At 41.8% G+C, this 72,089-nt stretch overlaps 1 protein-coding gene across 1 annotated transcript; it reads right to left on the bottom strand.

The window, feature by feature from the left end:
* Window positions 1-12,228: 12,228 nt before the first annotated feature.
* Window positions 12,229-50,404, bottom strand: FAM167A (family with sequence similarity 167 member A). The gene is made up of 2 exons (XM_064272618.1): window positions 48,936-50,404; window positions 12,229-15,508 (listed from the first exon to the last, which is right to left on the bottom strand). Exons 1-2 carry the CDS (start codon window positions 49,314-49,316, stop codon window positions 15,245-15,247), a joined length of 645 nt encoding a protein of 214 aa, XP_064128688.1. The 5' UTR covers window positions 49,317-50,404; the 3' UTR covers window positions 12,229-15,244.
* Window positions 50,405-72,089: the final 21,685 nt, after the last annotated feature.

The raw sequence follows: 72,089 nt of genomic DNA, 5'->3' as shown, positions 1-72,089 counted from the left end.
ATTAATTAATTATTTTTAAACTGTACTTTAGATGAAGGTTTACTGAACAAACTAATTTCTCATTAAACAGTTAGTACACATATTGCTTTGTGACATTGGTTAGAAACCCCACGACATGTCAACATTCTCCCTTCTCCACCTTGGGTTCCCTATGACCAACTTTCCTGTCTTCTTCTGCCTTCTAGTCCTTGCCCCTGGGCTGGTATGCTCCTTTAGTCTCATTTTGTTTTATGGGCTTGTCTAATCTTTGGCTGAAGGGTGAACCTTGGGAGTGACTTCATTAGTGAGCTAAAAGGGTGTCTGAGGAGTCTTGTTTTCTTTGTAAGCTAGAATTTTGTTCCACATTTTTTCCAGCTCTGTCCAGGACCTTCTGTTGTGATCCCTGTCAGAGCAGTTGGTGGTGGTAGCTGGGCACCATCTAGTTCTTCTGGGTTCAGGCTGATGGAGGCATGGTTCATGTGGCCCATTAGTCCTTTGGACTAATATTTTCCTTGTGTCTTTGGTTTTCTTCACTCTCCTTTGCTCCAAACATGATGTGACAAATAGATGTATCTTAGATGGCTGCTCAAAAGCTTTTAAGACCCCAGATGCTACTCACCAAAGTTTGATGTAGAACATTTTCTTTATGAACTACATTATGCCAATTGAGCTAGATGTTCTCCAAGACCATAGTCCCCAGCCCTCAGCCCCAACAATTCAGTTCCTCAAGGAGTTTGGATGTGTCTAGGAAGCTTCTATGACTTTGCCTTGGTCAAGTTGCACAGTCTTCCCTTATATTGTGTGTTGTCTTTCCCTTCACGAAAATTAACTTGTCTTTTTTACTATCTAGTTGGAGCCCTGGTGGCTCCAACCAAAAGGTCAACAATATGAATCCACCAGCTGCTCCTTGAAACCCTATGGGGAGGTTCTACTCTGTCCTGTAGGGTCACTATGAGTCAGAATGGACTCGATGGCAAAGAGTTTTTTTTTTTAACTGTCCAGCTAGTGATTTCCCCTCCCCAACCCTCCCCTCCTTCGTTGCCATCAAAGATTGTTTTTTTATTTCTGCATGTAAACTTTTCTTGGTCTCATATAGTGTTTGTCCTTTTGTGATTGATTTATTTCTCTTAGCATAATCTCCTCCAGACTCATCCATGTTGTGAATGTTCTGTGGATTCATCATTGTTCTTTACCATTGCATAATTTTCCATTGTGTGTATGTACCATAATTTGTTTATTCAGTCATCTGTTGGTGGGCACTTAGGTTGTTTCCATCTTTTTGCTATTAAATATAATGTGTGCATGTGTCTATTTGTGTGACCCAAAACGCAGTGCTGTTGAGTCAATTCTGACTCATAGCGACCCTATAGGACAGAGTTGAACTGCCCCATAGAGTTTCCAAGGAGCTCCTGGCGGATTTGAACTGCAGACCCTTTGGTTAGCAGCCATAGCACTTAACCACTACACCACCAGGGTTCCCATTTGTATGACAGCTCTTATTTTTCTAGGATACGTTCCTAGGAGTGGGAATTACAGGATTGTATGGTATTTCTATTTCTAGCTTTTTAAGGAGGTACCATATCATTTCCATAATGGTTGTACCATTTTACATTCCCACCAGCAGTGCATAAGAGTTCTGATGTCCCCACAACCTCTCCAACATTTGCTATTTTCTGTTTTTTTGATTCATGCCAGTAATGTTGGGGTGAGATGGTATCTCATTATAGTTTTTTTTTTTTATTGTGCTTTAAGTGAAAGTTTACAAATCAAGTCAGTCTGTCACATAAAAACTTATATATACCTCGCTACATATTCCCAATTTCTCTCCCCCAATGAGACAAATCGCTCCCTCCCTCCACTCTCTTTTCGTGTCCATTTCGCCAGCTTCTAACCCCCTCTACCTTCTCATCTCCCCTCCAGGCAGGAGATGCCAACATAGTCTCAAGTGTCCACCTGATCCAAGAAGCTCACTCCTCACCAGCAACCCTCTCCAACCCATTGTCCAGTCTAATCCCTGTCTGAAGAGTTGGCTTTTGGAATGGTTCCTGTCCTGGGCCAACAGAAGGTCTGGGGACCTAGTCTCAGTCAGACCATTAAGTCTGGTCTTTTTATGAAAATTTGGGGTCTGCATCCCACTGCTCTCCTGCTCCCTCAGGGGTTCTCTGTTGTGTTCCCTGTCAGGGCAGTCATTGATTGTAACCAGGCACCATCTAGTTCTTCTGGTCTCAGAATGATGTAGTCTCTGGTTCATGTGGCCCTTTCTGTCTCTTGGGCTCGTAATTACCTCGTGTCCTTGGTGTTCTTCATTCTCCTTTGATCTAGGTGGGCTGAGACCAATTGATGCATGTTAAAAGGCTGCTTGCTAGCGCTTAAGACCCCAGATACCACTCTTCAAAGTGGGATGCAGAATGTTTTCTTAATAGATTTTATTATGCCAATTGACTTAGATGTCCCCTGAACTCATGGTCCCCAAACCCCTGCCCCTGCTACACTGGCCTTCGAAGCATTCAGCATATTCAGGAAACTTCTTTGCTTTTGGTTTAGTCCAGTTGTGCTGACCTCCCCTGTACTGCGTGTTGTCTTTCATTCACCTAAAGTAATTCTTATCTACTGTCTAATTAGTGAATACCCCTTTCTGACCCTCCCTTCTGCCCTCCTCCTATGTTTTCTTCTCAGTTTAAACCATTTCTCAAGTTCTTATAATAGTGGTCTTATACAGTATTGGTCCTTTTGCTATGAATTTCATTCCGCATAATGCCTTCCAGGTTCCTCCATGTTATGAAATGTTCCACAGATTCCTCACTATTTTTTATCGATTGAATACTATTCCATTCTGTGAATATACCATAATTTATTTATCCATTCATCCATTGATGGGCACCTTGGTTGCTTCCATCTTTTTGTATTGTAAACAGTGCTGCAATAAACATGGGTGTGCATATCTCTGTTAATGTAAAGGCTCTTATTTCTCCAGGATATATTCTGAGGAGTGGGATTGCTGGATTGTATGGTAGTTCTATTTCTAGCTTTTTAAAGCTTTTTAAGGAGGCACCAAATCGATTTCCAATGTGGTTGTACCATTTGACATTCCCACCAGCAGTGTAGAAGTGTTCCAATCTCTCCACAGCCTCTCCAACATTTATTATTTTGTGTCTTTTGGATTAATGCCAGCCTTGTTGGAGTGAGATGAAATCTCTTTGTAGTTCTGATCTGCATTTCTCTAATGGCTAACGATGGTGGACATTTCCTCATGTATCTGTTAGCTACCTGAATGTCTTCCTTAATCAAATGTCTATTCATACTCTTTGCCCATTTTTTAATCGGGTTATTTGTCTTTTTGTAGTTGAGTTTTTGCAGTATCATGTAGATTTTAGAGATCAGATGCTGATCGGAAATGTCATAGCTAAAAACTTTTTCCCAGTCTGTAGGTAATCTTTTTACTCTTTTGGTGAAGTCTTTGGATGGGCATAGGTGTTTGATTTTTAGGAGCTCCCAGTTATTGAGTTTTTCTTCTGCATTATTAATAATGTTTTGTATACTGTTTATGCCATGTATTAGGGCTCCTAATGTTGTCCCTGTTTTTTCTTTCATGATCTTTACAATTTAAAATTTTATATTTAGTTCTTTGATCCATTTTGAGCTCATTTTTGTGCATGGAGTGAGGTATGGGTCTTGTTTCATTTTTTTGCAGATGGATATCCAGTTATGCCAGCACCATTTATTAAAAAGACTGTCTTTTCCCCATTTAACTGTTTTGGGGCCTTTGTCTAATATCAGCTGCTCATATGTGGATGGATTTATGTCTGGATTCTCAATTCTGTTCCACTGGTCTATGTATCTGTTGTTGTAAAAGTACCAGGCTGTTTTGACTACTGTGGCGGTATGATACGTCCTAAAATCAGGTAAAGTAAGGCCTCCCGCTTTGTTCTTCTTTTTCAGTAATGCCATATTTATCCAGGGACTCTTTCCTTTCCATATGAAGTTGGTGATTTGTTTCTCCATCTCATTAAAGAATGTCGTTGGGATTTAGATTGGAATTGCATTAAATGTATAGATTGCTTTTGGTAGAATAGACATTTTTATAATGTTAAGTCTCCCTATCCATGAGCAAGGTATGTTTTTCCACTTATGTAAGTCTCTTTTGGTTTCTTGCAGAAGTGGACTGTAGTTTTCTTTGTATAAGTCTTTTACACCTCTGGTAAGATTTATTCCTAAGTATTTTATCTTCTTCGGGGCTAATGTAAATGGCATTGATTTGGCGATTTCCTCTTGGATGTTCTTTTTGTTGGTGTAGAGGAATCCAACTGATTTTTGTATGTTTATCTTGTATCCTGAGACTCTGCTGAACTCTTCAATTAGTTTCAGTAGTTTTCTTGAGGATTCCTTACGGTTTTCTGTGTATAAGATCATGTCATCTGCAAATAGAGATATTTTTACTTCTTCCTTGCCAATCTAAACCCAAAAAACCAAACCCACTGCTGTCAAGTTGATTCTGACTCATAACGACCCTATAGGACAGAGTAGAACTGCCTCATAGAGTTTCCAAGGAGCGCCTGGCAGATTTGAACTGCTGTCCTCTCGGTTAGCAGCTGTAGCACTTAACCACTACGCCACCAGGGTTTCCTTGCCAATCTGGATACCCTTTATTTCTTTATCTAGCCTAATTGCTCTGGCTAGGACCTCCAACACAATGTTGAATAAGAGCAGTGATAAAGGGCATCCTTTTCTGGTTCCCGATCTCAGTGGGAATGCTTTCAGGCTCTCTCCATTTAGGGTGATGTTGGCTGTTGGCTTTGAGAATTTTTATCATGAATGGGTGTTGAACTTTGTCAAATGCCTTTTCTGCCTCAATTGAAAAAATCATCTGATTCTTGTCTTTTGTTTTATTTATGTGGTGGATTACATGAATAGTTTTTCTAATGTTGAACCAACCCTGCATACCTGGTATGAATCCCACTTGGTCATGGTGAATTATTTTTTTGATATGTTGTTGAATTCTATTGGCTAGAATTTTGTTGAGGATTTTTGCATCTACCTTCATGAGGGATATAGGTCTATATTTTTCTTTTCTTGTGGTATCTTTACCTAGTTTTGGTATCAGGGATATGGTGGCTTCATAGAATGAGTTTGAGAGTATTCCGTCCTTTTCTATGCTCTGAAATACCTTTAGTAGTAGTGGTGTTAACTCTTCTCTGAAACTTTGGTAGAACTCTGCAGTGAAGCCATCTGGACCAGGGCTTTTTTTTGTTGGGAGTTTTTAATTACCTTTTCAATCTCTTCTTTTTTATGGGTCTGTTTAGTTGTTCTACCTCTGTTTGTGTTAGCTTAGGTAGGTAGTGTGTTTCTAGGAATTCATCCATTTCTTCTAGGCTTTCAAAGTTGTTTGAGTACAGTTTTTCATAGTCATCTGTTATGATTCGTTTAATTTCAGTTGGGTCTGTTGTAATACCACCCATCTCGTTTCTTATTTAGGTTATTTGCTTCCTCCCCTGGTTTCCTTTTGTCAGTTTGGCCAGTGGTTTATCAATTTTGTTGATTTTTTTAAAAAATCAGCTTTTGGTCTTGTTAATTCTTTCAATTGTTTTTCTGTTCTCTAATTCATTTAGTTCAGCTCTAATTTTTATTATTTGTTTTCTTCTGGTGCCTGTGGGTTTCTTTTGTTGCTCTCTTTCTATTTGTTCAAGTTGTAGGGATAATTCGTTGATTTTGGCCCTTTCTTCTTTATGGATGCGTGCATTTATTGATACAAATTGGCCTCTGAGCACCGCTTTTGCTGTGTCCCAAAGGTTCTGATACGAAGTGTTTTCATTCTCACTGGATTCTATGAATTTTATTCCATCCTGAATGTCTTCTATAATCCAGTCTTTTTTGAGCAGGGTATTGTTCAGTTTCCAAGTGTTTGATTTCTTTTCCCTGGTTTTCCTGTTGTTGATTTCCACTTTTATGGCCTTATGATCAGAGAAGATGCTTGGTAATATTTCAATGTCTTGGATTCTGCTAAGGCTTGCTTTATGACCTAATATGTGGCCTATTCTAGAGAATGTTCCATGTTCACTAGAAAAGAAAGTATACTTGGTTGCTGTTGGGTGGAGTGTCCTGTATATGTCTATGAGGTCAAGTTGGTTGATTGTGGCTTTTAGATCTTCCGTATCCTTATTGAGCTTCTTTCTGGATGTCCTGTCCTTCACCAAAAGTGGTGTGTTGAAGTCTCCCACTATTATTGTGGAGCTGTCTATCTCACTTTTCAATGCTGATAGAGTTTGTTTTATGTATCTTGCAGCCCTTTCATGGTGCATATTTAATATGGTTATATTTTCTTGGTGTATTGTCCCTTTAATCATTATATAGTGTCCTTCCTTATCCTTTCTGATGGATTTAACGTTAAAGTCTATTTTGTCAGAACTCAATATTGCCACTCCTGCTCTTTTTTGATTGTTGTTTGCTTGATATGCTTTTTTCTGCCCTTTGAGTTTTAGTTTGTTTGTGTCTCTAAGTTGTGTCTCTTGCAGGCAGCATATAGATAGATCTTGTTTTTTAATCCATTCTACTATTCCCTGTCTCTTTATTGGTGCATTTAGTCCACTTACATTCAGGATAATTATGGATAGGTATGAATTTAGTGCTATCATTTTGATGTCTTTTTTTGTGTGTTGTTGACAGTTTCTTTTTCCCACTTAATTTTATGTGCTGAGTAGATTTTCTTTATGTATTGTCCTTTCCTCCTATTTATTGTTGTTGATTTTGTTTCTGCTGAGTCTGTATTTTTCCCCTGTATTTTATTTTGATGAGTAGAATAGTTTGTGTCCTTTGTGGTTACCTTATTATTTACCCCTATTTTTCTAAATTTAAAACTAACTTTTATTTTTTTGTATCGCCGTATCTTCCTCTCCATATGGAAAGTGTATGATTACATTCCTTAGTCCCTCTTTATTATTTTAATGTTGTCTTCTTTTATATAATAACACTGCTGTTACCGTGTTTGGGGCTTTTATTTATTTTATTTTTTTGTATAATCTTGCTTTGTTTTTTTTGGATTTCTTTGTATGGGTTGACTTTTTGTTTCTCTGCCCAGTGTTCTAGTCTTGGGTTGATACCTGATATTATTGATTTTCTAACCAAAGAACACCCTTTAGTATTTCTTGTAGTTTTGGTTTGGTTTTTACGAATTCCCTAAACTTGTTTTTATCTGGAAATGTCTTAATTTCACCTTCATATTTAAGAAACAGTTTCGCTGGGTATATGATTCTTGACAGGCAATTTTTTTCCTTCAATTTTTTAAAAATATGTCATCCCATTGCCTTTTGCCTGCATGGTTTCTGCCAAGTAGTCTGAACTTATTCATCTTGACTCTCCTTTGTAGGTGACTTTTTGTTTATCCCTCACTGCTCTTATAATTCTCTCTTTATCTTTGGTTTTGGCAAGTTTGATTATAACATGTCTTGGTGACTTTCTTTTAAGATCTACCTTATGTGGCATTTGATGAGCATCTTGGATAGATATCTACTCATCTTTCATGATATCAGGGAAGTTTTCTGCCAACCAATCTTTAACAATTCTCTCTGTAGTTTCTGTTACCCCACCCTGTTCTAGTACTCCAATCACTCGTAGGTTATTTCACTTGATAGAGTCTCACATGATTCTTAAGTTTTCTTCATTTTTTAAAATTCTTTTATCTGATTTTTCTTCAAATACATTAGTGCCAAGTGATGTATCTTCAAGTTCAGAAATTCTAGCTTCTACTTGCTCAATTCTGCTCCTCTGACTTCCTATTGAGTTGTCTACTTCTGTAATTTTAGTGTTAATCTCCTGAATTTCTGATTGCTGCCTGTCTATGGATTTTTCCAGCTTATTCAACTTTTCATTATGTTCCTGAATAATCTTTCTAATTTCTTTAATTGCTTTATCTGTGTGTTCCTTGGCTTGTTCTGCGTATTGTCTCATTTCCTTCCTGATGTCTTGAAAGGTTCTATGTATTAAACTTTCATATTCTGCATCTGGTAATTCCAGGAATACACTTTGATCTAGAAGATCCCTGGATTCTTTTTTTGAGAGCCTGTTGAGGTGATCATGGTCTGTTTCTTTATGTGACTTGATATTGACTGCTGTCTCCAAGCCATCAATAAGTTATTGTATTAGTTTATGCTTGCTTACTATGTCGTAACTGCTTGCTTTGTTTTGTTTTGGTATACCGCTATGGGTTGCTTGAGTGAGCTAGCTTGAAATTATTTTCGCCTTTGGAGCTCTGATGTCCTGTCCCCAGCTGGCTAGAGCTGTTATCAGGTATATCAGTCTAGGAGTCCATTCAGTTTTCTTGTATGAATTCAGCTCAGGTTTCCAGGTAGCTGATCACCAAGTGTGTGGTACAGGCTCTGTCCTACAGTCTTAGAGGGGCAGGGATGATTGGCATATATACCGGTATCTGATTGCAGCAGGGGGTCACGCTCTGAACAAGGCAGGGGACTGAGAACCAACCCCAGAGTGTCTCTGAGGAAACAGCATCCCTGTTTCCTAGAGTGTGCAGGTGGGTGGGTTCTGCAGATGGACCATGGGCACCCAATGTTTTTGGTTGTAAGGACTGGAAGGTACCAGTTATCTTTGGACCCCTGTTACAGGTGGCTAGGTGACCTGAGTGGAGCTACCAGTTCTTAGGTCCCTGATGTGGGTAGGTGAGGACTTTGTTTAATAGGCAAAGCAATGACAAACATCAACCCTCTACCTCTCCACTGCACAGCTGAAATGGTTGGAGTTTGCCAACGAAGGCCTATTCTCCTGAAATAGGCCCACATAGGTCCATTTAGAAGGGAAAGGTGCTCAAAGTCCATGGACGGTTTATGCCTGCGTAGGAGCCAGTTCTTTCCTGAGCTCCCCCGGTTAGTGGAGCTAGCAGATTATCTTTTTCCCCAAATGCATTTTTTTTCCTTCCCCAAGGCTGGGAGGATGGTTCTAGGTGCTCAACAGGGCCTATCTCAGGCCCAGGGAGTTCAGCCTCTGAAGCCGGTTTGCGGAGGAGCGGGGGTGCATGTTAAAATATACACAAGTACTTAGCTTTTGCCTAGCGTGCCATTCTCCTCAGGTTCCAGAGGTGTGAGTAGGCTGTGTGGCTGGCTGTTTCTCCCTGAGGATACTGTGGCCAAACGGTAGTAGCAGCCCACCCGCTGCTGCCGCCACTCTGGAAATGGTGCCTAAGGGTTCCCCGCGATTCAGGTCCAGTAACTCCTCTCTGCTTCTGAATGGTCTTTTCCTCCCTCTGCCCCCCAGTTCATTTCCTAAGCTTGCCTTTGAAGCTCAGGGCTCCCAGCTTGTCACAAATATACTCGTTTCACTTGTTTTGGGGGGTCTTTGTTGTAAAGAGGGCTCACTGGAAGCGTCTGTTCTGCCATTTTGGCTCCGCCTCTCATTGTAATTTTGGTTTGTATTCCTCTAATGATGATGATAGGGAATATTTCCTCACTTGTCTGTTAGTCTCCTGAATTTCTTCTTTGGTGAGGTGTCTGCTCATATCCTTTGCGTAATTTTTAATTGGATTATTTGTCTTGTTGTTATTGAGGTGATTATTTTTTCCATCTTCTTAAAGAATGCTGTTAATATTTAGATTGGGATTGCATTATATCATCATATCTGTAGATTGCTTTGATTACAATTGACATTTTCACAAGTTGGGTCTTCATATCCATGAGCATGTAGTGTTTTTCCATTTATGTAGGTCTCTTTTGGTTTTTTGCAATAATGTTTTGTAGTTCTCTTTGTATAGGTCTTTTATATCCCTGGTTAGATTTATTGCTAAATAGTTTATCTTTTTATGTGCTATTATAAATGGTGTTGTTTTCCTGATTTCCTTTTCGAAGTTCTCTTTTTTGGCATATAGGAGTCCCACTGGTTTTTGTATGTTGATCTTGTAATCTTGTATCCTGCTACTCTGCTGAATCTTTCCATTAGTTCTAATAGTTCATTCTTTCTTGAAACATTTTTTTTTTTAATGCCCCATTTTCCTGGTCTTCCTTCTACTTTACTAGCCCTTCCTCTTCTCTCTTCTCTGACAGTTCCCCTTTCTCTATCAGACCTCTGAATATTGGAGTCACTGGGATGCTGTACTTACCCTTCTCCTCTGCTATATCTACACTACCTTCCTAGATGGTTTTATTCAGGTATAATATTTTATTTTCCAAACAGTGATGATTTCCAAACTTACATCTTCAACTTTGGCCTTTCTCCTGAATGCCAGGCCTTTTTATGAAACTGCCTACTCTACACTAGTTGCCTATTTAAATATAACACGGCTGAAAGAGACCTATCGATGCTGCCTTTCCACTCCCAACAATGCTCCCTTTAAACTTTCTCAATCTCAGAAAATGGCACCACTCTCCTGCTAGTTGCTAGCCAAGAAGGCCACCCTCAATTTCTCTATTTGCTTCAGTTTCTACATCTAAGTTATCAGTAAGTCCTATTGGCTTTACCTTCCAAGTATATGTCAAAGTATGCCCTAAAGTATATCCCAAATCAGACCATTTCTCCTCTCCTCCATAGCTACTACCCCAGTCCAAAATACCGCCATGTGTACTACAATCACCTCCTAACTGGTTTTCCTGCTTCCATTTGTGCCCCACCCCCCTTAATTTCTACACAGCAGTAAGAAGATCTTGCTAAAGGTTAAATCAGATCATGTATCACTCCCCAGCTCAAAAACCTCAAATAATTCCCTGCACTACCCAAATAAAATCAAAACTCCTTACTCTGACCTACCAGACTGGGATGTTCTAGCCCTGGCAATCTCTCTGGCTTCACCTCCCACTACCTCTCCATTCCAGCCACAATGGTCTCCTTGCTGTCCCCTTTAGAGGCCAAACTCCACTCTGTCTCAGAATCTTGGTACTTGTTTTTCTGTCTAGAACACTCTTTTTCCTCATCTTTGCATTGCTGCAGATTCAGCTGAAATATCACCTTCTTTGAGAAGGTTTTTCTGAGAAGCAGCACCTTCTTACACAATTATGCTGTAGTCACTTTTCATCTTTTCTATGGAACTTAAAATTATTTGTTTGGAAGCCAAATTAGGGTAGTTTCCCTTTGGGGCTGAAAAAGTGTATATGTAGTCTTACCTGCATGAGTGCAAGGGCCAAATGGCTTCTTGTGTGCCCTTTGAAACAGATGGTCAATGGTGGATGGTGGAGACCACTGCTGGAGTGCCTGCTCTGCCCATGACTTCATAGCCCACGTTCTAAATGGCCAATTTATATTGTGTGCTCTTTGCGGGGAGTAGATCATAGTCACTGTCTCTTGGTTTGTTGTTGTTAGTTGCCACCAAGTTGGTTCCAACTCATGGTGACTTTATGTATAACAGAACAAAATATTGCCTGGCCCTGTGCCATCTTCATGATAGTTGGTATGTTTGGGCCCACTGTTGGGGCTATTGTGTTAATCCATCTCATTCAAGGTTTCCCTCATTTTTGCTGACCCTCTACTTTACCAAATATGATGTCCTTTTCTCTTGGTTTAGGCAGGTGATATAATCCCCAAGGGACTGCTAGAAAGCTTCCCTTCACTTACTTCTTCTGTAAAATGGGAATATTAACACCTGCTTTGATCTTTTCCTCTTTTGAAAACACTGAGATAGGATCAACTAAAAACAATGCTTCTCCTTGCCTACTTTGTTGTTTTTAGGTGTTTCTTAAATTATCTGACCATATTTTTTTTTTTATAGCAGAGTCACCTGGGGTGTTTTTTAAAAGCAGATTCCCAGGCCCCACTCAGACCAATAGAACTAGAATCCCTAGGGGTGAGGCCTAGTGATTTTCCCGGGAATATGCATTTGCAGCAAGCACCATAGATGAGTCTCATGCACTCTTCATTTGGAGGACCACTGCTTTAAAAGGATAAAACACTTTAAGGCACAAATTGTCTTCAGAGTATAGAAATATTATCTATTACCTTCGAAAGGACTACTGGAAGAGGAAATGGATTTAGTTTGGCTCTGATCAAGGCCAAAATCAGGAACAATAATTTAGTTTCTCACCACCACCTATTGAGCTCACTTAGCTCACAGTGTGAAGCGGCTAAATGGCAACAATCACCAAGCAGGCCTCCTTAGAGGAAGGCACAAAAAAAAAAGAATGATTTTGGTGAATACTTTCCTCTGTCCATGCCTCCATTCAGCTGTTGATTGATCAAATAATTTATTCTCCTTCCCTTCCTTCCTTATCTCCTTCCTTCCTCCCTCTCCCCTCCTCTCTTTTTATTAAATGCTTATGCCTGCTCTGTGTGCTAAGGCAGAGACAAATTAAAATAATGCAGATTTTTCCTCTTTATATGAATATCTCCTTTTGAAATTTTTTATTTCACTTTTTCTAACAGCAACATAGAAAAAAAGATCATAAAAATAAAATTTTAAATTGTCCATCAAGTATGTAATAGCACTTGGTATTGCTAATGATATTAGGGAGCAGGCCTTAGGCTAGGTAATACCACTGTCAAGCCTGCCCAGGCTCCAGGACTTTGTGGTTGCTACTGAACTCATGAAGGCATTAGACATCACCACACACAAAAATGCCAATAGAGACTTCATGGTGTACACCCAGGGGATACTTGGGAATGGCAGAAAGATGAATAATGAGTACAACTACAAACAATATAGTATACACATAGTAAGCCAGAAAATTGACTTGGGAATTTGGCAAAGAAGGTTAAGCCAACATTGCTGAGACCCATAGACATCTATCTGCCCACACAAAACAGTGACTTCCCAAAGTTGAATTAACTTGGTTAGTTGTTTGTATTCCATGTGGAAAGTAAGGGCACTAACAGGCACTGGACTGTGAGTAAGAAAACTTAGCTGTCTTTCCCCCTCCTTTTCTCTTCTGACCAACTTATCTTTCCCTCCTTATCCCAAATAAAATTCACTTGGGTGGTACTAAACAAAAGAGCTGAGGTAGCTAACCTATCCAAATAATTGTGTCTTGATGTTAATTTCCTCTCTAAAAACAAAGAAAGGAAGAAAACATTAGGCTAACTGAGCAAGTGAATTACTCATCTTTAGTTGAATCCTTTTTTTTTTTTTCCAGTTACTATAATAACTAATTTCTAAAATTAAAAGATTGGTTCAATTTTAGAATATGCAACGGGCTTTACTGTATGAGTTGAAGTATATTGATGTGTGTGTTCTTTTCGATGACAGTGGGTAAGAGTATGCAGGCTAGGGTGGATACCCCACTACCTCAAAGGCACATTCTTAAATTCTGGCAAGAGTACTTCTTTCAGACTTGGCAGTGCTTGTACCTAATCCCTAAGGAAAGACTTCACTTAGTGCAAATAACTCTCCCTCCCTTTCTGCATGAGGGAGAACAGGCCTGGAGGAGGCCTGGCTCTCCACTGAGATCCTCTTTACTGAATCCTCTGGGCCTCTGACTTTCCTCATTGCTCAGATTAGGGCTGGGAAACAAATGGCTATGTTGTTTGACCTTTTTTGAAGGGAGCATAAACACTCTTAGAAATCACAAGGAAGTGACCACCGTTCCCTTCTGTCTAACTAGGGACTGTCGATTTGCATCCTCCCACTCCCAGCCCACAAAAGAAAACCAATTTTTCCCCTCTGTGTGTTTCTTTGTGTGTGTGTACACATGAATGAGATCATACAGGAAGGCTAAATATGAAGGTAGAGCTGCAGGACCCTGTACTTGAACTATGGGATAGTGATGCACGTCCTGTAGGTCCACTACATGTCCTGTTGGTCCACTGTCTAGGCATTGCTCTCAGCTTGACCTCAATACTCTGAATTCCAGTGTGGGGGAGTGGGGGAGGGGGATAGCTGAGTGAGGTGGAGAGTTAGAAGGTTTGGCAGTTTGAGGGTTTGGCAAAGCATTCGGGTCATCTTCGGAGTTCAAGCTCAGGCATTATTGTTAATGATTAAATACTTCAATGTTCTATAGCTGCTAAATAGCTGTGTAGCCTAATGGAAGTCATTTTCTCTCTCTGGGTTTCAGTTTAGTCCTTTATGATGAGAGGGCAAGACTAGATGACATCAAAGGTCAAAACTCCATGGATTTTATGATCATACTAGGTTGGAAGAGGAACATCCTGCCATATGGTGTTATATCAGCTTAATTTTCCTAATCTGTTGAGGTTTCAGTTTTCAATTTGTTGTTAGGGAGACTCTCTTAAAATCAAATCCTAAACCTCATATTTGACCTACCCAATTGGTTTCCTCATTTGGGGAAAAAAAGCAGTTATTTACAAGTTAGCAGCAGATTAGTAACAGTCTGGTTCAATTAAAGTCAATTGTTAGGTCAGACACAGAATCTCAGAGGAGACTCAAGACAAGCTGTGGCCTCCCTTGATTGTCTTTCTGGGGAGGGAAAAAGGTCATGTAGGTGACACCATCTCCCAACAGGAGAATTATGGGAAATCCTTTTACAGTTCTGCCTGGTTCAGTCACCAAGGGTCTCCTAGGCAGTCCGTGAGGTTATGGAGTGGAAGCAAAGGGGCTCTTTGGAGATTCTGATTGGTATATGTGCTCACAGCAAAACAGGGGTCTATGCTTGTTTTTCCCAAACTACACTTGTGTGTGCCTGTCACACATACTGGCATACTTCAAAACAATGTGCATGGCCTCGTAGAGCCAAGGTCAAAGGCCGACAGCTGCCTGGACCATGTGCTCTCCTGGGGCACTGGTTGCTGGGCCATGAAGTCTGCATTCCCAAGCTTCACGATGCTATTCCTTTTGGTTTTCCTTCCCTAGTGGGTCCCTGTCAAAGTTGTTGAGTCATCTATTTAGGGTGAATTTGAGCCAGTACTTAGAGGACAGCAACATGATGATGGGCACATTTAACATATCTAATCACCTTCCCTCCTGGGGGCTCAGTGTCATTGGGGGAGCCTTCTTCAAGTATAACATCCTGTGGGGGACCCTCCCTGTGGGATCCCGGTTCATAGCACCAGTGATTCTGAGAACAGGACCGTGGCGCACTGAGGGGAGGACTGTGATAGATCATGTTGGGAACCTAGTTCTCATTTCCCATTTGGTTGGAATGGCCCTTCTGCAGCATCTTTGGATATTAAATGAAGAGTCAGTCGTGAGGATGCTGAGATTCCCCAGCTGGGCCCCTGAGAGAGCCCCTTCGATGATTCACCAGCTGCAGGGAAATGCTGCAGGTTTGTTCTGTGGGTGCCCTGCCTCTGGGGAGACCTACTCAGGGTAACTCTGCCTCAACTTCCTTACCAAGTAATCCCCCCATCTCTAAACCCCTGCTCTGGCTCCTTTGCCTCCTTCTAGAGCTTCTCAGCAGAGAGAGAATCTTCGGGAGTTGATGTTCATCTTGGTGACGCCAATGAGCTTGAGTGGAGTGGAGAGACTGAAGGGGGAGGCAAGAGGGGAGTCACAGGAGAGATCGGACAGCTCATCCCGTTCCTCCAGTTCATAGGTGGCATCATTCAGCATTCTCCTGTGAAGGTGGCAGGTCTGTTCAATCTTCAGTTTATTGATGTCACTGCGCAGGCGCATGAGCTGTCTCGCCAATTGCTGGTCCTGCAGCTGCATCTCTGTCTAGAAAGAAGGAGGAGGTATCAGCAAATAGTGGGGTAAGGGGCCTGACAAGTACAGACCCATTAATAGGAGATCTAGTTTATGTCTTAGATTATTAAACAGTCCACCCTGGAAATATAAGCACTTTCCTAGCATACCAAAAACAAACAAACAAAAACAAATCCATTCCCATCAAGTCATTTTCTACTCATAGAGACCCTATAGGACAGAGTAGAACTGCTCCACAGGGTTTCCAAGGAGCAGCTGGTGGATTCCAACTGCTGACCTTTTTGTTGGCAGCCGTGCTCTTAACCACTGCGCCACCAGGGTGCCAATATTCCTAGTACAGGGAGGTGAAAAGACACAGAAAGCAACACGACAAATGAGAGTATGCTTGTAAAACAATAGTTTGTGCTAAAAGAGATACTATGCCTAACCAGTTGCCATGGAGTTGATTCAGACTCATGGCGACCCCACGTATGTCAGAATAGAACTATGTTCCATAGGATTTTCAGTGGCTGATTTTTAAGAAGTAGATCGCCAATCCTTTCTTCTTAGGCACTTCTGGATGGACTTGAATCTCCAACCTTTCGGATAGCAGTTAGCAGCCTACTGTGTTAACTGCACCACCCACCGACTTCATACTACGCCATACTATGCTTCATACAACAGAGGAGTCTATCAGTCCTGACTTAGAGATAGTTTCAATTCAGTCTCATTGTTAGAGATATATACAGATGGAGTAAAAGTCCAAAGAAATGCATGGGAATGAAAAATACCAAATTCAGGAGCACAGTTACCTCTAGGTGGACAGGAGGGAATGTTATTGGGGAAGGTATACAGTGGCTTCATCAGTATTGGTAATGTTTTATATCTTATGCTTGGTTGTGGGTGTGCTGTTATTATTCTTTAAAGATGTTAGAATTTTTAAATATTTGTGAAATATTTCTTAATAGTCAAACATAGAAATATGTTAATATTTATTGCATGTTTTTCTACAAACCAGGCACTGCTCTAAATCCTTCATTGTATATTAACATATAACAGTTCATCTTTATTACAACTCTGTGAGGTAATATTGCCATCATCATCTACATTTTATAGATGAAGATGCTGAAGCACAGCAAAGTAAGCAATTTGTGCCAAGTCAGAGCTGGGATTATGAACCCAGACAGTCAGTCTCCAGAACCCAAACCACTGGCAACTACATTCTTCTGCCTCTTAAGGTATCATTAGATTGTGGTTTTTGGAGTCAGTTGTCTTCTCAATGATCTATCAGAAGGTTCATGATATTTTTAGTGCTTTCATGTTTCCTAACTGAGGAAGGGATATGAGAATAACTCCTTACCTGGCCTATTAGTCACAGTTCCCAGAATTCATTTACTTATTTAACCTTGTTGGAACTTCACAACAACCCCAGAGGTACCAGCAGGGCAGTTTGGTTGAGTATTTTACAAGACAGGAAACTGGAACTCAGAGAGCTTCAATGAGTTGCTCAGTTGCACAGTTGTGATGTGGCAGGGATGGGATTAGAGCTCATGGGAACTCTTTGGCCTCCTAGTGCCTTCATCACTACCTACTTGACACAGGATCCTATTCTTTCTCACTCTTTACTCTGCCACACTTGCAAGTGGTTATTGTTGAAGTATTTTTATGTACTCATGCTCAGCTATGTCCTTCAACTTGTACTTGAAGCAAAACAGATTTGGAAAAATCAACCATGAGATTCCAGAGAAACCCTCCTTGTGGTTAGGAAAATGAATGCAAATGTTCTCACTTTTCCCCTTTTCAGGTTTGGAACAGAGTGCATCTCTGTTAAGTGATCCATTATTCTTCTCTTTCATTTTTTATGCACTTCTACAGATTTGCAGATCTTTTTTCTCTCAACTTCATAGATGAGAAATATCAAGATATAAAGCTTTGCTCGGAAGTCAGCAAAGTATTTAATGGCAAAATTGAGATTAAAGTTCATAGACCCCAATTCATTAGTTTACTTCTCAATCAAAATTTCTTGCCAATCAGGAATTCTGTTGACCTAGGATAGTACCAAATTAATGAGTACAGGCTCACCATAGGATGGTTAGTCATGCATACATTCTTTATGGAACACCTAGCCATGCCTGGAACTGGGCTAGATGCTGCCTAAACCCTTCTGAAGGAGATGGATGTCAAATCTGTCTGAAAGATGGCACTAGCTCACACTCATTGTCTTGTGTAAGGTGGTCCTCCAGAGAGTTTTGTTTGTACCACTTCTCTTTCGGATATTCTATAATTGGAAGGTAGATTTTTTTTTTTTTTTTTTTGAAGCTAGCAGCCCTATGGTTTAGATTTGAACTTTGGCTTCAGGAATTTAATCTTTGTTCTAAAAAGATAGTTTAAAGTTAGAGAGCTTCAGACTTGAGTAGATGTCTGGGACTATCTGTGAGATGGTGCCTGCCAGTGGGTACATGGAGATTGGTGGTGGTGGCTATTTTCTATGGCTGATAAGCCTGTTGCTGTCAAGCCAATTCCGACTCATAGTGATCCTATAGGACAGAGTAGAACTGCCCCATAGGGTTTCCAAGGCTGTAATCTTTATGGAAGTACACTGCCACATCTTTCTTCTGTTGGTGGAGTCACTGATGGGTTCGAGATGCTGACCTTTTGATTAACAGCTGAGCACTTAACCACAGTCAGAAAACAATTTAGAATTTAAAGCCTATCACAGTCAGTCGAAAAGAGAGATGATAGGTACATGTCCAGTTTCTTTGACTGGACAAAGGCAACCTCAGTGGATGACCTCACACTTCTGTTTAGCTTATATGCATTCAACTCTACAAAAGAGAAAGGTGAGAAATGAAATCACAATTTGAATAGTGATTCTGGCCATCCCACTAGTTTATGCCCTGAGTGAATATAAGAGGGAGTGGTACATCTGCTGTTTCATCAGCAGACCTTGGTTCTGAGGGTGTCTCAGCATATTTCATCCTAGGATTTGCTGAGGACTCTAATATTTAAAACTTCAGGATACATATTTTTTGTTATGACTCCCTGAATATAAATCAACTGCTTCATCAGATGCATGATCAAAGGAACATTGTTCTTTTCAGGAAAGAACCAGGGAAAACTGGCTGTGTTGGACCTATTATCATCTATTCTGTGGTCCACATAAAGGATTTTCCAAGGGTGACTTTATGTCTTGAATACTAACTTGAGCCCCATAGCTTTTCCAAGTCTCTTGAGAAAAATGTGCAGGGTTAAGAGGCTTAATTTTCTTTTTAATAAAAAAAAAAACTTAAAAAAATTAACTTAAGTCAGAAGCATGGTAGTTACTTAGGAAGGAGCAGAAGGCTGTGATGCAGTTAGAGAGAGCAGAGGGAGGCATAACAAGACGGCAAAGTAAATGAACACTCCCATATACTCCCCCAGCAACCAACTCACTGAACAACAAATAAAAACAAGCACAGACTGAGATCTTGGAATTCCAGGCAGCAGTTGAGGAATTGAAGAATCTGGGTGAGTCCAGAAGCATGGGAGAGAAGGAACAGGGTCAGCACAGAAACTGAGAGATCCTACCTGCTAACATCAGAAGCATGTGCTCATCCCAGCCATTTTGGGATAGGACTGGATTAACACCTCAAGCAAGGAACACAGAAAGGGAGTATGTCTGAGGAAGCTCTAGTCAAAATTTTTTAAGGTAGCACAAATTAGCCGTGGGAGTTTGCAGGCTGAGCAAGTGGGTGGGGGTGAAGGAAGATCTTGACACTGCATGAGAGTACTGTTAAACCTCCCTGAGGCCAGAAACTAATACGAGCTCTAGGACCAGAAAGAGCTGCAAGGGCAACAGGGTGAGGGGAATGGTCTAGACTGACAGGCAAGCAGGAGGCAGCCCCTGGCAGGACACTGTGGGTAGTGGGTGTGCCAGTGCAAGGGCACCGGTGAGGGAAAGACTAAAAAAAACCTCACTGTCACCACAGTAAAGTCCATCCCCACCATGCACACCAGCTGAGGCATCCGGCAAACTCCACTCCTCCCGCACATGCATATTGAATCTCAGAGACCAAGCATACAGGTCTCTGGAATCAACTGGGGAGGAGGGGGAAGAAAAGATCTAAGTATAAGAGTACCATTTAGTGGTTCACAAGAGAAGATACAATCCTGCTGCCACTGAGTAATTCTAACAGGGAACCTGAAGTGGCTGCAGCGTATTGCCTCCTGGGATTTCTGAGCCTGTGAATCTTGGACAGAGCGGTCTGCTGTGTCTTTCTCCCATGTGAATGGCTGGGTGCAAGCCCAGCCTTTCAGTTGGCAACTGGACAATTGGACGCTCTCCCACAAGGACACCCAATCAGAAAATTTTCCTGCAATAAACAGAAAAAAAATTCAAAGATAACAAAATGGCTCAAGTTCAACACAAACTAGTAAAATACACAAAAACACAAGAGAAGAAGGAACACTCAAAAGCAAAACATGAAAAAGAGGAAATCTCTCCTGTGGAGGCAAGAATAATGCAAAGAATTGATAATTTTCAGACTATGGTGCTAAATATGTTTTAAAAAGCAAAACAAAACAAAACAAAACACACACACAGTAAACAAACTAGCAAAGTTCAGGAAACAAATGGAGGAACAAAACGAGTGATTCAACAAGGAATTTGAAAACATAAAAAAATCCAAAGAGAACTACTGGAACTGAAGAATAGAACATCTGATTTAGAAAAAGCAAGAGATACACTCAACAATACAGTCAACAAGCAGAAGATAGAATTCCTGAATTAGAAGACAAAATAACTGAACTCATCAAACCTCAAGAGAAACAAGAGAAAAGAACAGAGAAAAGTGAACAAACCCAGAAAGAAATCTGGGATTCAATTAAGAAACCTAACATCAGAATGATTGGAATCCCAGAGCACCACAACAACAATAAAGACATAGAAACAATTTTCCAAGAGATAGAGAGAATTTCCCAGACCTGAGCAGAGACCAAGCTTGCAAATACAGGAAGTTACGTGAAACCTAATCAGGAGAGAAAAAAAAAAATCAACTCTGTGACATATACTAATAAAATTCTTGAAAACCAAAGACAAGGAGAGAATTTTGAAAGCAACAAAAGACAAACAAAATTTAACATACCAAGTGTCTTTCATAAGCATCAGTGTGGACTTCTCCACCAAAACTCTAGAGGCCAGAAGACAATGGTGTGACATATATAAAATACTGAACCAAAATAATTGTCAACCAAGAATGCTTTACCTAGTAAAGCTGTCATTAAAAAATGAAGGGGTGATCAAGACATTCCCAAAGAAACAGAAGCTCTGGGAATTTACCACTACCAGACCAATTTTGCAAGTATTACTCAAGGGAGTACTCTAAATGGAAAGGCAAGAACAGTTAGACGTAAGTACAAACTAAACTTATCAAATATAGGTTGTACATTGATGGTAATGGAGACATGCCAACAGAAATGGGGGAAGGAAGAGCATATCAGGAATAGAGTTATTATGTTAAGGTTGTATGTTAACAATTATTCATATGCTAGATGCTGTAGTAATTATAAGTCATGTAAGGTGACATATGTGGTAACCACTAAGAAACCACCAAGAAGAAACACTCAGGAGAAAAGAAGCAAATTAACAAAAAGGCTCATCACAAGAAAGCACCCAAATACAAAGAAAAACAGAAAAATCAGTATGTTAAACAAACAACATATAAAATACTCAAAAAACAAAATGAGTAAGGAAGGCAATTTGTTTTCAGTAATAACCTTAAATGTTCTAAACACCCCATGCAAAAGGCAGAGAGTGGCAGAATGAATAATAATAATAACAAAAACAAACCATGATCTATCCCTTTTCTCTCTACCAAAAACCCACCTTAGACACAAGGACACATACTGAAAATGCAAGATGGAGAAAAATATTCCATGCAACCAGTAAAACAAAAAAGAGCAGGCGTAGTCATACTAATATCAGATAAAATAGACTTAAAATCAAAATCTGTTACAAGAGATAAAGGAGGACATCACATAACAATCAAAGAACCAATTACATAACAATTATAAATATATATGCACCTAACAGCAATGTACTAAGATACATGAAATAGATTCTGACTAATATGAAAGGAGAAATAGACAATTTCACAATAATAATAGAGGACTTCAACACATCATTTTCAATTACAGACAGAACATCTAAAAAGAAAATCATTAAAGATATTGAGAACTTAAATAAAACCATAAGCCAATTGAACCTAATGGACATATGTAGAACACTCCACTCAACAACAGAACGATACACATTCTTCTCCAGAGCACATGGATCATTTTGCAGAATAGAACATATGCTAGACAACAAAACAAGCCTCAAAAAATTTAGAAAGATCAAAAAATTATACAAGGCATCTTCCTGGAACATAGTGGCATGAAACTAGAAATCAACAACAGGTTAAATAAGGAAAAAAAATAATTACATGGAAATGAAATAATACACAACTTAAAAATTATTCTGTCATATGAGAAATCAAAAATGAAACTAAAAATTCCTAGAACCAAACAAAAATGAAAACACAACATATCAAAACCTTTGAGACACAGCAAAAGCAGTACTCAGAGGGAAATTTATAGCAATAAATGCCTACATTTAAAAAGAAGAAAGATCCATAATCACTACCTTAAACCAACAACTTTAACAAATAAAAAAGAAGAGCAAAAGAAGCCAAAACTAACTAGAAAAAAAGCAATAATAAAAATCAGGGCAGAATTAAATGAATGAGAAAATAGAAAAACAATTGAAAGAATTAACAAAATCAGAAGTTGGCTCTTTGAAAGGATCGACAAAATAGACAAACCACTGGCCAGATTGACAAAAGAAAAAAATCCAGAAGAGGCAAATAACCAAATTAAGAAAAGAAACTGGAGACATTACAACTGATCCATCAGAGATAAAGAAGATTTTAACTGATCAGTATGAAAAATTATACTCCGAAAAATTATACTCCAAAAAATTGAAGGCCTAGAGGAAATGGACAAATTCCTAGAAACACACCACCTACCCAAATTAAACACAGAGGTAGAAAATTTAAACAGACCCATTACAAAACAAATTGAGGATGTCATCAAAAACTACCAAAAAATAAAATAAAATAAAACCCAGGACTAGATAGCTACTTTGGAGATTCTACCAAACATTCAGAGACAAGTTGACATCAATCCTACTCAGCCTCTTCAAAAACACGCTCTATGAACACGCTCTATGAAGCCAGCATACCCCTGGTATGGAAACCAGGCAAGAGACATCACAAAGAAAGAAAACTACAGACCAATATCCCTTATGAACATATATGCAAAAATTTTCAACAAAACGCTAGCAAATATCAATTGGCATAACATAGTTTATAAAGAATATGTTCGAGGTTCTATTTTGGTGAATAGCATCTGTGGTCTTAAAACCCTGTGAGCGGCCATCTAGGATACTTCACTGGTCTCACCCCTTTGGGAGTAAGGAAGAATGAGGAAAACTAAAGATACAAGGGAAAGATTAGTCCAAAGGACTAATGGACCACATCTACCTCAGCCTCCCATCTACCACAGCCTCCACTAGACTGAGTCCTGTACATCGAGATGGTGCCTGGCTACCACCACTGACTGCTCTGACAGGGATCACAATAGAGGGTCCCAGACAGAGCTGGAGAAAAATGTAGAACAAAATTCTAACTCAAAAAGAAAGACCAGACTTGCTGGCCTGACAGAGACTGGAGAAAACCTGAGAGTATGGCCCCCGACACCCTTTCAGCTCAGTAATAAGGTCATTCTTGAGGTTCATCCTTCAGCCAAAGATTGAACAGGCCCGTGGAACAAAACAAAACTAAAAGGGTGCACCAGCCCTGGGGCAGGAACTGGAAGGCAGGAGGGAACAGGAAAGCTGGTAAAAGGGAACCCAGGGTTGAGAAGGGAGAGTGTTGACATGTTGTGGGGTTGTTAACCAGTGTCATGGAACAATGTGTGTACTGTTTGATGAGAAACTAGTTAGTTCTGTAACACTTAATCTAAAGTACAATTAAAAAAAAAAAAAAAGAAATTTGGCCCCCAGACCCTCTGTTAACCCAGAACTAAAATCATTCCCGAAGCCAACTCTTCAGACAAAGATTAGACTGGACTGTTGTTGTTGTTGTTGTTAGGTGCCATCGAGTTGGTTCCAACCCATAACGACCCTATGCACAACAGAACGAAACACTGCCCTGTCCTGCACCATCCTTACAATCATTGTTATGCTTGAGCTTATTGTTGCAGCCACTGTGTCAATCCACCTCATTGAGGGTCTTCCACTTTTCCGCTGACCCTGTACTCTGCCAAGTGTGATGGCCTTCTCCAGGGACCAATTCCTCCTAACAACATGTCCAAAGTATGTAAGATACAGTCGGAGCATTCTGGCTGCACTTCTTCCAAGACAGATTTGTTCGTTCTTCGTCAACACCACAATTCAAAGGCGTCAACTCTTCTTCGTTCTTCCTTATCCATTGTTCAGCTTTCACATGCATATAATGCGATTGAAAACACCATGGCTTGGGTCAGGCGCACCTTAGTCTTCAGGGTGATATCCTTGCTCTTCAACACTTTGAAGAGGTCCTTTGCAGCAGATTTACCCAATGCAATGCATCTTTTGATTTCTTGACTGCTGCTTCCATGGGTGTTGATTGTGGATCCAAGTAAAATGAAATCCTTGACAACTTCAATCTTTTCTCCATTTATCAGGATGTTGCTCACTGGTCCAGTTGTGAGGATTTTTGTTTTCTTTATGTTGAGGTGCAGTCCATACTGAAGGCTGTGGTCTTTGATCTTCATTAGTAAGTGCTTCAATTCCTCTTGACTTTCAACAAGCATGGTTGTGTCATCTGCATAATGCAGGTTGTTAATGTGTCTTCCTCCAATCCTGATGCCCTGTTCTTCTTCATATAGTCCAGCTTCTTGTATTATCTGTTCAGCATACAGATTAAATAGGTATGGTGAAAGAATACAGCCCTGGCGCACACCTTTCCTGACTTTAAACCAATCAGTATCCCCTTGTTCTTCCAAACAACTGCCTCTTGATCTATATACAGGTTCCTCATGAGCAAAATTAAGTGTTCAGGAATTCCCATTCTTTGCAATGTTATCCATAGTTTGTTATGATCCATGCAGTCAAATGCCTTTGCATAGCCAATAAAACACAGGTAAACATCCTTCTGGTATTCTCTGCTTTCAGCCAGGGTCCATCTGACATCAGCAATGATATCCCTGGTTCCATGTCCTCTTCTGAAACCAGCCTGAATTTCTGGCAGTTCCCTGTTGATATACTGCTGCAGCCATTTTTGAATGATCTTCAGCAAAATTTTGCTTGCGTGTGATATTAATGATATTGTTCTATAATTTCCACATTCTGTTGGATCACCTTTCTTGGGAATAGGCATAAATATGGATCTCTTCCAGTCAGCTGGCCAGGAAGCTGTCTTCCATATTTCTTGGCATAGACGAGTGAGCACCTCCAGCGCTGCATCTGTTTGTTGAAACATCTCAATTGATATTCCATCAATTCCTGGAGCGTTGTTTTTTGCCAATGTCTTCAGAGCAGCTTGGACTTCTTCCTTCAGTACCATCGGTTCCTGATCATATGCCACCTCTTGAAATGGTTGAACATTGACATTCTTTTTGGTATAATGACTCTGTGTATTCCTTCCATCTTCTGATGTTTCCTGTGTCATTTAATATTTTCCCCATGGAATCCTTCACTATTGCAGCTTGAGGCTTGAATTTTTTCTTCAGTTCTTTCAGCTTGAGAAATGCCGAGCGTGTTCTTCCCTTTTGGTTTTCCATCTCCAGCTCTTTGCACATAATTATAATACTTTGTCTTCTCGAGAGGCCCTTCGAAATCTTCAGTTCTTTTGCTTCATCAATTCTTCCTTTTGCTTTAGCTGCTCGACGCTCAAGAGCAAGTTTCAGAGTCTCCTCTGACATCCATCTTGGTCTTTTCTTTCTTTCCTGTCTTTTCAGTGACTTCTTGCTTTCTTCATGGATGATGTCCTTGATGTCATTCCACAGCTCATCTGGTCTTTGGTCACTAGTGTTCAATGCGTCAAATCTGTTCTTCAGATGGTCTCTAAATTCAGGTGGAATATACTCAAGGTCATATTTTGGCTCTTGTGGACTTGCTCTGATTTTCTTCAGTTTCAGCTTGAACTTGCATATGAGCAATTGATGGTCTGTTCCACAGTTGGCCCCTGGCCCTGTTCTGACTGATGATATTGAGCTTTTCCATCATCTATAAAACACAAAATACTCATGAAGAGTGTGTTTCTTAGTTCAAGTAGATACAAGAGGGTTAATGGGCAGCTCCTGTCGAGAGGTGAGATAAGAAGGCAGGAAGAGACAGGAGCCGGTTGAGTGAACACAGAAAACCTGGAGTGGAAAGGGGGAGTGTGCTGTCACATTACAGGGATTGCAACTACTGTCACATAACAAAAAGTGTGTAAATTTTTGTATGAGAAATTCACTTGAGCTGTAAACTTTCACCTAAACAAAATTAAAAAAAAAAAATCTAGCCAATGGACTATCAAAGTATATTTTAAAAAATCATACATAATGACACTGGTGAGGAGTGAACTTCTTGGCACAAGTAGACACACGAGACTATGTGGGCAACTCCTGTCTGAAGGCAAGGTGAGAAGGAAGAGGGGGACAGGAGCTGGCTGAATGGACACAGGAAATATAGGGTAGAGAGGAGGAATGTGCTGTCTCGTTAGGAGGAGAGCAGCTAGGAGTACTTAGCAAGATGTGTATAACTTTTTGTATGAGAAACTGACTTGATTTGTAAACTTTCACTTAAAGCACAGTAAATAAATCAATTAATTAAAAAAAACTTAGAAAACCCTGTTTGCATAGTGGTTAAGAGCTATAGCTGCTAACCAAAAGGTCAGCAGTTTCAATCCACCTGGTGCTCCTTGGAAACCCTATGAGGCAGTTCTACTCTGTCCTATAGGGTCCTTATGAGTTGGAATCAACTCAATGGAAACGATTTTTTTTTTTAAATACTTAAAAAAAAAAACAAACACCATGATCAAGTGGGATTCATGACAAGGGTGGCTCAGCATCAGAAAATCAAGGTAATCCACCACTTAAATAAAACAAAGGACCACATCATTATAGCAATTTATGCATTCAATAAAATTTGACACTCTTTTCTGCTAAAAACTCTTAGCAAAATAGGAATAGAAGGGAAATTCCTCAACATAATTAACGGCATATGTGAAAAACCAACAGTCAGTGTTATACTCAATGCAGAAAGGCTGAGAACTTTCCTCTGAGAATGGAAACAAGAAAAGGATGCCCATTATCACCATTCTTATTCAACATTGTACTGGAAGTCCTAGCCAGAGCAATAAGACAAGAAAGAGAAATAAAAGGTATCCACCCAAAATATGACTGGGGAAGAGCTGCCTCCTCAAAGTAGAGGCAACAATAACAAATTGGAAAAGAAGTAAAATTATCACTATTTGCAGATGGCATGAAAACTCTAAAGATTCCACAAGAAAACTGCTGGAACTAATAAAAGAATTTAGCAACATTGCAGGATACAAGATCAACACACAAAAATCAGTTGGGTTCTTCTACACGACAAAGACTACTTTGAAAGAGAAATCAAGAAAACAATACCATTTACAATAGCCCCCAAATCAACAAAATACCTAGGGATTAACCTAATCAGGGACATAAAAGATTTTACAGTTGTTGTTGTTAGGTGCCATCAAGTTGATTCCAACTCATAGCACTGCCCAATCCTGTGCCATCCTCACAATGGTTGCTATGCTTGAGCGCATTGTTGCAGCCACTGTCTCAATCCATCCTGAGAAGGTCTTCCTCTTCTTTGCTGACCCTCTACTTTACCAAGCATGATGTCCTTTTTCAGGGACTGCTCCCCCTGATAACATGTCCAAAGTATGTGAGATGAAGTCTTGCCATCCTTGCTTCCAATGAGCATTCTGCCTGTTCCTTCCAAGACAGATTTGTTCATTCTTCTGGCAGTCCATGGTATATTCAATATTCTTCTCCAACACCATAATTCAAAGGCATCAATTCTTCAGTCTTATTCATTGGTCAACTTTCCCAAGCATATGAGGTGATTGAAAACACCACGGCTTGGGTCAGGCACACCTTAGCCCTTAAAGTGACATCTTTGCTTTTTAACACTTTAAAGAGATCTTTTGCAGCAGATTTGCCCAGCGTAATGTGTCTTTTGATTTCTTGACTGCTGCTTCCAGGAACGTTGATTGTGGATCCAAGTAAAATGAAATCCTTTACAACTTCAATATTTCCTCCATTTATCTTGATGTTGCTTATTGGTCCAGTTCTAAGGGTTTTTGTTTTCTTTACATTGAGGTGTAACCCATACTGAAGGCTGTGGTCTTTGATTTTCATCAATAAGTGCTTCAAGTCCTCTTCACTTTCCGCAAGCAAGGTTGTGTCATCTACATTTCACAGATTGTTAATGAATCCTCCTCCAATCCTGATGCTGCATTCTTCTTCATATATAGAAGACTTATACAGTGAGAATTATAAAATGCTATTACCCAGAACCAGTGCCGTCGATAGACTAAAACAGACTAAAAAAATGGAAAGACATTCCATGCTTAGGAAGCCTTAATATAGCGACAATGTCAATACTACCTAAAGCAATCTACAGATTCAATGCAATCCTGATACAAATCCCAGTAACATTCTTGACTGAAACGGAAAAACTAATGACCAATTTCATGTGGAAAGGAAAGAAACCCAGAATAGCCAAAGCAATATTGAAGAAAAAGAACAAAGCAGGAGGCCTCACCCTCCCTGATATCAAAACATACTATACAGTCACTGTAATCAAAACAGCCTGGTACTGCTTCAACAATAGAAACACAGACCAGTAGAACAGATTTGAAAACTCAGAACTAAACCCAAACTTCTATGGACAACTGATTTTCGACAAGGGGTCAAAGTCTATCCAATTTGGCAGATACAGTCTCTTTAATAAATGGTGCTAGCAAAACTGGATACCCAACTGCAAAAATTGGAACAGGACCCATACCTCACACCAAACACAAAAACTAACTCAAAATGGACTGAAGAACTAAAAGTCAAACCTAAATCCACAAAATTCCTAGAAAGAAACATAGTGAGAAAACTATGGAATGTAATCTGTAAAAATAGGATAATAAGCATTACAATAAATGCACAAATAGAAGACAAAATAGATAAATGGGATCTCATAAAAATTATAAACTTCTGCTCATCAGAAAAAAAATTTTTTTTTTGACATTAGTAAAAAGGGAATCTATAGACTGGAAAAAAATCTTCAGAAAAGACATAACAGATAAGGGTCTAATCTCCAAAATGTATAGAAAACTTCAACAACAAAAAGACAAACAACCCAATTATAAAGTGGGCAAAGACACGGACAGAACCTTCACTAAATAAGAAATCCAAGCAGCCAACAAACACATGAAAAGATGCTCACAATCATTAGCCATAATAAAAAAAAGAGAGAGGTGCAAATCAAAACAACAATGAGATACAATCTCACTCCTACTAAAGTGGCACTGATTGAAAAAAACAGAAAATGTCAAAAGGTTGGTGAGGATGTGGGGAGATTAGAACCCTTATTTATTGCTGATGGGACTGTAAAATTGTACAACCACTATGAAAAATGGTTTGGTGCTTCCTCAAAATACTAGAAATAGAGCTACCTTATGACCCAGCAATCCCACTCTTAGGAATATACCCTAGAGACATAAAACTATTAACAGGACTAGGTATATGCACTCCTATGTTCATTGCAGCTTTATTCACAATAGCAAAACAATGGAAACAACCAAAGTGCCCATCAACAGATGAGTGGATAAGCAAATTGTGGCACATACACAAAACGGAATACTATGCAACCATAAAGAACAATGATGAGTCCGTGAAACATATTATAACATAAATGTACCTGCAGAGCATAATGATAAGTGAAATAAGTCAAACATATAAGGACAAATATTGCATGATCCCTCTTTTATAAAAAGACAAGAACAGATAAACAGAGACAAATATTCATTGGTGATTATCAAGGAGAAGGGGGGAGAGGGGTAAGTATGCTTTAGAACTTAGAGATTTGTTACTTTTCGTGATGGAAAACGTGGCTCTGAGTGTGGAAGTAGAGAACACAGCACAACCATAGTAAAAATGAGTGTTTGAACACAAATAGAAGGGTACAGACACAATTAAAGAGAATGCTGAAAAATTGTGATAACTGTAACTAATGTCAATGAACAATTTATGTGGACGTTTGTAAAAAAAAAATTAAATGGGGGATATACAATTTTGCAACAACAGTAATACAACCAGAAATACGTGTTTGATTGCATGGATATATAAGCATGCGTAAATATGTACAGGAAGGCATATATGAATAACTGTAGGCATATGTTTAAACATGTTTATGTGTGCTGTATATATTTTCAAGTATAAAATAAAGCACATAGACAACATGGATATTGCCAAGATACAACCAAACACCTCATGGGATTGATCTACTGAGTTTGAGGGCTTAGGACCATGGGGCAACTCAGTCAATTGATACAATATAGTGCATAAAGACAATGTCCTACATCCTAGTTTGGTTAGTAGCATCTGGGGTCTTAAAAGCTTGTAAGGAGCCATCTAAGATACAACTATTGGTCTCTACTCATTCGGAGCTAAAGAGAAAGAAGGAAACCAAAGACTCAAAATATAAACTAGTCTACAAAAACCAATAGTCTACACGAACAACAACTTCACCTACCTTGAGACCAGAAGAACTAGATGGTATCTGGCTACCACTACCAACCATTCAGACCAGAGACTCAATAGATGATCCTCGATAGAACAGGAGAAAAATGTAGAACAAAACTCAAATTCCTAAAAAAAAGGCCAGATTGGTAGAGACTAGATGAACGCCTGAGACAATCATCCTGAGATATTCTTTAAACTTGGAACTCACACTACTCCCAGAGGTCACCTTTCAGCCAAATGACAGATTGGTCCTTAAAATAAATAATATCACCTATGAGTAATGTGCTTCTCGAAATAATCGTCTAGATAAAACCAGTTGGTAAACATTTACCCCAGACCAAAGATGAGAAGGCAAAGGGGGGACAAGGAAACTAGATTAATGGAAACAGAACCACCAAAATGGAAATAATGAGAATGCTGATATATTGTGAAGAATGTGACCAGTGTCACTGAACCATATATATAAAAAAATAATAGGAATTGTTAAATGAAAACCTAATTTCCTATGTAAACTTTCACCAAAAACATAATAAAATGTTCAAAAAAAAAAAAAAAAAAGAGAAGGAGAGAGAGCAGAGCCTGGACCGGCACAGGAGCCCCTCCTTTCTTTTTCTGTTCTCTTCAAGCTCTACAAAAGGGGCACTCAGACAGCGCTAACGACACACCCCATCCTCTGCTGTTAAATGCATTTTATATATAGTGTTTCATTGCATCATCCCAACAACTCTAGATGACAGGCAATGTGTTTGTTTTACAGATGAGGACACTGACTCTGAGAAGTTAGGGGACTGTTCAGGCTTATGAATGGTGACACTCAGACCTAACCTGGGCTGGTGCAGCCCAGAGCTGCAAGCCTCTCTATAGCTCCTGTCCACCCAGAAGTGGGCTTCATTGAAGAGGATGGTGTTGCAGGAAGAGGTCTCAGAGGCAGCAGGAGTAGGAAACTCATAGCTCCAAGGTTAGAACCTGAGTTCAAGCTAAACCTCACTCCTTACTACCTGAGGGGTTTTAGGCAAGTCATTAATGCTCCTTGAGCTTCTGACTTTATCTACTGAAAAAAGATAACATCTATTCCAAGGACTGTGAGAATTAGATAATAAATAGCCTGCCGTGGAAGGGGACAGGAAAGGTGGCAATAGAGAACCTAACGTTGAGAAGGGAGAATGTTGACATGTCATGGGGTTGTTAGCTAATGTCAAAAATAATATGTGTACTGTTTAATGAGAGGCTAGTTTTTTCTGTAAACCTTCACCTGAAGTACAATTAAAAAAAAAAAAAAAGAAAAGAAATAACCTGCCGTGTCAATTGGCTAGAAAAGAACATCACGATTGGTAAAGTGGAGAGTCAGTGAAAATGAGGGAAACCCTCAATGAAATGCATTGACACAATAGCCACAACAATGGACTCAAACATAACCACGATCATGAAGATGGCTCAGGACTGGGCAATGTTTTATTCTGTTATACATGGGTCACCATGAGTCAGAGGCGATTTTTTTTAACAACAACATGTAAACTGAATTGTTATTGTTGTTAGGTACCATCCAGTTGGTTCCGACTCATGGTGACCCCACATACAACAGAATGAAACACTGCCTCGTTCTGTGCCATTCTCACAATTGTTGCTATGTTTGAGCCCATTGTCGCAGCTGCTGTGTCAGTCCTCTTTTTCCCTGATCCTCTGCATTACCAAGCATGATGTCCTTTTCCAGGGACTGGTCCCGCCTGATAACACATTCGAAGTATGTGAGATGAACTCTCGCCACTCTCGCTTCTAAGGAGCATTCTGGCTATACCTGTTCTTCTTCTGGCAGTCCATGGTATATTCAATATTCTTCTCCAACACCATAATTCAAAGGCATCAATTCTTCTTCGGGCTTCCATATTCATTATCCAGGTTTCACATGCATGAGGCGATTGAAAATACTATGGTTTGGATCAGGTGCACCTTAGCCCTCAAGGTGACATCTTTGCTTTTTAATACTTTAAAAGAGATCTTTTGCAGCAGATTTGCCCAATGTAATACATCATTTCATTTCTTGACTGCTGCTTCCATGGGTATCGATTGTCGATCCAAGTAAATGAAATCCTTGATAACTTCAATATTTTCTCTGTTTATCATGATGTTTCTATTGGTCCAGTTGTGAGGATTTTTCTTTTATGTCGAGGTGCAATTAATACCAAAGGCTGTAATCTTTGGTCTTCATCAGTAAGTGCTTCAAGGTCTCTTCACTTTCAGCAAGCAAGGTTGTGTCATATGCATATTGGGGGTTGTTTACAAGTCTTCCTCCAATCCTGATGTTCCATTCTTTTTCATATGGTCCTGCTTCTTGGATTATTTGCTCAGCATACAGATTGAATAAGAATGGTGAAAGGATACAATCCTGAAGCATATCTTTCCTGATTTTAAAACACGCATAGTGCTGACTAGTGCTGGATAGTGTTAGCCAAATTAGTGTAGGAGGTTCAACATCGTTTAAGTCCTTTCTCTTAGTGCAGGTGACCCAGCAAACAAGGTAGGCATGGGCTTACTTGTGTTTACCTACTAATCTGTAGTGAACAATTTCACATCTGCCCTGTCAGGGACTGTAAATCTGAAAAGAGGCTTTGTTCTATAGGAAGGTGCTGTGGGGTTGGGAGAGAGACAGATGCCTGCCATAATGTGAAATTGTTCGCTGCAGATGATCTGGTAAGCAAGGGAAGCACCATGCATACCTAGATTATTGGATAATCCACCCCTGCGTGTCTCTCCAGGATAGGAAGGTGGAACCTGTGAGGACTTGCCAGATTTAAGCCTTCATTATACAGGCTGAGACATTGGCCCTAAAACCTAGTCCTTGTGACTCAACCATCAGTGTGGGTTTAATGCTCTCCCTGGCAAAGACTCAAACTGTAGGATGTGCTGATTTCTAATCCCCCCTCCTTGGGTGGCCTATTGCCACATCCAGAGATAAAGGCACTGGCTGGATTTTCAGAGGTGTGGCCAATTATTCCAGCAATCCTGTAATTAAGGCACTGTATTTGGTGAAAGTAGGGAGAAATGCCATTGTGTCAGGGGTGTCAGCCCACTGAGGTGAATGGGTGTGCCCCTACTGTGTGTGAAAGAACATGAAGAGGGCGTGGATACTGGTGGTCCCTTTGAAATAGTTGTGTTTGTGGTATATGCTTGGCTGTAACCTCCAGAAGTTTGCTTCTTAGGAGAGCTGTTTTGTTTCTTAGGGTGTAAGGTACTTCTACAGGGGCATGACTACGTAACTAAAAATGGTAATTAAATGGTTCTGCAAGCGGACAGGAGCCCTGGTGGCAGAGTGGTTAAGAGCTGCGCTGCTAACCAAAAGGAAAATTGCTTAACTTTTCTTGTTTAAGTTGTCTGCTGTGAGTGATCTTTAGCAAAATCACAATTCACTAGTGCTATTCCTCTGGAGTGAGAAGAGGTGCTACTTCTGTGTCTGGGCTGCTGGGATAAAAATGAAGGCTTCAAATTTAGGGCGACCAACTCATCTGGGTTTGTCCAGGATGTTCCTGTTTTTTTATATATATATTAATTAATTAATTTTTTTTTTTGGTGAAAATATACACAGCAAAACCAACTCCCATTCCACAGTTTCTAGACATAATGATCAATGACATTGGTTACATTCTTCAAATTGCATCAATATTTTCTTTATTTCTGTTTGTTGTTTCACAGTCATTGACTTAAACTCCCTGCCCCCAATCTTCTTGCCTATGCTTTAAAATAGCTTCTGTCTATTTGGTCTTATGTAGATATTTTTTAAAAGAATGTAATACTCAAGGGTGACAATCTTTATTTTTTGAGCTAAAGTATTACTTAGTTTAAAGTTGACTTCAGGGGGTAGTTTTGATTCAAGTTCTGAAGAGTAACTCAAAGCCATAGCCTTGGGAATTTCTCCAGTCTCAATAGGCCCAGTAAGTCTGGATTCTTTGAGAATCTGAAGTTCTGTTCCACATTTTTCTCTTTTTCTATCAGATCCATCTATTGTGTCCCTCATCAGAGTATTCAGCAGTGGTAGCCAGGAACCATCTAGTTCTGCTGGTCTCAAGGTGGAGGAGGCGGTGGTTCATGAGGATGTTCCTGGTTTTAGCACTGAGTGCCCATGTCACAGAAATCTTCTCAGTCCCAACAAAACAGGAACATTTCGTCACCCTATCTCCAAGTGTGAATGCAAGCATTGGCCAATGAGCACCTGTCCTCTGGCAGATACAGAGAGCCCACGTCAGTGATGTCACTCTTTGTGAGAACTTGTGTAGTACTGGGGATGGCAAGATTCCAAAACAGGCAGTGTCTCAGGTGTGGGTTAGAGGAGAGGGTGGCCATGGAAGGAGCGTCTCAGACCAACTGGTAAAGGGAGAGAGTATTTTGTTCTTTGCCAAAGGCCCACTCGGCATTTGGGAGAAGTAGCATATTTGTGTTCACCTAGAGAATCTGTGTCCATCCTCCACATCCCCTTGCCCACTTGCTCTGTGTTCACGTGCTCAGGCTAAAACACTGAGTGATTCCTTGGCATCCCAGGGAAGCAAATACCTTTAATTCTAGTTGCCAATGGGATCTGCCTGAATGCTTTTTCTGATCCCAGCAACTGGTGTCTACAGGATGTCCAGAAGAATTTAGGAGTCAAAGTATAAAAGGATGTGTAATATCTGACCCCTGAGAGCACAAGAAGCAACTTGTCACCTTTAAAGGTGTCACCTTTAACCTATCATAGCTTCTGTTGCCTAAAATAAGTGCAAATGTATGAACTGCCAGAGAAATCCTCCTCTTTCCAGTAAAAGCCTTACCTGGAACTCTATAAATCATTGTCTTGTTCCGATTATCTGGAGCCCCTGGGTGGTGCAAATTGTTGACACGCTTGGCTGCTAACCGAAAGGTTGGTGGTTTCAGTCCACCCAGAGATGCCTTAGAAGAAAGTCCTGGTGATCTACTTCTGAAAAATCAGCCATTGAAAATCCTATGGAGTTTACTCTGACACAGATGGGGTCACCATAAGTCGGAGTTGACTCAATGGCAACTTGTCTTTTTTTTTTAAATCTATCATCTACTCCTTCAATTTCCCAGAGATATCTGCGGTGCACTCTCACTTGTGAAATCTCCTATTCTCTTAGTTTGGGGAAATAACAAAGGGGTGACAGTGGCTTGAGACACAAGCATGCGCAAACCTGAAAACATTTTTAAGGCAGTGATTTTTGAATATATCTTTAAAGGTGGCCCAAGAGAAGTTCCAGCTCATAGGGGCCAAACCAGAGATGATTCAAATATGCTGTATCGGAGAGCAGGAGAGCATTGTAATTAGCACATGTGGGTGGGCAGGAGGAATTCCAGGGTGGTCAAGGGCAATTTGTCTTATTCTTATTTCTGGGGCTCATGTCTAAGCTATCCCAGCCCAACAGCTACAATTAATCTCTGATATTGAAGAGGAGGCTGGGTAAAAAATCATTTTTGAAGCCATGTGTGAAGGAACAAATCTTGCTCAGCTCTCACACAATTTGATAATGAGACTAAATTCTTGAACCTTAGAAAGTTTTTGAACCTTGTCTCATTATTTATCTTGCTTAACCTAAAGGTTCAGCTTATCACTTTAATCAACACTGTGTAGAAGCATCCTCTCAGAAGACTGGAATAAAATAGTTTCATTACTTGGTCTTGGCTTTGGCCTCTGAGGAAGAGCCAGAATAATGCCTTTAGGAAAGAAAGCTGTTTGGTGTCACTGATGTTTGCTGCTGCATGGCAACTTTTGGTTCAGGGAAAATTTTTTAAAAATATTTTTCAAACACCCTTAGAAACAAAACCGAGTTTGTGAATTGATTTCCAGGGGAAGTTGTCAACCCAGGCAAGGCAGGAACGTACTTTACAAAGGTTTCTACTTTGAGAGGCAACAGGCTAGCTGGAGGGGGCAACAATGCTCACTTGGCAAGCAGAGGTTCACTCTCCCTGATGCCACACATCCTGGGGCCCCTGGACTAGGGGTTTGGGGAAAGTGTGCAAGGCTGGTCACGGGTTCCTATGAAAGTCTTTGGCCTGGGGATGTGGGTGGGAGGGGAGGCACAATGGCTCCCAAGTCGTGGGCTCAGCTCAGTGGGGTGGGAAAGAGCCAGTGAGGCAATTCCTCTGTCTGTGATGGCCTCCTGAGCTCCTCTGAGGAGCACTCATGTTCCTTGGAGCCATCCATCTGCTGTGGGGGAAGGGGGTACCAGAGCTGCAATAGAGGGTGGGGGGCACTTCAGGCCCAGCCAGCGGTCCTCTGGTCTCTACCACAAAAGTGAAGCTCTATTTGATAAGGTCTTTGATTTTTCAAAAGTCTCTAGGTGGCGTAAATGGTTTGCACTTGACTACTAAAAGTTTGGCTGTTCAAACCCACCCAGCGGCTCCGAGGTAGAAAGACTTAGCGATCTACTTTTGTAAAGATTACAGCCAAGAAAACCCTATGGAGCAGTTCTAGTCGGCAACACACGGGGTCACCATGAGTCAGAATTGACTCAACAGCAGTGGGTTAATTTTTCAAACTTGAAAGGTCCTAGACCAAACTGCCATCTTTACCTGGTAAGGCTGGCCTTTGAGAAGGATGAGGTGATGCATACAGAACAGAACCTAGATCTGCCTCCTGCTGACTCATTCCCTACCTCTGGAAAGGGAGGAAGGAATCGGGCAGGCACAGGAAATACTCTCCTGTTAGGGGTTTTGAGTTCAATCCCAATACCACAGTCTGCCATGAGGCCCTCCAGCCTTGTACACTTTCCCCAGTCCCCTAAGCCATGGGGCCCAGGTTGTGTGCCATAGGGGAGGGTGAACCTCTGCTTGCCAGGTGAGTGCACTGCTCCTTCCAACTGGCCTGATGGCTCTCAGAGTAGAAAGTTCTTTGGCTCTGGGTTCAGGTCCCAGCTCAGTCTTTAATATGGTGAGTGACTCTGGCAGGTGGTGTGACCCCTTTGTAAAAGGGGATGCTGATCACATTCCTCTGACCTCATAAGATGCTATGAGGTTTAAATGTGATCTTGAAGGTGAGGGAGACTGGAAACTATATCCAAGGGAAGGAATTCTGCACCCAAAAGGGAGCAGCATTGGAGAGATGCGGGTTGTTGTCAGATATGGTGAACATGCCCACAGCCCCCTCTCAGCCTGTAGCTAGCCTCCTCACCAGGCTCCTCCCTGCCTTCACTCCCATTCCATCCACTTGTTCTTCCATTCAAGAGTCAAATTGGTAAGGTCTCTCTCCTTAAAACTTTTCAAAGTTATGATCTCCCCTCCGGGGCCCTCTATGACCTATCGAATAAGGACCAAACTTAAGTTATTAGGCTCCATTTCTCTCTCCATCCTGGCCTTTCTCACCCTGTGCTCCCCTGGCCTCCAACTTTGTGGCAGCCACACTAGGGTGTTGTTCCCTCTCCTAGAACCCATCCCCATCCATCATCCTGCAGAGCCCAGCTTGGCCTTTAACTTCTCTTATCCTTGCAGGTTGGGTGTCTCCTACCATAGCACCTACACCCTGTGTTTACTGTGTTTGTGTAATCATGTTTCTCCCACTAGATGGTAAAACACTCAAGCAGAGATCAATAATGTGTTTACCTGACCTATCAAAGTGCTTGGTACATAGCTCTGGTGCTTAAAAGCCATTGGTTGAATGAATGGATGGATGAATGAGTGAATGAATGATATCTCCCTGGAGCCAGCTCTTGATTTTTCACAGCTGGGACAATCCTGGCTATCATTCCTGACTCCCCATTCAGACTGACCTCTGTTTTCTAGAAACTTCTGCTGCCCTCCAAGCCTAGGAGAGGCAGCTGGGTATAATGAACAGAGAACAGGATGTGGGTTCAAAGTCCTTTTCTGCACTCCCTAGTGGTGCAACTCTGGGAAAGTTGCTCAACCTCTCTGAGCCTCGGTGTCTTCAGCTGTTAAATGGGAATAACAATAATACCCACTTTATGAGAATTAAATCTACGGGGTGCAATAAATATTAGTTCCAGTTTATCCCTTCTTCAAAATCAGAACTGCAGAGATAAGCATTATTTTTTCATTCCTGTCTCTCATTCTAGGTTATAGGAGCTCTTGAGTGCAGAGTCTGGAATGATTCTTCTTGTTCCCCAGCAGTTCCTCACACAGCCAACACGTGTTTCACAAAAACTTATACCTGACATCTGTGTTACTCTTCACACTTTATCTTCCCTGGGGGGTAGAGTGGGGGTGGGGGTAGATAGGGTAGAATTATCTCCATCATTAAGTGGCTCATTCATCATAGAGAGATAGTGGTAAGTGCCAAAGCCAGGATCTGAAATGGAGGCAGGTGGTCCTCCCAGTCAAGGAGTGTCCTTCACTTGGACATGATGAAGTCAAGGACCACCAGTGTGGGGCCAGGGGGTTGTGGCTCCCAACCTTCCCTGCCATGCCCCTGGAGAGCAAGTGGGAGTCCTTGTAAGACTAAACAGGCAGTCCCAGGACTGCGCTAGTCTTGCCATGCTGCTGCAGGTTGGGCCCAGGGCATAACTATTCCTGCTAGGACCCCAAGCAAGGCCTCAGGGAAGTCCAGTTTTTTGACCTCTGCTGAGCCTGGCTGCCCTGCTGTGATATCTCCGGGGCAAGTGCATGGGGAGAGGTAAGACACTGACCAGTGGGGACTATCGTCCTTCTCTAACATGAGCTTCTTCCATTGCCTTCTGAATGTCCATGTGCAGGCCAGAGTCCCAGGATGGACTAATCTCCCAGAGACAGAGATTTGGGCTTCATCAAGTGCATGCCCTGTGAGTTCAGAAGCTTTAGCCCAGACACTGTCAGATGTAACTGAAGTGTGCTGACAGGTCCTGTGATCCTCTGAGAGCCCTCTGAAGACCCCTAGAATGCCAATGTTGGGACTTCTAGACTTTTTTTTTTTCCATTCTAGGCTTCCCAGCTTGGAAGTTAATTGAGTGGGAGCTTCTCATTTGATGCTTAGCACGCCTGTGAACTAGCTAGGAACCTGTCACTTGGGCCCCGCTGACTAAGAGTAAGGAGGAGCTGCTAGTTGGAAAAAGTGTGAAATTTGGGCCTGTGTTAGTAATTATGATTATGGATATACCCGTAGTGTCTATATATAGATTCTTGCCTGTGCCTCCAAAGGGAGGGAAAACAAACCTATTCTCTGCCCTACCCTCCAAGCACATTTGAGGCTACTTTATTCTCCAGAGTAACTTCATACTCCATTACTCGGGTACTTGTCTCCTTAAGAACAGACAATTTTGGCTTTATCTGCCAGAGGGGTCTCACAGCAGTCTGCAGTATTGAGGTTGAACTTAGAACTGCTAACAGGAGAGTATTTGCTGTGCCTATCAAGAGTCTCTGACTTGTTTCCTCTCTCCCTTTCCAGAGCTAAGGAACTTAGAGTAGGAGGCCCTACATACGCTGCAAGCCCAGGAAAGTTTCCAGAACTGTTGAATACAGTGAAATGTGTGCCAGTGCAGACGGTAGGGGCTGTCCACACGGAGGAAAAACAGGAGGAAGGTGGTGAGGTTGAGAGGGTTCAGATGTTTGAACAGGCAACCACAGAACCTCCCTGGCCATCTCTTTCCATATTTGAAAAAAGAGGGGTTGATCATCCCTTCAATCCCTTCCCCCTTTAATGTTTGACTCGTTAGCCTTATTCAGTAAAGGAGGAACTTTGTCCACTCAGTCAACCGTTGTTTGTGAAGGGTGCCTTGCCGTAGGTGGGGAGCTGTGGAGGGTGCAGGAGAATCCAGGGTTCCTCGATCTGCCCGCTGACTGAGAACCTCGTTCTCCCCTGGCTTGCAGTGTGGCCTGCAGTCTCCTTCCTGGCAGCATCTGACCCCTACTTGCCTGGCAGTTAAGGGCAGTGGCTCCTACATGCCAGGCCCTCTGTGTAGACTTTGGAAACCATCTCCATGCTGCTAAGGGCTTATCTGCCTTCAGCGGGTCCCTTGTGCCCTTTCCTTGGCTTTTGTCTGTTCACTGGCTGTGTCTGGCTCAGGCCTGTGTCCAGGGACACAACCAATGACTGCTGGGCAGTGTCCAGTTCCTTGGCCCCTGGTCGTGCCCCAAGGGGAGGAAGGAGTTGGGTTCAGAAGTGTCATCTGCCAGAATCTTGTAAAAGAATACATCCCCCAGAAAAGGATTGTCCAGACTAGGGGCAGGCCTTGGGCTTTCACAGCTCCCTTTGAACCTAAGTTCCTGACTTTTGTATTAAAATAGTGAGTGTCCTTCTCTGAAAGAGAGAGTGCAAAATAAACTTTGAAGTAAATCCAAAAGCTCCAGTAGTTGAGATAATGTGTTAAATGAGCATAAAACTTGGTGAAACACGAAGTGTATTAACAAGTTATATTTGATCATGGAAGCAATTTGTAGAGCATGGGCTCTAAAGTTAGCCAGATTTGGGTTCAAATCCCTGCTCTAATGGTTGATTTTGGGCAAGTTACTTAACTTTAGTTTTAGTTACTTAACTTTAGTTTCCTTATCTGTAAAATGGGGATAGTAATAGTACCCACCTTAAAAGACTGCCATATTAAATGATGTGATATAAGTCTAATATCACATAATGCAGTACCTACTATTTTGAGAGTGTCCACTGCCCTTCTGCTCCTCCCCCTCTTCATTTTCCCTTTACAGCACCCTGTCAGCTAGGTATTTATTATCCCCATTTTACAATGACAAAACTGAGTGTAAGACTGATTTTGTTAAAGTCATATAGCTAGGATGTGGTAGAACTTGACTTGAAACCTGATCTAATTGTAAATTGTATGCTTTCTCCACTTGTGACTCCCAACTCCCAATTAGTGGACCAGTTACATTAGAATCTCCTGCCAGCACTCATTAAATTTCTGAGCTGGACCCCAGATTTACCAGATCTGAATTTCTGTGGGGAGCAGGGAGGGATCTGTATTTTTACAAATGCCCTGGCGGCCTAGTTGAGTAGCCACTACACAATGCTATGGTGAGTAGTTTTTATAGATGGGATGGTGGACATACCAGATGAGTTGGGTTTTAGTTATTATAGGAGAAATGTAAATGGGAAATAAGAAGTCTTACAATAATCCGCTCTTGAAGGTGTGGATTAGGTTACTGAGGAAGTAATGGATTTGCATATTTGATTGATTTCATTGTCCACTGTTCCTGACACATGGCTATCACTCAATTAACATTGACCTCAATCCTTCCAAAGCATTTTGTAGCTTTATTATATCTCTAGTATAGCTCATGTCACTGTTTATGTGCCTGTTTTCTCCATAAAGGTGGAAACTCCATAAAGGCAGAAATCCTGTCTCCTTCACCTTTTCCCTCTCCCTCCCCACCTCCCAAGCCTAGACACTCAGTAAATGCCAGTTGCACTGAATGAACAGAGGATTAGATTAAAGGACCTGGGTCTGTCTCTTAAAACCTGTTGCCATCGAGTAGATTCTGACTTATAGAAACCCTATAGGACAGAGTAGAACTGCTCCATAAGGTTTCCAAGGCAGACTGCCACATCTTTCTCCCACAGAGTGGGTGGTGGGTTCAAACCACCGACCTTTCGGTTAGCAGTGGAACACTTAGCCACCATGCCACCAGGGCTCTGTTCTGTCTCTCACAGCCCCAGAATTTCCTTGAGCTGTTATTCTGGTTAGATACTACTATCAGGCTTCTCCTTCCCTCCTTTTCACATCTCTCCTTTGTCCTCCAAGACAACGAAGAAAGGAAAAAGAAGCAGGACTTCCTGACTGAAAGTCATTCATACACATTGTTAGTCCAACAGTTTCACCTCTCAGCATGTTTTTGACTGGTCTCATGCTGAGTGGGGAATTTCTGAGGATTGTAGACCTGATTTTTCTTATCTTATTCTAGAAGATTCTGTGTCTTTCTTACTTGTAGACTACAAGCTGAGGAATGTTTACCAATTACACTGGCAAGACACTTCTCTTTTTGTCTTTTATTCATATACCTTCTCCCTACCCCCACTCTTGATTATATATAATATATTCCTATTTAGAAAAATTGGAAACTACAGAAAAGACCAAAGAATAATATTACTGCTCAGAAATAAAGATCATTGGTATTTTAGCATACTTCCTTTGCTGGTACCTTTGTTTTTAAAAAACTTTAATGACTACTAAGGAGTCAATAAGTCCCTGAACAGCACAAATGGTTTGAGCTTGACTATTAACCTAAAGGTTGACACTTCAAACCCATCCAGTGGCACCACAGAAGAAAGCCCTGGTGATCTGCTTCTGTAGAGATTACAGCCAAGAAAACCCTACAGATCAGTTCTACTCTGTATCACAACACATGAGGTTGCCATGAGTTGGAACCGACTCAACAGCAATGGGTCTGGTTTTTTTTTGGAAGGGGTCAGTATCGGCTCAGACTGTCAGAAAAGGAGTCCTCCTCCTGCAACTTGCTGGTACCAAGCATGCAGAAAGCCACATGCTACACTCAGAAGCATTAGCCTTGGGCAAAGAGATGCCTGGACTAGAAACTCTCTTGTGAATCAAATCCCAGCTAGCCAGTATCTATCTGGGTGGCTCTGAGTAGCTTATTCATCTCAATAAGTTACTGAAATGGGAAGGTTGTCCTAGTGTCTGCTAAAGGGTTGTTATGAGGAATTGCTAATAATCTCTACAACTCTTTAAGGTAGTGTTTTACATACTGGCTTTTTGGCAGCTCAGGACCCCACTGAATTGAACATCTGGAGTACCTAGTACAAAGGGAAGAGATCTGGATTCAGAGCCAGGAAGTGAGGGCCTAAGTCTTGATTTAGCCACATCCTTGAATATGACCTTGGGCAAGTCACTTAACCTCTCTGCACCTCAGGCCTATAATCTTTCTGAGTCTCAGTCTTCTTTCCTTTAAAATGGGAATAATAATACCTCTGAGCCTTCTCAGAGGATACTGTAGGTAAAAGTGCTTTGGAAACCATAAAGTGCTCCCTTGATGAGAGGTATTAACATGGCTGCCATCTTCACATTTTTCACCTCCATCTCCATCAGAAGATGCTCAATGAGTTTTAATTGCCATTTTGTTGTCTCATTCAGCAGATACAGGTAATATTAGTCTCAGAGCGCTGTATCCAGACATACCAGAGTCATGTGCTTGCCAAACAGACAGCACAAGCAAGAGAGGGTTAACTGGGAGAGGGCTCCCAGCTTGAAATCAAAAGGATAGCAACAGCAGCAGTGAAGCTACAGATCACAATGGGACTAGCTGACTTCTGTCTACCTAACTACTGCTACAGCCAGTCCTCAGCTTATTAAAACTTGTCAGGTTTCTTTCCCTTTATCTAACAACCATAAACACCTTTTAGGGGCTCTGTCTATGGGGATCAAACACCTGCATGAAACTAAAAGAAAAATATCTTTGGATGCCCAGGGACTCTAAGCACAAAGGTAACCCATTAGGAAGCTGGAATGCTTTGTTTTGTTTTGTTTTTAGTTTCCTCAGGATTTTGGCACCACACAGATGGAGTGGAAGACTTTTTTGTCCCCCCCTTCCTTTTTTTTTAAATCTTCACTTTGGTAAGGAGAACTCTTCAGCATGATCGAAGAGAAAAGGGAGAAGAGAGCATTCCTTTTCACTGTGCAGAATGCTGTGATACTCCATGCTCTGGGGCCTAGCCCCTGGGAGCTGGCAGGCAGACCAAAGCCCCAGTCAAGGGCAGTTTGCAAAATATTCTGAATTCCAGACTCCACATGAGAGCGGAGATGAGGAGAGAGTCCCACAGCTTTGAGGTCTTGCCCTTTCTCGCTCCCATTTCCTGAATCATTATCTTACCCCACCCCGAGTCACTTGGCCACCTTGTAGACCACTGCTAAGGAGGGAAGCTGGAAGCTGAGACCTTCTGGCAACCTGAGCTGCTTAGAACAAGCAGAGCTGCACAATGGCAGCTTAGCCAGGCTCTGAGCTGGTCTTACGGGAGGAGCCGAAGGAGTAATGCTAACAGGGTTTGCTGGGTCCCTGAGTGGTACACACAGTCAATGCACTCAGCTGCTAACTAAAATATTGGTGGTTCCAATTCACCCAGAGGCACCTTGGTAGAAAGCCTGGCAATCTACTTCCAAAAAATCTGCCACTGAAAATGCTATGGAGCATAACTCTGATACACATGGGGTTGCCATGAGTCAGTCAACTTGCCAGCAACAGTTTTTTTTTTTTTTTTCCTTGCCTTCCTTGTATTTCCTCTATCACCCACCCCACCCCAAGGAAGAATCTCTGCACTTGCAGATCCCCAGGGAGTTAGGAGTGATTGTCATTTTCCTCCTGGTGGAAGAGGGGAGAGTGGATCCCTGAGGAGCTGATAGGATCCCTTTCTTGACTTGCAAATAATTCAAGATTTAGATAGTCACTCCTCTGCTGTTTAGCTGGTCTTGTTTCAAGGCAGGGGATGAACTAGATGATCCTTCCAGACCCAGCATTTCCTGCCTCTCTGGACAGGTTGACCTTGGTAATGCCTCTCTGTTTGTGTTAACTACTTCTGGGATAGACTATCAGGGTCTGCTTCTACTGGCCATAAAAACATGACTGGGCCAAAAACAACTTGCAAGTTCAGTCAAAACTTCCATCAATTCAGATGTTTGGCATTGTGTGGGGAAAACATCCAAATGACTAACTGAATTTAAGATTTTCAGTCTGTTGCCTTGGCCACATAAGGAGAAAAGGATAAATCTTCAAATGAGCCCGACAAATTGGCAGGGAGGATCTGCCCAGGTATAGTGGAAGACTTGAGGAAGACTTGATTCTGGGCTTACAAACCAAACCAAACCCAGTGCCAAGGAGTTGATTCCAACTCATGGTGACTCCAGGTATGTAGAATAGAACTGTTCCATAGGGCTTTCAATGGCTGTGACCTTTGGGAAGCAGATAATCAGGGCTTCCTTCTGAGTTGCCACTCTGAGTAGGTTAGAACCTTTGGCTAGTAGTCTAGGGTTTAACCATTTGCACCACCCAGGGCTTAAAACATAACAAAGGTTATTTGAAACTGCTTTCATTGGGTTAAAAAATAGATTCATTTTTTAAAAATTCCTTAATGAGGTAACAGATGATGAATTAGAAAAACAATGACATTGATTTCAATGTTTTGGCTGAGACTTAAAAACATGAGAATAAGCTTCTTGTTAAAATTCTGAATTCTGTTTTCATTTCAAAGAATTTTACAAGTTGCATTTTGTTACTATTTAAACCCCAAGCAGAACTGCATGTTCTGAGTCTGCCTGTCTGCCTGCATGCATTTGGGCTGTTTATGACCTTCTTAGAGAAATGATCTTCTGAATGAGATGTGGCTCTTGACCACTCAGTTTGGAATGCTGTGAGCCCATTCACTGAGGCTCCAGCCACAGGGCAGTTATGGCAGGGACAGGGCTCAAAGCTTCGAGCTTGGGGATCCCTTCCCTGAGTCTTCCCTCTGAGGTCCCTTCTTTGTCTCTCCCCGTCCCCCTCGCCCCACTCCCCACTCCCCCCCCACCTCCCCCAACCCCCTGGGTCTAGCCTGCCTTTCATTACTTAACACTCAAGGTATGGCCCATGGACCAGCAGTATAGCATCGGTTTAGAGCTTATTGGAAATTCAGAATTGTGTGCTTCGTCCCAGACATACTGGTTCAGAATTTTCATTTTTAAAAGATCCTTGGGTGATTTGCAGGCACATTAGAGTTTGAGAAGCACCGCTGTAATAGATTCTCTACCCCGTAGCCAGAGTCATTTCTGAAGCATAAATCTGACCCTATCATTGCTCTTCCAGCATGGCCAACCAGAGCATCTCTCCAGCCTCAACTCTTGCCTCTCCCCATAGCTTTCTACTCTCAGTTGTGAAGACTGAGTTCAAGCTCTGGCTTTACCACTTTTTGGTCATATAATCTTGGGCAAGTCACCTGAGGTCCTATGATCCTCAGTTTACTCTTACGTACAATGGGGACAATAACAACAGTCTCACAGGGTTGTTGTAAGAATCAAAGAAATAATGAAGTGAGGGCTGGGACTCTGTCATTCAATCATGTTTCTCCTTTTGCCCCCACCTCCACCTCTGCATATTGTGATGACTGCTGACATCTTTGTCAATTTACGTTTTAGAAATGAAACAGCAAAATCGATTGCTTTTGGAGGATGCTATATAGTGACTAAAAAGAGCGAGGGCTATACAATTAGATGGGCCAATGTTCTAATTTCTCATTCATTGCTGCATTTCTCTCCAAGCATCAGTTTCCTTTTCTGTAAAATGAGGGTAACAGGAAGATGATGTGACAAGTAATGTAAATTACCTGGCATGTGGTAAGTACTCAATTAGTAATACATCTCACTGTTATGATTACTCACAGAATCACTCTCTCATAATCATAGAAGTGTCAAGGAGTGGGGGAAGTGCTATGTAAATATAAATCATTATAAATAATGCTAATATTTCCTGTACCTTTGGCAGCCTTATTAGTCCTGACAGTCAATGTGCTGCTCTCTGCCTATAGAATATTACTCTATACATTATTCATGATTAATCTTTAACCTGGCACACCTTCCTCCTTTCAGCCAGCATGATCTGGGCCACCTCATGCTGCACAGCTTAGCAAGACAAATGAATACAGCTTGAAGACCTAAAGCAGTGGTTCTCAACCCTGGCTGTACATCGGAATCACCTGTGGAGCTTTAAAACTGTTGATGCCTCAGTCCTGCCCCCTAGAGATTCATTTGATTAGTCTGGGATATAATCTGGGCTTTGGGATTTTTCATAGCTTCCCAGAGGATTCTAAATATACAGCCAGGATTGAGAGGCACTGCTCTAGATGAGGAATCCCTGGATGGTGCAATCAGTTAATGTGCTCAGCTGCTAACCGAAAGGTCAGAGGTTTAAGTCTACCCAGAGACACTTTGTAAGGAAGGCCTGGCTATTTACTTCCAAAAACTCAGCCATTAAAAACTCTATGGAGCACAATTCTACTCTGACAGACATGGACTCACCATGAGTTGAAGTCAACTCAAAGGCAACCCTTTGGTGGTTGGCTCTAGATGGTAATGAAGACAAGTTCCAGAGAACTCCTTACTGGTTTATCACAGAGAAGAGTCCCTCTTCTAATCTCCATCCCAAAGGTGGGCCTGTGGAGAATTCTAATTTACTTAGAAAGGAAAAGCTGTTTCTCCCCAAAGCAATAAAACCTCAAATGAGCCTGAAGCCAACAAACTAAATCCTTGATTAATGGGAATATTTTTCATCTCTCTACTTCTATGAAAACAAATCAAAACTGTCTAGCATCAGGCATTGAAAGAGAAGCTTTAGCGTCTGTCCTGGGACCACCAAATATCCATCTTACCTCATCCCAAGAGGTCCCAGTGGGAATGGAGCTGTCAGAGACACATGAGGGATCACACATACCCGTCTTCTATGAAAGCCAATGGCACGCAAGCTCTCTAGTTTCTAAAGATGGACATAATGGGATGGTGTGCTTGAGAAGCATTCTCAGCATCAAGGATAAAAACCAAAAAAGTTTTCTAATTAATCCAATACCTGAGTCTCTGAGGTTCCTTCTTATAGAGGGAAGTTCATGAGGCCCAATGGGGCTTTATTTTTCAAGATTCTGCAAAACAAACCATTCAGGATTCTGCCAGCCCAGTTAACATAAGAGCTACTACTGGCTATGGAAGGCAGTTGCCCCTGGTTTCTGGGTTTATCTGTGGCCAGAGTGACCTGACTGCACTGTTAGCCTGACTGCACTGACCTGACTCAGATATTGCCTGGACCTGAGGTGATGGGACTGGGAAGGGCTGGAAAGCATGGGAGGACTAGTGCCATGCCTGGCTGGGAATTAGATGCCATTCTGCCCTGGACAGTGACGCTTCCCTAGGCTTGTGTGTAAAGAGGGCTCCGCATGCCTATCCCCTTCTCAGGCTTAGAGTCACTGCTGGGATGAGAGATGTCACTGATATGTGTCTACTGTACCCGTGGGCCGTAAAAAGGTCAAGTTGCTCATCCCAGTTCCCAAACACAACATGCCATCTGCTTACACCCATTCCATCTGGAATGTCCTTCCCAGACCTGACTTCTATGCAGACTCCTACTCAGTCTCCCCAGGCACAGCCCAAATGTTGCCTCCTTGCCAAAGCCTTCCCCCCGGCATGATCAGTCACACCCTTCTCCGTGCAGCTCCTCGTACACACAGCTCCTCATCATAAGAGCACTTTCTGTAGTAATTTCCCTCACCCAGACCAAAAGCCCCACCCACATGGTTCACCTCATGCAGCCATACTTTCAGGACAGCATCAGTTCAGGGATTGCAGCCACTAAACACTTGCCGAATGGTCACAGGACACCAGTTGGCAGCTCTAGGTAATGGCAGGGCGAGAAGGTTTCAGAGAGAAGGGAGGGAGCAATTAAATTCTAGGACCCCCTTTAGCAGTCCAAGAATAAGAGTATGAGACTCCTATGCTGGGAATGGGGAAGAGGGGACACCTTCAGAACATGCGCTCAGGCTCTCATGGACAAAACTTACCTCCTCTAATACTATCTGTAATTAAAGACTGAACTGATTGGCACATGAATCTCATGTAACTACACAGTAAGGAGGCCTACCCTTCATTTACTGTAAAGATTACAGATGTGCAATTGGGAGGGAGTAGAGGTGGGAGGGAAGGAGGGAGGGAGGGACAGCAAGTGACAGATAATCTCTTTTCCAGGGACTCTTGGAAGGGCATCCACTCACCAGTTCCTTCTTGAGCCAGGTTATAGCTGCATCAATACTTTCAAAACCTTCCAGCTTGCCGGTGGTAAAGGGCCCCTGGTGCCGGCTGGCTCTCCCATTAGGTGAGGGATGCTGCCTGGGCTCCCTCCGGGTGAGCAAGGACTCCTCCCCACACTGCCTTTGCTCCAGGCTGGTCTCCTGCTGGGAAGTTGGCCTGGGGAAGGTCCATGTCTGTTCCTCCAGCTTGGCCTGCCACTCTAGGTAGGAGGGCCTGCGCGTCTCAAGCCTCAGTTTCTCAGTGAGGACCTTCAGGCTCTGGAGGTGGTCATCTGGAGGCAGGGCTGCTCCTGCTGGCCCTTCCTCTTCACCCACTTCTTCTATTTGGATCGGGGGCACAGACATTATATCTTCTGCCCAGGCAGCCAGACATGGGAGGTGATGAGGGGCAGCGTGGAACTCTCGGTAGGAGGCAAGATTGGGTCCTGCTAGGGAATGACCTCATCCAGCTGGGCCAAGGCTCCTGAGGGCATTGCTAGGATGTGAGCAGGTCTCAGGGGTTGGGCAGCTTCCAGGCCCAGAGACAGACTGTAGACTGAGCCCCAGATAGTGCCCTTGTGATGTTCTTCCTGAGGTGTAGGCAGATCAGAGGCAGCTGGTCCAGGAAGCAGACCCTGGAGCTCCCTCCCCACGGAGAAGTGCAGATGGTGAAGAGCTGCTGACTGGTGTGGAGACTCTGCCCAAGTCCCTGGCCCTGGAGGAAGGATAAGAATGATGTCAGTACTAATCCCTCGCCATGCATGAAATCTGTTGTCCTGTTGAAGCTCCCCAGCCACAGGCCCATTTCAGGTCCCTTCCATAGGATGGATAACTGAGGTTCAGAGAGATTAAGCCACAGTGGCAGAATCTAGGGCTTCTAATTCCTAGTTCAGGATGAGAACTGGGGCAACTTGATGCAGAGAAGCCCCAAGTTCATAATAACTTAACATTTGTACAGTGTTTTACCATTTATAAAATAATTTCAGCTATATTATCTCATTTAATCCTCACAGAAAGTATGTAGTTAGCTTTCTTTAAGGCCCTCTTTACAGGAGGAGCAGAGTCTCAGAGAATTAGATGACTCATCTGACAGCTCCCAGCAAGCAGCAGCAGAACTAGCCCAGGTCTGTCTCCTCTGTGCAGCAACTGCTGATTCTGGCCCCTCATCACCCCCACCAACCACAGTCCCCATCCTCAGTCCCAGTTCTTAAAGGCTCACAGTACCCCATACTGTCTCTAGCTTCCTTCTCTCACCTCTTCAGAGCAGGAAGCAAATAAACTCTCAGCAGCTGAGGAGGAGTTGACTGCATTCAAGTTTGAATGTTAAACCGAATGAGGTTTGTAACTCGCCAGTCTAGAAAAATGGTACTTACGTTTACCTAAAATGCCCACATAGCAGCAGTCTCCTAGCAAGGAGTGACCTGATTTGGCCTCCCCACCTCTGGTGCAAAGGTATAAACCAAAATTCATACTCCATAATGTCACAGCACAAGGAAGATACATAACCTAGTAAAGTTAGAATGAGATCTCCAGCCTCCCAGACCCATGCCCTCTCTCCTTTGTGTTTCTACATCCACAGAAGACCAAGCAAGTAGATATGGGTTTAACTTAGGGTAGAAGACATTTGACTTAGACCAAGGGTGGAAGTTCTTGACTTTCAGAGTGACTTTTAAAAATCTATGCTGATGAAATGCAGCTGTCCAAGTGAATGGATTGATATGGACTGATGTCCAATATAAAGTTTAAATGAAAAGAGAAAGGTATTCAGCACCCTTTCTGTGGTAAAAAAAAAAAAAAAAAAAAGGGGGGGGAGAGATATTGTTATTGACTTGTGCATGCCTAAAAAATTCTCTGCCAGGATGAAAAAGAAACTAATAGATGTGATTGCTTGTTTGGGGCGATGGAAACTGGGCAGATAGGGGACAAGCATAGGAGGGGTAAAGAACTAAGGAGGGGGCGGCAAAAAGAAAAACCAGGCTAGGCCACCAAGAGAGGTTGTGGGATTCTCTCCAACCTGTACACAGAGATACTCAAGAGGAGCTGAGTGTGCCTTCTCTTGCTTTCTTTCTAGAACCTGCCTCCTGCTCTGGGCTTCCCTGAGGAGTAAAAAAGGAATATTCCACCCCCAGTGATAGCAAAGGAACCTAGTTCTCAACTCTGGCTGCACATGAGGATCCCCTGAGGAACTTTTTAAAACACTTTGGGATCCAGGCTCCACCCTTTCAGGTTCTGATTCATTTGATCTGGGGAGTGGCACTCAGTTATCAGCATATGTTTAAAGCTGCCCTGTGATTCTAATGTGTAGCCAGGGAGGAGATTAGATTTGGGATTGATGACCTAGCTTTAGGTTCTCTCAGGCTTGCCAAACTTTCAGATTCCTCATCTGTAAAACACGAGTGATAATACCAGTTGCCAGGTCTCTTGGACATTGGCAGAACTGAGGTTTGTATGCACTTTATAAATTTAGTATGCTCTGCAAATGCAGAGACTTCTCACAGGGTCTTTCTGTGCAGTCTAACGGTCACACAGGCTTCTTTAGAACTCAAAATTCAAAGACTTATTAGTGGCTTTCTGGGGCCCCCTCCTCTGGCACCATCTGCCTCTTTGCTGTGGTGCCAGAATCGGGTTTGAATGTGGCTGGGGTCAGCTCTTTACCCCATAGGGCTTCCTTCCCACCAGCAGGGGAGCTCCAATTATTTCAGTGAAGCTTTTGGGAGAGGATCCAATTTCAGATAAACCAATGAGCAATGAGATGAGCAATACTCTCTTTACAGTCCTTCTGTGAGCAGATAACATGAATGGGAAGTTGAGTTCTCCCCTCCCTCTACCCCAAGCACACTTGCACTGAAGAGGGGAGGGAGTGCTGTGGCTGAGTCAGAACTGTTAGGTGTTTGAGGTGGGAAAACCTACAGCTCTGTGACTTTATGTGGCTGGGTTGGATAGAGGGAGTTTACTTTAATTGTTGCTGTTGTTAGCTGCCGTTGAGTTGGCCCCAACTCATGGCAACCCCATGTGTTACAGAGCCAAACTGCTCTATAGGGTTTTCTAGGCTATAATCTTTATGGGAGCAGTTCGTCAGGGGTTTCTTAAGAGGTATTGCTGGCTGGCTTCAAACCACCAACTTTTAGGTTAGCAGCCAATTGCAAGCTGCTTACTCGTGCCACAGTTTCAAAATCAATTCCGGTGGGCCTGTGAAGGAAATGTCAGAAATATTTAGAGGCATTACTAGGAGTGCCAGTGAATTGTGATTCAACTAGGGATCGATTATGATGCTTTGATCTGCTGAGCTTATGGAGTATGTGGAGCACTTGTGTGCACACTGTCTCTCTTGCATCTCCTAGTAGCCCTGTGGAAGAAGCAGGATTACCCATTTCACAAATGAGGAAACCAAAGCTGGGAGAAGTTAAGCGACTCAACCATGATCAGAGGCAGGTACCCACAGAGTAGCCTGACTCTGGGTTAAAAAAAAAGTTAGCTGCTTCCTATTACAGAAGAGCGTGGGCCTTGGAGCCAGACACCCTGTAAGGCAGGGTCTAAGTGCTGGTCCTACCACCCACCTCTTCTATAATCTTGGGAAGGTCATTTAAAAATCACTCTGTGCCTCTGCTTCCTCTTCTGAGAAGTGGGGATAATCAGGACCAGCTACATAATTTGCAGGGGCCTAGGGTAAAATGAAGGAGCCTTGGTGGTACAATGGTTAAGCACTTGGCTGCTAACGGAAATTTTGGAGGTTCGAACCCACCCAGCAGCTCCATGAGAGAAGAGACCTAGCAATCTGCTCCTGTAAAGATTACAGGCTAGGAAACCCTATAAGGCAGTTTATTCTGTCATATAGGTCATTATGAATCAGAATATACTCAACGGCATACAACAACAGGGCAAAATTAAAGTGTGGGGTCCCTTGCTAAAGCATTATCAAGAATTTCAAGATGGTGACAGCAGAGCCTTAAACCAGCGTGGGGCTCTTGTAAGTGTGGAGCCCTTTGTGACTGTATGGGTCCTAGGCCATGAAGCTGGCCTGGGGTTAATAATATCAACTTCATAGGTCATTGTAAGGATTAAATAAGGTGGCAAATACAGAGCACTTAACATGAAGCCTGGTATACAGTTAGCCCTAGAAAAACTTACACTTTTAAAAATGTTATTGTTGAGGTTATGATAGCTGTCAGTCTACATCACAGTTGTATCACCAAACCAACCCATTTTTATTACAAAGAGCAGTAATCCTGTTGGTTCCTGACCTGCTGGCAGGCCCAAGCCAATTTCTGTACCCTTAAATTCTTCCCTGGAAGCCAACTAAGTCAGCTTACCCAATCTTCCCCAAATTTTCAGATCTAAAAATTGCAATTTCATCATACCATGAACAGCAAGTCTTGCCACAGAAAGGAGAGAAAAATAAAAGTACTAAAAAAACCACTCTGTACCCTACTCCCTTCCCTCCCTGTTCATCTGCTTATGACACAGCTCAGGGCCACAGAGGCTAAGGCAGGTTTCATAGTGTGTTATCCACAGGGTGAGAGCAAAGGGGAGCAGGCCAGGGACTACTGCTACTGACACCCTATGCATCCAGGGCCAGATCCCTCTTCTTCTTGGCTCAGTTTCCTCATCTGTGCAATGGCACTCACAACCCCCATATCTTCCTAAGGGTGTTGTGAGGATCAAATGAAATCTTGTATGCGGAAGCTCCCTGTAAACTGTAAAGAGCTGTATCTACTTGATGGGTACTACTATTAGAAGGTGTATGTGGGGTGTGGAGAAGATGTGAATTAGGGACTTGTCATTTTAGAATGCCTGGTCACTTGAGCAGGCTGGGACCAGCCCTCAACTATCTCTAGTGTGCCCAGCACACAGGTAATGAGAATTTGATCAACAGGCTCCATATTACTGTAACCAGTGTCCCAGAGAGAGCTGCCCTGCTGGGTATTCCAGTGCCCAAGGGCCGGATCTAGTGGGGTTTCTTTGCTCCAATCCAGCACAAGAGATGATCTAAATGTCACCAGAACAAGTCACTCCAGGGGTGTGGCAGGTGAAAGGAGTAGGCACTGAGCTGGCCCAGCCTGAGCTGGCAGAGGTGTGGGGTTGGGGGTATGTGGATCAGAGCCAGGACTGGATCAATTTGTGGACTGGAACTTCTGGGGCTAAGGCCCTGTCTTAGTAATCTAGCGCTGCTATAACATAAATACTACAAGCGAATGTCTTTAACAAAGAGAAATTTATTTTCTCATAGTCAAGTGGGCTAGAACTCCAAATTCAGGGCATCAGCTCCAGAGCAAAGATTTCTGTGTTGGCTATGGAGGAAGGTCCTTGTCATCAGTCTTTCCCTGGACTAGGAGCTTCTCCACAGGAGAACCCTGGGTCCAAAGGATGCACTCTGCTCCCAGCACTGCTTTCTTGGTTGTATGAATTTCCCACTCTCTGCTTGCTTCCCTTTCCATTTTTCTCTTGTAAGATAAAAGGTAGTGCAGGGTCTTAAATGCTAACAAGCGGCCATCTAAGATGCATCAATTGGTCTCAACCCACCTGGAGCAAAGGAAAATGAAGAACACCAAGGTCACACGACAACTAAGAGCCCAAGAGACAGAAAGGGCCACATGAACCAGAGACCTACATCATCCTGAGACCAGAAGAACTATTTGGTGCCTGGCCACAATCGATGACTGCCCTGACAGGGAGCACAACAGAGAACCCCTGAGGGAGCAGGAGATCAGTGGGATGCAGACCCCAAATTCTCATAAAAAGACCATACTTAATGGTCTGACTGCGACTAGAGGAATCCCGGCGGCCATGGTCCCCAGACCTTCTGTTGGCACAGGACAGGAACCATCCCCAAAGACAACTCATCAGACATGAAAGGGACTGGACAATGGGTGGGAGAGAGATGCTGATGAAGAGTGAGCTAATTATATCAGGTGGACTCTTGAGACTGTGTTGGCATCTCCTGTCTGGAGGGGGGATGGGAGGATAGAGAGAGTGGGAAGCTGGCAAAATTGTCATGAAAGGAGAGACTGGAAGGGCTGACTCATTAGGGGGAAAGCAAGTGGGAGTACGGAGTAAGATGTATGTAAACTTATATGTAACAGACTGACTTGATTTGTAAACGTTCACTTGAAGCTCAATAAAAGTTAATAAAAAAAAAAAAAAGGTAGTGCAGGCCACACTCCAGGGATGTGGCCTCAGTAACGGTGTTACAATCCCACTGTAATCCTCTTTAACATAAAATTACAATCACAAAATGGAGGACAATCATACAGTACTGGGAATCATGGCCTAAACAAGTTGACACATATTTTTGGGGGACACAATTCAATCCATGACAGGCTGTAAAGAGCTCACAAACAGGCGTTCTTTACATCTAACCTAAATCCTTCCTGCTGCCAGGTAAGCACATTTTCTCTTATCCTGGGCTTTGCAAAAACAGAGAGGCTAAGGAGGAAAGACAAAGAATACTTCCCTACCTTAGACCTGGAGCATCTGGAAAAGCAAGGCCAGACCCTGTAATACCACTAGGCCCAGGAGTACCCTATTAGGCAGGCCACCTAGCTGCAGGGGACTTAGAAATTCCCCAAACAGCCAGGTCAGGTCCCAAACATCCAGGTCAGGTCCCAAACAGCCAGGTCACGTCCCAAACAGCATCAGCCTCTTTGCAGCAGGAAAGTCCTAGTATCTAGGGTCACAAGCTGCACACATGGACCAGTGTTCAGACATGCTCCCTGGCTCACTCCTGGCCCATGGAGGCTGCCATGAAAGACGGTGCCAGCTTTGAGCTAATTCGTCTGGCTCCCAGAGGATCAAGTGTGGGTGTAGTTCAGTCATTCAGCCAACACCTTGCCTCATTATGACTTAATCTGTTCACTTGGAAAACTTTCAAAGTCACTTCCTAGATGGGACTCCCAGGGGGCAGGGAAAGATCCAGAAGACTGCTGAACTTTTCTCTCCCTCTCTGTTTCAGGGATGAAGGTGGTACAAGCTAACTACCTGGCAGTACTCACTCCCCTCTGAGGCCCCATCAATCTTCATTTTTCTGAGAAACCCAAAAGGCTGTTTTCACCCTTTTTGGTCCCACAGGCTCTTTCCTGCTCCTATCAGTCAGATTCTTCACAAGAACTGTCTCATTTCTTCTCCGTATTACAACCAACAATCTTTCTACAACACCACCCAATATTCCTGTCCCTCTGAACACCATGCCCTTTCATGCCCTGTGACTTTCAGTCTAAAATGCCCTTCCTTTTCTCCTGTGCCTCAGTTCTGTTAGAAGTTTTCCTTGATTTGTCTAGGCTGGGTTGTGTGTGCACAGGGTGCAATAAGAACAGATAGGAGAAACAATGAAGTCATCATAACAGCATCAGCTAACACTTATTCAGAGCTTACCATGCCAGGCATTATTGTAAGAGCTTTGCACATATTAACACATTTAAGTCTCATAATAATCCTATGAGGTAAGTATTATCATTATCTTCATTTTAGAGATGAGGAAACTGAGGCACGGAGAGGTTCAGTAACTTGCCCAAGTCACAGAGGTAATAAATGATGAGGCTGAGAGTTGAACCACTGCAGTTTGGCTCCAGTCTGCCTTTAAGGAACATCCCATTTTGTGCAGTATAGTAGGCCGGGTAGGCTGTGTTTTCCTTCTTGGAAACCAGTGGGATCATCTCCCCCTTCTTCCTTGACCTATCCCCATGGCAACTAGGGTACAAGCATGTGACTTCTGCTGGCCAATCAGATGCTTAGACTCAGGACTCAGAATTTGGAGGCCAAGAAGAAGAGATGGTTAGGATTCACTTGTGGCAATGCGGAGGGTGGCACCCAGCCTGGAGGCAGATGTGAAGTGCTAGGGTGGGAGCATCATCTTGGCCTGTTCCTGTTAAAAGACTATTCAGGGCCTCTTGCCTCTTTGCCTTCTGAGCTGCCCTGGTCCTTCCTGTGTTCTACCTTGGGTGTTTAACTTCCTGATAAATCTGTGATCACCTGCTACCCTTACAATAACATTGTTCTCTGTTGCTTACAACCAAAAGTGACCTACTGAGGTCACCTAGTATCTGTTTCTGCAGTCCAAAGGAATCAAACTAACACTAATAGTATCCTCATTTTACAAGTGAAGAAATGAAGGTCCTATTTCCATAAAGCAAGAAGTCCTGGTGTCACAGTAGTTAAGTCTCGGCTGCTAACCAAAATGTTGGTTCGAACGCCCCTAGCAGCTCTGCAGGAGAAAGACTTGGCAATCTTCTCTATAAATTTTATAACCAAGAAATCCCTATGGAGCAGTTCTACTCTGTTGCATGGGGTCACTATGAGTCAGAATCAACAGCACCCAACAACAATTCTCATGAAACGGAGGCCCAAGGTCACATAAACAGAACTGATGGAGCTGGGATTCTCGCCCAGGAAAAGGGATGAATTATTTAGCAAATACGGATGCCTACTGTTAATAAAGGAGCCTTAGTGCCACAGTGGTTAAGAACTCAGCTGCTAACCAAAAGGTCAGCAGTTTGAATCTACTCTACCAGCTGCTCTTTGAAAATCAATTGGAGCAGTTCTACTCTGTCTTATAGAGTCACTATGGTTGGAATCAACCCAACGGCAATGGGTTTGGTTTGGTTTTGCTGTTAGTAAAAAGTCTGAGGGAATTTGCAGACTTGCTCCCCAGTACTGACACAGGCATAATGGCAATAATATCACCTTACAGTTCACAGAGGGTTTTCACATACACTTAAGACTCACATTGTTTCTATTTTACAAATGAGGAAGCTGAAGCCATAGAGGCAGGCTGGATCTCAGGAACACAAATGTGTAGTAGAAAAGAAAAGCTGGGACAAATCCTAATGTCCACTCTCCATCCACTTTATCACAGCTGCCTTCCCCACACCGCTCTCTCCTAAGCCTCAGCCTGAGCCTGCGGAGATGGACCCTGTCACTGTTTCTTTGTCTCCTTTTCTATTCAATGCCCCCTCCTTCAGGCCCTTCAATCCCTCGCTTGGACTCCCCCAGCCTCACAGCTCTCTCTGCCCTACTGCCAGTTATTTTTCTAAAATTCAACTCTGATTCTGCTCTGCCAACTTATAATTTTACTACTTAATATTTTAATACTATTAAGCCACTAATCTTCATCAAGCATTTAATATACGCCAGGTACTAGAAGCAAATATTATTTCATTTAATTTGTACAACATTTTGTGAAATACTATGCTATACTATTATCATCCCATTATAAAGAAACTAAGGTACAAAGAAGATAAGTAAGTAGCCCAAAGGCTTGTAGATAGCAAACCAAGAATTCAAACCCAGGCATACAGCTATGGGTGGGATAGAGGAGCCAGAAGGTTGAGCTGAGGCCCACAGCAGGGACTGAGGCTGGGGAAGGTGGGGAACCAGAATGGAGTGCAAGGCTTTGTATCCCTTTCCCCAGTCTATCCCAAGCACAACCAGTCAGGAGCATACTCTGGGAGTCAAGACACCCTCAGGAGACAGCCAGCTCAGGCCCGGCTCTGGGCTGTCCTGTGATGCTGGTCACATTACTCCTGAAAAATCACTTTATTTATGGAGCACTTTCACACCTCAAGGAAGGCTGGGCAGGCCGTCTTATCTCACTGCCCTGCTGGGCCAGCTGAGGTTAGGGAGCCTGAGTGGCTGGCTCAAGGCGACAGACCTCTTCAGTGACAGCACAGAGCCTCTAGCTCATATTCCTTAGGACTGTGCTTTCTTCTAGAACATACCTTCTGAACAGGGCTGGTTAAGACTTTTCTTTAAAAAAATCCATTGACTTGGAGTCGATTCTGACTCATAGCGACCCTATAGGACAGAGTAGAACCGCGCTAGGGTCTGCAAGGAGTGCCTGGTGGATTCGAACTGCCAACCTTTTGATTAGCAGCTGTAACTCTTAACGACTATGCCACCAGGTTTTCCTATCCAAAGTAAGGGAGCCGAAATCTCACCACCCTGGCTTTTAAGGAACATTTTGGTTGTATTTCTTCTAAGACTGATTTGCTTGTTCTTCTGGCAGTCCATGATATATTCAGTATTCTCCACCAATACTACAATTCAAGCGTGTAAATTCTTCTTCCATCTTTTTTTTCATTATCCAGCTTTCACTTGCGTATGAAGCAATTGAAAGGACATGGCTTGGGATCAGGCACACATTAGTCATCAAAGTGACATCTTTGCGTTTTAGAACTCTAAAGAGGTCTTTTGCAGCAGATTTGCTGCAAAAGAGACATCGTTTGATTTCTTGACTGCTGCTTCCATGGCTAATTTTAGGAAATAGGTTGCCAGGTCTTTCTTCCTAATCTGTCTTCATCTGGAAGCTCTGCTGAAAACTGTCCATCATGGGTGACCCTGCTGGTATTTGAAATACCAGTAGCAAAGCTTCCAACATCATAGCAACATGCAAGCCACCAAAGTACAACAAACTGACAGACGAGTGACAGCTGTATAAAGTAGGGGTGGGTGTGTGGTGGGTGATGGTGTTAGGGTGGTACACAGGATAGTGCTACTTGAGGGCTTCTTCAAATGCCCTGTGATCTATGCCTCAGAGTAGTGCATTCCACAGGAGAGTACATGTTGCTCACCCAGGAGAACCCAGAACTTTCCACTTTTTGGAAACAACCAATTGGCCACCTGGATTATTCCTATCTGCAGCAACCGGACATGTCTGGCAGCAAATCATTTTAAGAATTCATCCATTTATTTCAAAGAACTCTGAGGCTGTGTTCCTCATCCCCAAGCCTCAGCTCCAAAAAACCTGACTTCTCACTGATCTCACACACCCACTTAATTCATATTTAATCACCTTCACAAAGAGATCAGCTCTAACCATCCTATCAAGTCTAGCACTGTCTGCTTCATTTTTCTTCATAGCTCTTATCGTTCACTTTATATACACGCTTATTTGTATTATTTATTGTATCTCACTCACTAAATGTAAGCTCCACGAGGACAATGACTTTGTCTTCTTCTCTACTGTGGCCCTAAAACTGAGAACACCGCCTGGCTTAGTAAATTTGTTGAATGAATGAGTGAATAAATGAATGAAAACTTTCTGGGTAACCTGTTTTGTCCTTTGTACACATTATTGGCCTGTCTGGGAATCCCCTGCTTCTCACCAGTTAGCTAAGTTCCTGCTGCGCTTTACAGCTCTCTTCTGGGCTCACCTCTTATCTGAATACTTCCTAGGACAGCTTCTGTCTTCAGGGCTACTTTTCCTCTGAATTCTCCTTGAACTTGTTTTCATCACACTCCCTGCACAGTTAGACTGTAGACTTTGTACTGTGGAAGTGTACCGTCTCCCTGACCAGACACCTAGCTTCTGGAAGATAAGGACATTGCTTTATCTCTTGTGTCCTGAGCATAAGCCAGCTGCCATAGAGTAAATTCCAACTCATAAAGTCCCTGAGTGATGTAAACAGTCAATACAACAGCTGACAAATGAAAGGCTGCAGATTCAAGTCCACCCAGAGGTACCTCAGAAGACAGGCCCAGCATTCTACTTCTGAAAAAATCAACCATTAAAAACTCTATGGAAGAAAGGGCCAAAATCAAGAATTATCCCTACAACTTGAACAAATAGAAAGAGAGCAACAAAAGAATCCATCAGGCACCAGAAGAAAACAAATAATAAAAATTAGAGCAGAACTAAATGAAATAGAAAACAGGAAAACAATTGAAAGAATTAACAAGACCGAAAACTGGTTCTTTGAAAAAAATCAACAAAATTGATAAACTCTGGCCAAAATGACAGAAGAAAAACAGGCGAGGAAGCAAATAACACGAATAAAAAACGAGACGGGCAATAGTACAACAGACCCAACTGAAATAAAAAGAATCATATCAGATTACTATGAAAAATTGTACTCTAACAAGTTTGAAAACCTAGAAGAAATGGGTGAATTCCTAGAAACACATTACCTGCCTAAACTAACACAAACAGAGGTAGAACAACTAAATAGACCCCAAAAAAAGAGATTGAAAAGGTAATCAAAAAATTCCAACCAAAAAAAAAGCCCTGGCCTGGACGGCTTCACTGCAGAGTTCTACCAAAGTTTCAGAGAAGAGTTAACACCACTACTACTAAAGGTATTTATTTCAGAGCATAGAAAAGGACGGAATACTACAAAATTCATTCTATGAAGCCACCATATCCCTGATACCAAAACCAGCTAAAGACACCACAAAAAAAGAAAATTACAGACTTATATCCCTCATGAACTTAGATGCAAAAATCCTCAACAAAATTCTAGCCAATAGAATTCAACAATATATTAAAAAAAAAATCACCATGACCAAGTGGGATTCATACCAGGTATGCAGGGATGGTTCAACATTAGAAAAACAATAAATGCAACCCATTATATAAATAAAACAAAAGACAAGAATCACATGATTTTATCAATTGATGCAGAAAAGGCATTTGACAAAGTTCAACACCCATTCATGATAAAAACTCTCAACACAATAGGAATAGAAGGAGAATTCCTCAACATAATAAAGGGCATTTACACAAAGCCAGCAGCCAACGTCATCCTAAATGGAGTGAGTCTGAAAGCATTCCCCTTGAGATAGGGAACCAGACAAGGAAGCCCTTTATCTCCGCTGTTATTCAACATTGTGCTGGAGTAGTTAGGCTAGATAAAGAAATAAGGGGCATCCAGAATGGCAAGGAAGAAGTAAAAGTATCTCTATTTGCAGATGACATGATCTGATACACAGAAAATCATAAGGAATCCTCAAGAAAACTACTGAAACTATAGAAGAGTTCAGCAGAGTATCAGGACACAAGGTAAACATACAAAACTCAGTTGGATTCCTCTACACCAGCAAAAAGAACATCGAAGAGCAAACCACCAAATCAATGCCACTTACAGTAGCCACCAAGAAGATAAAATACTTAGGAATAAATCTTATCAGAGATGTAAAAGACTTATACAAAGAAAACTAGAGTATACTTCTGCAAGAAACCAAAAGAGACATAAGTGGAAAAACATACCTTGCTCATGGATAGGAAGACTTAACATTGTAAAAAATGGCTATTCTACCAAAAGCGATCTATACATTTAATGCAATTCTGGTCCAAATTCCAATGACATTCTTTAATGAGATGGAGAAACAAATCACCAACTTCATATGGAAGAGAAAGAGTCCCTGGATAAATACGGCATTACTGAAAAAGAAGAACAAAGTGGGAGACCTTACTCTACCTGATTTTAGAACCTATTATACCACCACCGTAGTCAAAACAGCCTGGTACTGGTACAAGAACAGATACATAGACCAAGGGAACAGAGTTGAGAATCCAGGCATAAATCCATCCACATATGAGCAGCTGGTATTTGACAAAGGCCCGAAAGAAGTTAAATGGGGGAAAAGATAGTCTTTTTAATGAATGGTACTGGCAAATCTTGATATCCACCTGCAAAAAAATGAAACAAGACCCCATACCTCACACAATGCACAAAATCGAGCTCAAAATGGAACAAAGACTTAAATATAATATCTAAAATGATAAAAATCAAGGAAGAAAAAATAGGGACAACGTTAGGAGCCCTAATACATGGCATAAACAGTTTACAAAACATTACTAACAATGCAGAAGAAAAGCTAGATAACTGGGTGCTCCTAAAAATCAAACACTTATGCTTATCCAAAGACTTCACCAAAAGAGTAAAAACATTACCTACAAACTGGGAAAAAGTTTTTAGCTATGACATTTTCGATCAGTGCCTGATCTCTAAAATCTACATGATACTGCAAAAACTCAACTACGAAAAGACAAATAACCCAGTTAAAAAATAGGCAAAAGACATGAATAGACACTTCACTAAAGAAGACATTCAGGTAGCTAACAGATACATGAGGAAATGCTCACGGTCATTAGCCATTAGAGAAATGCAGATCAAAACTACAATGAGATTCCATCTCACGCCAAGAAGGCTGGCATTAATCCAAAAAACACAAAACAATAAATGTTGGAGAGGCTGTGGAGAGATTGGAACACTTATACACTGCTGGTGAGAATGTAAAATGTTACAACCACTTTGGAAATCGATTTGGTGCTTCCTTAAAAAGCTAGAAATAGGCGGAGCCAAGATGGCGGAACAGAAAGACACTTGGGGCAAGCCCTCTTTACAACAAAGACTTGAAAAAACAAGTGAAACGAGTATATTTGTGACAAGCTGGGAGCCCTGAGCATCAAAGGCAAGCTTAGACAACGAACTGAGGGACAGGAGAAGGAAGAAGCCGTTCAGAAGTAGAGAAGAGTTACTCAACCTGAATCACGGGGAGCCCTCAGGCACCAGTCCCAGAGCTGCTGTGGCGGCGGCGGCGGCAGGCTGGTACTAGCGCTAGGCCGCAGTTTCCACAGGGAGAAGCAGCCAGCCACACAGCCTACATATACCTCTGGAACCGGAGAAGAACGGCAGTCTCAGTAAAAGCTAAGTACTTGTGTATGTTTTAATGTGCCCCACCAACCCCCAAGCCGGCTTCAGCCGCTGAATCCCTGGGCTTGAGTTAAGCCCCGTTGAGCACCTAGAGACATTCTTCTGGCCTTGGGGAAGGAAAAAATTTGCAACTGGGCAGGGGGGCGGGGAAAGATAATTTGCTAGCTCCATTAACTGGGGAGCTCAGGACAGAAGCGGCTCCTGTCCAGGCATAAACCATCTGTGGACCTCGAGCAACTTTCCCTTCTGCATGGACCTGTCTGGGCCTATTTCGGGAGAATAGGCCCTTGTTGGCAAACTCCAACCATTTCAGCTGTGTGGTGGAGAGGTGGGAGTTTGACATTTGACATTGCTTTGCCTGTTAAACAAGGTCCTCACCTACCCACATCAGGGACCTAAGGACTGGTAGCTCCACTCAGGTCACCTAGCCACCCGTGACAGGGGTCTAAAGATAACTGGTACCTCCCAGTCCTTACAACCAAATACTTTGGGTACCCATGGTCCCTCTGCAGAACCCACCCATCGGCACGCTGTAGGGAACAGGGACTTGTTTTCCTCAGAGACACTTGGGGGTCTGTTCTCAGCCCCCTGCCTTGTTCAGAGCGTGACCCCCCACTGCAATCAGATACCGGTATATACGCCAATCACCCCTGACCCTCTGAGACTGTAGGACAGAGCCTGTACCACACACTTGATGATCAGCTACCTGGAAACCTGAGCTGAATTCATACAAAAAAAACTGAATAGATTCCAGACTGATATACCTGTAACAGCTCTAACCAGCTGGGGACAGGACATCAGAGCTCCAAAGGTGAAAATAATCAAGCTAACTCACTCAAGCAACCCATAGGGGTATACCAAAACAAAACAAAGCAAGCAGCTATAACACAGTAAGCAAGCATAAACTAATACAGTAACTTATTGATGGCTCAGAGACAACAGTCAATATCAAGTCACATAAAGAAACAGACCATGATCACCTCAACAGGCTCTCAAAACAAAGAACCCAGGGATCTTCTAGATGAAAGTGCATTCCTGGAATTACCAGATGCAGAATACAAAAGTTTAATATACAGAGCCCTTCAAGACATCAGGAAGGAAATGAGGCAATACGCAGAACAAGCCAAGGAACACACAGATAAAGCAATTGAAGAAATTTGAAAGATTACTCGGGAACATAAAGAAAAGTTCAATAAGCTGGAAAAATCCATAGACAGGCAGCAATCAGAATTTCAGAAGATTAACAGTAAAATTACAGAAGTAGACAGCTCAATAGAAAGTCAGAGGAGCAGAATTGAGCAAGTAGAAGCTAGAATTTCTGAACTCAAAGATAAATCACTTGGCACTAATATATTTGAAGAAAAATCAGACAAAAGAATTAAAAAAAAATGAAGAAACCTTAAGAATCATGTAGGACTCTATGAAGAGAAATAACCTACGAGTGATTGGAGTACCAGAACAGGGAGGGATAACAGAAACTGCAGAGAGAATTGTTGAAGATTGGTTGGCAGAAAACTTCCCTGATATCTTGAAAGATGAGAAGGTATCTATCCAAGATGCTCATCAAACTCCACATAAGGTAGATGTTAAAAGAAAGTCACCAAGACATATTATAATCAAACTTGCCAAAACCAAAGATAAAGAGAGAATTTTAAGAGCAGCTACGGATAAACGAAAAGTCACCTACAAAGGAGAGCCAATAAGAATAAGCTTGGACTACTCGCCAGAAACCATGCAGGCAAGAAGGCAATGGGATGACATATTTAAAAAATTGAAGGAAAAAAATTGCCTGCCAAGAATCATATATCCATCAAAACTCTCTTTTAAATATGAAGGTAAAATTAAGACATTTCCAGATAATCACAAGTTTAGGGAATTTGTAAAAATCAAACCAAAACTAAAAGTAATACTAAAGGGAGTTCTTTGGTTAGAAAATCAATAATATCAGGTACCATCCCAAGACTAGAACACTCGGCAGAGCAACCAGAAGTCAAGCCAGACAGGGAAATCCAAAAAAACAAAGCAAGATTATATATATATATATATATATATAAAGCCCCAAACAGGGTAACAGCAATGTTATTATATAACATTAATGTTATTATATAACATTAAAATAATAAAGACAGACTAAGAAATGTAATCATACACCTTCCATATGGAGAGGAAGATACGGCAATACAAAGAAATAAAAGTTAGTTTTAAATTTAGAAAAATAGGGTAAATAATAAGGTAACCACAAAGGACACAAACTATTCTACTCATCAAAATAAAATACAAGTGAAAAATACAGACTCAGCAGAAACAAAATCAACAACAACAAATAGGAGGAAAGGACAATATATAAAGATAATCTACTCAGCACATAAAATTAAGTGGGAAAAAGAAACTGTCAACAACACACAAAAAAAAAGACATCAAAATGATAGCATTAAATTCATACCTATCCATAATTACCCTGAATGTAAATGGACTAAGTGCACCAATAAAGAGACAGAGATTGGCACAATGGATTAAAAAACAAGATCCGTCTATATGCTGCCTACAAGAGACACACCTTAGACTTAGAGACACAAACAAACTAAAACTCAAAGGATGGAAAAATATATATCAAGCAAACAACCCTCAAAAAAGAGCAGGAGTGGCAATGTTAATTTCCGACAAAATAGACTTTAAACTTAAATCCATCAGAAAGGATAAGGAAGGACACTATATAATGATTAAAGGGACAATACACCAAGAAAATATAACCATATTAAATATTTATGCACCCAATGACAGGGCTGCAAGATACATAAAACAAACTCTGTCAGCATTGGAAAGTGAGATAGACAGCTCCACAATTATAGTAGGAGACTTCAACACACCACTTTTGGTGAAGGACAGGACATCCAGAAAGAAGCTCAATAAAGACAGGTAAGATCTAAATGCCACAATCAACCAACTTGGCCTCATAGACATATACAGAACACTCCACCCAACACCAACCAAGTATGCTTTCTTTTCTAGTGCACATGGAACATTCTCTAGAATAGACCACATACTAGGTCATAACACAAGGCTTAGCAGAACCCAAAACATTGAAATATTACAAAGCATCTTCTCTGACCATAAGGTCATAAAAGTGGAAATAAATAAGAGAAAAATCAGGGAAAAGAAATCAAACACTTGGAAACTGAACAATACCCTGCTCAAAAAAGACTGGATTATAGAAGATATAAAGGATGGCATAAAGAAATTCATAGAGTCCAATCAGAATGAAAACACTTCCTATCACAACCTTTGGAACACAGCAAAAGTGGTGCTCAGAAGCCAGTTTATATCCATAAATGCACACATCCAAAAAGAAGAAAGGGCCAGAATCAAAGAATTATCCCTATAACTTGAACAAATAGAAAGAGAGCAACAAAAGAAACCCTCAGGCACCAGAAGAAAACAAATAATAAAAATTAGAGCTGAACTAAATGAAATAGAAAACAGAAAAACAATTGAAAGAATTAACAAGATCAAAACTTGGTTTTTGGAAAAAATCAACAAAATTGACAAACCACTGGCCACACTAACAAAAGAAAACCATGAGAGGAAGCAAATAACCCAAATAAGAAATGAGAGGGGCAATATTACAACAGACCCAACTGAAATTAAAAGAATCATATCGGATTACTATGAAAAACCGTACTCAAACAAATTTGAAAACCTAGAAGAAATGGATGATTTCCTATAAACACACTTCCTACCTAAACTAACACAAACAGAGGTGGGACAACTAAATAACAAAAGAAGAAGTTGAAAAGGTAATCAAAAAAATTCCCAACAAAAAAAAGCCCTGGTCCAGAGGGCTTCACTGCAGGGTTCTACCAAACTTTCAGAGAAGAGTTAACACCACTACTACTAAAGGTATTTCAGAGCATAGAAAAGGATGGAATACTACAAAACTCATTCTATAAGCCACCATATACCTGATACCAAAACCAGGTAAAGAAAGACACCACAAGAAAAGAAAATTATAGACCTATATCCCTCATGAAGGTAGATGCAAAAATCCTCAACAAAATTCTAGCCAACAGAATTCAACAACATATCAAAAAAATAACTCACCATGACCAAGTGGGATTCATACCAGGTATGCAGGGATGGTTCAACATTAGAAAAACAATTCATGTAATCCGCCACATAAATAAAACAAAAGACAAGAATCACATAATTTTATCAATTGATGCAAAAAAGGCATTTGACAAAGTTCAACATTCATTCATGATGAAAACTCTCAGCAAAATAGGAATATTCCTCAACATAATAAAGGGCATTTATACAAAGCCAACAGCCAACATCATCCTAAATGGAGAGAGCCTGAAAGCATTCCCATTGAGATCGGGAACCAGACAAGGATGCCCTTTATCACTGCTCTTATTCCACATTGTGTTGGAGGTCCTGGCCAGAGCAATTAGGCTAGAAAAAGAAATGGAGGGCAACCAGATTGGCAAGGAAGAAGTAAAAGTATCTCTATTTGCAGATGACATGATCTGATATACAGAAAATCCTAAGGAATCCTCCAGAAAACTACTGAAACTAATTGAAGAGTTCAACAGAGTATCAGGATAGAAGATAAACATACAAAAATCAGTTGGATTCCTCTACACCAACAAAAAGAACATCAAAGAGGAAATCGCCAAATCAATGCCATTTACAGTAGCCACGAAGAAGATAAAATACTTAGTAATAAATCTTACCAGAGATGTAAAAACTTATACAAAGAAAACTACAGTCCACTTCTGCAAGAAACCAAAAGAGACTTATATAAGTGGAAAAACATACCTTGCTCATGGATAGGAAGACTTAACATTGTAAAAAATGGCTATTCTACCAAAAGCGATCTATACATTTAATGCAATTCTGGTCCAAATCCCAATGACATTCTTTAATGAGATGGAGAAATAAATCACCAACTTCATATGGAAGAGAAAGAGTCCCTGGATAAATACGGCATTACTGAAAAAGAAGAACAGTGTGGGAGGCCTTACTTTACCTGATTTTAGAACCTATTATACCGCCACAGTAGTCAGAACAGCCTGGTACTGGTACAACAACAGATACATGGACCAATGGAACAGAATTGAGAACCCAGACATAAATCGATCCACATATGAGCAGCTGATATTTGACAAAGGCCGCAAAACAGTTAAATGGGGAAAAGACAGTCTTTTTAACAAGTGGTACTGGCATAACTGGATATCCATCTGCAAAAAAATGAAACAAGACCCATACCTCACTCCATGCACAAAAACTAACTCATAATGGATCAAAGAACTAAATATAAAATCTAAAACGATAAAGATCATGGAAGAAAAAATAGGGACAATGTTAGGAGCCCTAATACATGGCATAAACAGTATATAAAACATTATAAAGAATGCAGAAGAAAAACTAGATAACTGGGAGCTCCTAAAAGTTAAACACCTATGCTCATCCAAAGACTTCAGCAAAAGAGTAAAAAGACTACCTACAGACTGGGAAAAAGTTTTTAGCTATGACATTTCTGATCAGCACCTGATCTCTAAAAATCTACATGGTACTGCAAAAGCTCAACTACGAAAAGACAAATTACCCAATTAAAAAATGGGCAATAGATATGAATAGACATTTCACTAAAGAAGACATTCAGGTAGCTAACATATATATGAGGAAATGTTCACAATCAATAACCATTAGAGAAATGCAGATCAAAACTACAATGAGATTTCACCTCCAATAAGGCTGGCATTAATCCAAAAAAACACAAAATAATAAATGTTGGAGAGGCTGTGGAGAGATTTGAACACTTCTACGTTGCTAGTGGGAATGTCAAATGGTACAACCACTTTGGAAATCGATTTGACGCTTCCTTAAAAAGCTAGAAATAGGACTACCATACGATCCAGCAATCCCACTCCTTGGAATATAAGAGAGCCTTTACACGAACAGATATATGCACACCCATGTTTATTGAAGCATTGTTTACAATAGCAAAAAGATGGAAGCAACCAAGGTGCCCATCAACGGATGAATGGATAAATAAATTACAGTATATGCACACAATGGAGTACTACGCAGTGATAAATCTATGAAACATTTCATAAAATGGAGGAATCTGGAAGGCATTATGATGAGTGACATTAGTCAGTTGGGAAAGAACAAATATTCTATAAGACCACTAGTATAAGAGCTGGAGAAATAGTTTAAAAAGAGAAGAAAATGTTATTTGATGGTTAGGAGGGGGGGAGGGAGGGTGTGTAGGAGAGGGGTATTCACTAATTAGATAGTAGATAAGAACTACTTCAGGTGAAGGGAAAGACAATACACAATACAGGCGAGGTCAGCACAAGTGGACTAAACCAAAAGGAAAGAAGTTTCCTGAATAAACTGAATGCTTTGGAGGCCAGTGTAGCAGGGGTGAGTGTTTGGAGACCATGGTTTCAGGGGACATCTAAGTCAGTTGGCATAATAAAATCTATTAAGAAAACATTCTGCATCCAACTTTGGAGAGTGGTGTCTGGGGTCTTAAACCCTAGCAAATGGCCATCTATGATACAACAATTTGTCTCAACCCACCCGGACCAAAGGAGAACAAAGAACACCAGAGATACAAGGGAACACAATAGAGAACCCCTGAGGGAGCAGGAGAGCAGTGGGATGCAGACCCCATATTTTCGTAAAAAGACCAGACTTAATGGTCTGGCTGAGACTAGAAGGATCCCGGTGGTCATGGCCACCAGACCTTCTGTTGGCCCAGGACAAGAACCATTCCCAAACCTAACTCTTCAGACAGGGATTGGACTGGACAATGGGATGAAGAGGGATGCTGGTGAGGAGTGAGCTCCTTGGAACAGGTGGACACTTGAGACTATGTTGGCACCTCCTGTCTGGAGGGGAGATGAGAGGGTAGAGGGGGTTAGAAGCTGGCAAAATGGGCACAAAAAGAGAGAGTGGAGGGAGAGAGCAGGCTGTCTCATTGAGGGGGAGCAATTTTCTTTAGCAAGGTGTGCATGGGTTTTTGTGTGAGATGCTGACTTGATTTGTAAACTTTCACTTAAAAAAGCACAATAATAATAAAAAAAAAAAACCTATGGAGCATAGTTCCACTCTGACACACATGGGGTTGCCATATCCTGAGCACCCTGTTAATCTGTTGGTGTTGAGTCAATTCTGACTCATAGCAACCCCACAGGGCAGAGTAGAATTGCCTCATAGGGCTTTCAAGGCTGTAATCTCTACCGAAGCAGGCTGCCACATCTTTTTCCCCAAGGAGTGGCTGGTGGGTTCAAACTGCTAACCTTTCAGTTAACAGCCAAGCGCTTAATCACTGTGCCATCAGGGCTCCTTATCCAGAACACAGGACTTTGCAAATAGCAGATATACAATAAATGCTGATAAAGGCAATGCTGTTAAACTGGGGAACAAATTGTAACCAGAGTTTGTTCATATCTCCAGATGATTTCCTACTGAGTAGACCTCCTATAGATTTATGGGTAAGGCTTTCAAGTTCAACAGTTTTCTAGAGGGCTGAATCATTTTTCCTGAGATGGGAGTTGTTTAGGAGTCTGGTCTCAACTTTATGTTTTACCCTTTCCCTATATTTCATGATTAAACTTGATTAAGTCTTTGAGCCAAGTTCAAACACCACCTCATTCCACAGTCTTTTTGATCTTTCTGAATGGAAGTGCTTGCTTTCTTCCCTAACCTTCCCCTCTCCATCCCAACCACCACTCTTTCTTTTAAAAGCACTTTTCTGCATCAGTCTTAGGGTACAGACCATTTGTCTCCTTGGATCATAATTCCTTAGTTTTACTTCTGAAGTATCTGTTAGGTGGACATAGGTCTTTGCCCAGTATCCCTCCCTTGGGGAACCACCCTTCTATCATTTCAGTTGGTTCTGAAGCAACTGCCAGTCACAGCACCCTGTACATTGCCCCCACCCCCAGGAATGTCCACATGACCCAGACTTTAACAATCATTTTAGCCCTTGCTCTGGCAATAGGGAGGCTATTTTTGTCCAATGGATGTGCACATGATGAAGTAATGTCAAGTAGAATATCTTCAGGGGACTTTAATATAGATACTAGGAAAAACAGTGGGTCTTTTCAGCTGGGATGCCTCAGCTAGGAGGATGTAAGCCTGCAGTTTCCAGGGCCACCTTCCCCAGCCACAGGAAGGAAGCCTATCTGCATTAAGAGAGAATAAGACTCAGGGAAAGAGAACTAAAGGTCAGATAACAAGAGAGGGAGAGAGAGAAGAGTGAGAGCAAGAGCCAGCGAGTGAGCAAGAGACAGACATGACAATATATTTTGAGTCCTTGACCCAGCAGTGCCCAAACACCTAAACTTTCCAATTGTGTGTGCCAGGAAATTCTCCCCTTTGCTTAAACTAGCTTAAGCTGGGCTTCTGTCTCTTTCAATCAAAAGAGGTCTGAGTAACATACCTATACTAGACTATGAGATCCTAGAGGGCAGAATCTGTCTCTAATGCTCCCTTCATAGCTACTTGCTTGGTAGAACCAGTCCAACTGGTATAAAAAATAAATAAATGATCAATTTTCTCTCTATTTGAATATACGGCTAAATGAAAATGTTTATAATCGAGAGGAAAAGGAATAGAGAATAATTACCAAGTGCCTACTATGTTCCAGGCACTGTCTAATCCAGGCAAATGTCTAATTCAATTCTTGAAATAATCCTGG

The sequence above is a fragment of the Loxodonta africana genome, chromosome 19 (genome assembly GCF_030014295.1).
Source record: "Loxodonta africana isolate mLoxAfr1 chromosome 19, mLoxAfr1.hap2, whole genome shotgun sequence".
In the NCBI taxonomy this organism is placed as follows: Eukaryota; Metazoa; Chordata; class Mammalia; order Proboscidea; family Elephantidae; genus Loxodonta; species Loxodonta africana.
This window is presented reverse-complemented; position numbering and strand designations above follow the sequence as displayed.

Bases quoted from the DNA above. Each gene is read 5' to 3' on its own strand.
- FAM167A (XM_064272618.1), bottom strand. From the start codon at position 49,316: ATGTCTGTGCCCCCGATCCAAATAGAAGAAGTGGGTGAAGAGGAAGGG. The intron at 15,509-48,935 runs GTGAGTGGATGC...CCTTCTTTCTAG, and splicing joins CCTGGCTCAAGAAGGAACTG to ACAGAGATGCAGCTGCAGGA.